This window comes from Cucumis sativus, chromosome 3 (genome assembly GCF_000004075.3).
Source record: "Cucumis sativus cultivar 9930 chromosome 3, Cucumber_9930_V3, whole genome shotgun sequence".
Lineage (NCBI taxonomy): Eukaryota > Viridiplantae > Streptophyta > Magnoliopsida > Cucurbitales > Cucurbitaceae > Cucumis > Cucumis sativus.
The window spans coordinates 26728311-26790567 of record NC_026657.2 but is presented as its reverse complement, the minus strand read 5'-3'; the positions used below and the strand labels follow the sequence as shown (position 1 = coordinate 26790567).

Genomic DNA, 62257 nt, shown 5'->3' with positions numbered 1-62257 from the left:
TGTTTATTTAAGGTTTAAAACAATATATGTGGATAAAACTATGGTGGTTGATGGAGGATTCTAGACAACAGTCCACTGCTCATTAGGAGTCTAAAGACATTCGAGTTACATAAAAAAGAAAACCTTTGCATCCACGTCGTAGTTGAACACACATACTACAAAACTTAAGTTAATAGTTGAACACATACACCTACAAAACTTAAGTTAACAAACGTAACTATGAAACGACGTTGAGACACATGAACCCTATTGTTTTCAGGTTAAGTGTAAACTTTGGGACTATATCAAAATCAGAAACGTTCAAAAGGTAGGGTGGGCTTACACCATTTCATTCCACACCCTTTTGAAATCTCTATTTAATTTCACAAGGATTGCGGAAACAATTTTGCATGGAAAATTTATGGGGATCGAGTTCCTCGGTCGTAAAGAATTATCTTTGATTTTGTTTTTCTTAAAACTTTAATTAATATAAATATATTTTGTTGGCACACGGATCTTGCACGCATTCGTTGTCATCACGGTCCCTTATGGGCTTTCACCTTTGAATGAGCTTACAGAGAAGTGCTTGGTGTAAATAATGTATATGAGTATTAGTGAGGTCGTGAATAGGACATTATGGTTTTAAGTATGCGACTAAACTAGGCGGCTAAGTTAAGATCATGCGATAAAAGGGACATACACTACAAGAAAATGGACATTTTCTGACGTCGTCACTAACGTCGGGAAATATAACGCTGGGAAAGAGAGGAAACACCGACGGTGAGAAACACACGTCGAGATAAGGAGGAAAGGCCGATGCCACCAAAAACCACGTCAAGATAAATAGTAATTGAATTTTTTTTATTATACTTTCCTCGACCTGGACACAGAGGACGTTGGAAAAAGTTAGAAATTAAATTTTAGTGTTAGACTTCCCCTGACGTTCATACACACCACGTCGGAAAAGGTCTCAATAATAATATTTAATTTAAACTTTTACCAACATCAATACACACCATGTCGGCAAAAGTTTTAATAATAATATTTGATCTAAACCTTTGTTGACGTCAACGATGACCGTGTCAGCAAAGGGATAGCTAGGCATTTATTATTATGATTTAAACTTTTTTCGACGCCATTAGTAAGACGTTAGAGAAAGTCTAGGAATGTCGATGTTTTTTAGCTGCTTTAGGGTTTAAGGATTATAGAACACAGAGCACGCAAAATTCAAAGAGTAAAGAAAAGAAAAAGAGAAAGAGAGGGAAGAAGAAGAATCGTCATTTGTCCGCCTTCGTCTTCCGCTGCTCGTCCGTCGCCCATCACTCCATGCTCCTCCCTCGTAAGATTTGTCTTTTTTTTTTTTAACTTGTTTGAAATGTATGTACTTGTAATATATTATGTACATTTTTATTATGTATAGTTTAAAATGTATGCATGTGTAGTTTGAAATTCATTGTATGTTTGGGAATGTATTATGTAATTTTGTATGTGTACTTCATGCTAAGAGATGTATGTATGTGTAAGATATTATGTATGATTTTATATGAAAATGTATGAGTTTTTATATGTAAGTTTGAGATTGAATGTGTAAATTTGAGATTGTATATTGATATTATATAATCTATGTGTATTGTAGGTTTTTAAAATTTTTGAATACGAATTTAAATTTGATAGTTAATTTAAATTTGAGTTTAAATATGAATTTGATAGTTAATTTAAATTTGAGTTTAAATATGAATTTCTGTTTAATATATATCGATTATAATATGAATTTGAATTTAAGGTTGGATACGAATGTGAATTTTATGGCTATCTTGTCTTTATGGTAGCCTATTTATTTATGTCAAAAATTAGTTTCTAATATGTTAATTACTAGCTTTGAGATTCTTAAGAATCTTTTAATTAAGTATGTATGAATTATCATGTATATGAATTATTAGGTATAGGAATTAAGTTTAAATTTGAATTTAATTTTAGTGCTATATTAGAGATTTGACGATATAGCTTATTCATGGAGTAGGTTGGAGTTAATTAGTTGGAGTAAATTGGAGTAAGTTGAGAGGAGATATATAAAATTAATCAAATGTATTTATGTTTTAGGGCTTTTAACGAGATGAACAAGAGGTGGATGAAACTTAGGGACATGTTTTCGATTGAGTACACATAAAAGTTTTCCAATTTTTAGAGGTTACAAAATATCACGTCAATAATTACAAACAATAAGGTATCAATGTACGAGAGGTATGAATTCGAATTGAGACTCATTAGAGGGTGTGGAGACATCTATTAACCACTGGAATAGCATTTTCATACATAGACTGAGTGTATCATGAAGAGCCCATGAACTTGTACAGAGGTATGCAAAAACTTGATAAAGGAACGAGTAGTAGTAATAATCCTTTTGATGAAGGATATCTATAAGATAGATGTAGGCTTTTTTGTTTTTTTTTTTTACTTTAATGTAATTGCTTTTAAACATTTTGAACATATAATATGTACGTTTTATACATGTATATATTGTATTTGATTTATTATAATTAATGTAAAATTTGAAACTTTATAACTTGTTGCACATCACGTTTCTTGCCAAATGGGAAACCAAGAACAATATTCAACAATAACGACAACAAAATAATCAAATAAATAATTAAAAAAATTAAGGTTTTGCTGACGCATAGACTTCGTCAGCATAGAACACCTTCCCCGACACATGGCCAAGACGCCGGGGAAAGACTTTTTGCCTATGCGACGTTGGTATTAGCTATGTCGATGTGCCTCACTCACGTCGGCGTTAGCTTTTTAGCGACGTCCTTCTCGCGTTGGTAAGTCATGTGTCGACGTTTAGGGTTTGTCGACGTGGTCGTTGCCCAAGTCGGCCAATGTTTTTTCGACGCGATTTTCCCTATGTTGGTGCTGACGTCGGCAATGCTTTTTCAAATGTCTTTTTCGTCCTTTGTCGACGTGTTTGTGCGTCAACCATTCCCTTGTTTCTTGTAGTGATACATAATCGTTTGTGTTGCTTAACTCTACTAAATGTGTATATTGCGTACAAGTTTTCCTCTCTTTTGTTCATAAATATAAAAGAAAAGAGAGGTTTATTGGGTAAGAACTCTAATGCTCAAATACCATTTAAATATAAAATAGTTTTAGCAAAAATATATTATTATTTTATTCCTCCTCTCCTCACCACAACCAACTAACGTCAAATGCACATAGAGATATATGCATATCTACATTTACCTATCTTCTCACCCTTTCTAAAACTTGGGTGCTCTTATGATCCATATTCATGAATGGATCTATAAGTTTATAAAAGAGACTTTCACATTGATAATTAACTAAGCAATGTGGGAATGCATGTGTTAAATAAAATAATAATAAATATTTGCTTATTCAAAATTTTCATTTAACATTTAAGCCAAAGTAAAGAAAGAAACTTCATTACAACATGATGCTGACAGAGGAGTGAATAGTTCCTTCAGGCAATATGAATTTTCAAACGAATTTCAATTTAAGGCGAGCATTCTCTCGAAACCTTCACCATTATATACTTGCTCTTGCTTAAAAATGCAAATACTCATTAAAGCAAGCAACCTCCTGATGTCTTGTTGCCACACACACTAGCATTTTTGTATATATATATATATGTTTAAGGAGGGATTTAGTGAAGTGGTCGTATTGTTACAATCCTTTTATCGTATGTTTAGTGAGGTTTTAGTTACAAGCTCTCTCGAGAAGTTAACACGAACACCTCATTTCTTCTTTTAAATATAATAAGGTGTTGGATAATGCTGTGACTAAACAAGACAAGTAATAAGAACATTGAGGTTTTCTAAGAATTACTTTTTTGTGGTGTTCACAATCATAAAGAATGAATACAAGCATGCAGTAAGTAAAGAAAAGAGAGAATGAAAGAAAAATATGATTGCATTCATAATAAAAGATTTAGTTCTCTCGACCATGGAATTTAAACTATCAATACAATAGAAATAAAAATTACAAATAGAATGTAAATGAAATGAGTCAAGTTGCAAAACACAATCACTTGGGCTCTTTGGGTCCATTTTATGCCTATTACAAAACTTATGGGAGATGAGATATGAGATATGAATTCTTTACAACTCTCTAACTCCAAGCTCTCACCTAAAGCACCAAGAGAAAAAGTTAGAGATAAAATTGGATTTCTTTCATCAGATTTCACACACCCTCGAAATGAAGGAGATGCCCTGTATTTATAGGTATTTTGTTGATGGGACTACACATGGTTTGATGCACAATTAATTCCTTGACTTTTGAGCACTGTCATGCAGCACCGAAGATGTTATTTTGTCCTTTATGCTAACAATTTCACCAACTCTTATTGTCTTCTACCGATTTCTATTGTCTAACATCTTCTCGTTGGTTGACGTGAGCAATGACTGTCTAAGATGATTGCTTCACTTCGCTTTTTGCTTCTTTTTATTGAAAATCTATGTAAATAGACGTTTAATATATACTTATCTTTTGTAACTCGCATATGCTACATGTTATTCCTCTTAATTATATCGTAATTATGCTCCATTACTCTATTTAAACGACTATAACAACTTGTATTTCTATAAGTTCCAAATGATATTTTTTAACAACTTTACAAGCTCGTAGACCAGTAGAAATGAGTGTTCTCGACAAGGAAAGTAGATAGCCGGGGGTTGGTTTTGTGATTGCAAGGAAAATATATTATAGGTAGAAGGTAAAATAGATATACTATAAATGAAAAATTAATTGGTTAAAAGTGTAGATACGATGAATAGGGAATATATCAGAGTTTCACTCATTCATTTTGGTTGATCATAGAACTGAAAGTGAAAAGGATATATATATCATATATGTTACCGGTTGATCTTGTGTGCTTACCTAATTCTTCCTCCCAAAAAGCCAAAGCAAAACGCCACAATATTTTTTTACTTAATATTGTTGCATTTTTCAAAATTTTTTAAGGAAAAATTTCACCTAAGTTTTTTTCATTTCATAATTGTCTAAAATTAAAGTTGGGTTTGAAAAGGTGTAATAGAGGAAAGGTAAAATGGAAATTAAACATTTAAAGGAGGGTTAAAATGGTATTTCCACGGTATCTCTATTTAAGAAAAATTGGTTCTTAAAAAAGAGATTAGTTTTGTAATTAAGTGAATCTTTTGTAGGTTAAAAGATAGCAATTTTCCATAGTTGTGTTGTTTTAGCACTTACCCTCAATTCTGCCTATTAAAATAAAATGATGCTTATGTCTCATTTCTCATCTGTGAAGGGCAAAGTAAAATTTTAAATATAAATATAAAAGAGAAAAATATAGATGTAGATATTATCTTCTCATTGTTCTTCATTTTCAAAAAAAATATATATATATCTTCTCATAGTTTTCTTAAGATTGAAATTAATTGTTTTTTATTTATTTCGAAAAAGACTAATGCGCCCTAGATTCTAAAATTGAGATTTTATTATAGTTATAAGAAAACTATTTTGAATGACAAAACTATGGAAAAAAGCTTACAAATATATCGAAATTTTATAGTCAATTAATGGTAGATAATGACAATGGTATTTTGAATAGATATTTTGGTTTTAAAGCTAATTGGCTATTAGTTGTTATCGCGGATAACTACAATCAATGATAACCTTCTATTTGCTACAATTACGATTGTTTCTCCTCGATTTTCTCAAATTGAAAGTTATCATTGATAGCAACTATTAGGATAAAAACTGGTAATTGTCATAAGTTGGTATCACTTATAGATACTATAAATGATAACTTTGAATTTGAAAAATGTTGTATTAGTTGCTATTAATGATATCGACTTCAGATATAGCTAAATTGTAATCACTAAAAACAAAAATTGACATTTTACAACATCTCTCATTTTAGCAAATATTTTATTTTTATGTTATATTTTTAGCTTGTTTCCTAGACTGTGGTATTTGCTATAATTTTTCTTTAAATAAATGTATGTAATTATTTTTAATAGATAAAAATTTCATAAATAGTCCATATGGTTTATTTTATAAATATTTGTTTTAGGAAATGTTGGAGGTGGGGGAGATGAGAAACCACAAAGTTCATAGTCAATTAATAAGTTGAGGTATGGTTGGTTATTTATAGATTAAATATTAGTTATAACTTATAAGGCATGGGATTAAAATTTTAGAATAAATAAGTTAAAGAAAAAAAAAAGGTTGAGCATATAAATAGAATTGGGTTAGAGGGTGTAGGACTTAGGAGTGCAGATGTGAAGTGGACATACAATGAAGTACTGCTACTACCGCCAAATGATAGAAGACAAAGAAAAATAAGAAGAGAATGAGTTAAAAGTCGTTGGGTATCCTCCAATAATTTGATCAACTTTAATACTTCACTTGGACCCAAACATCTCCACAACCATTTTCAAAATCTATCCTTTTTATTTATGAATTCGTACTAAAAATTTGGCCAAACTTAGACTTTGTCTGGACTCCAGTATGTCCTTTTGCATATTTTTTTATATCCAATAAGTCATGGTTATCAGTAAAAATAAAATAAAATTGTTATCAGTAGTGTTTATTTGCATGTTTGGAAGCGAACAATAGGTTAGTTTCATGCACACGAAAATCTGTTCAAAGGTAGTCAAACTAGCAATATCTCTTCCACTTCTCAAAAATATATATAAAAAACGTCTTTCTATAGATTATGGTGGAACCACTAAAAAACAACTGGTCCTTTTGGAGATCTACAATAAAAAGGTGTATGAGGATATGATTTCATCAACTCAACAATCCCTCCATGTCTAGTTACTATAAGGGACGAGGGTTAAACACTGTAAACTAGTAATTTAAATTTGTATATTAATCATATTGAAGGTAGTCTTTGTCGAATTTGTCATAAGAGGTTTGGCAAAATTTGAAGTTGATTGTCGAAGATGGTCATGACCGGAGTATTTCGAGAATGTGGTAGCCATAATCACCAACGGTGGCTTATATAGGTAGAGTGATTAAAAATATTGGAAAAAGGTGAAATTAAAGTTAGATGAGTCGGTTAAAATGACAAACTTAACTTCATCCTTATTTCAAGTTAATAACTTTTACCAACTCACCCTGATTAAGTCTGTGAACCCCAACATGCTATAGTGGCAATGTAAAAGAATTCTTGTTTTTTCTCCAAATAAATAGTGCACAAAACTTAGAGGCTCTTGCCGTGATCAAGGACCTTTCTAATCAACTTCATTTCCAGGTCCTCTGGTGGTGATTAGCATCCCTTATTTTTTAATATAATTGTTCTGAATTTGTTACTGCACTTTTTGTTTGGTGGACTTGTCTTATTTTACCTTTTTGGTTTTGGAGATTGAGGCCCTTGTTGTGTCTGCCTGGGTGGTTTCTTTTGGGTAGTGTCCGTGTCTGGCGAATGGTGTTGCTCATCGCCTTGTGCATGCGGTCGATTGACTTTAGTAGTTTTAGGACGGTTTTTGTGAATCTTCCCTTCTCAGGAGATTCTTGTGCGGGGTCTTTGATGCATTCTTGGTTTGCTTCTACTTGTGTTGAATGTTGAGTATGGTATGACTTTGGACCTTTTTTCCTTCTTTTAAAAAAACAATAAAATTAAGGGGAATTTACATCATTAGAAAAAAATTAAAAGTATTTACAATCACTACAAGAAAAAGGAAATTTCCCGACGAACAAAATTATCGAAAGATATATAAAAAGCATCGGGAAAGGACATGCGTTGGAGCAAATGTGTCGGGAGAGGAACTCTCGACGCACCACTATTGTGCGTCGGGAGTTCCTAAACATCTTCTAGCGTTGTATGAACTTCGAAGATGCTGTCAACATAGCATCGAGAGATGTCTAGAAACTCCCGACGCACATGTGCGTCAGGAGTTCCTCTATTTTTTTAAAAAAAATACATTCCATTATTCAATAGAAGGTATATACATCATCGAATTCATATAATTGCTATATTCAAATTGAAATTTTGAAATTCAAACTCAACTTCATCCTTTCAAATTCAAATTCAACACTTCAATCTCAAATTCAACACTTCAATCTCAAATTCAATACTTCGAATTCAAATTCCTAAAACCTACAACTAATTCAAAATCTAAATATTTAAACTAATTTGAAATCTAAAACTTAAAACCTAAAACTAATTTGAAATCTAAAACTTAAAACCTAAAACTAATTTGAAATCTAAATACTAAAACTAATTAACTAAAACAAAACAATAACTAAACTAAACCACTTACCGGAATGAAGAGTAACGACGCAACGACAACGAACGGTCGAACAAGGACAACGGCGAGCGGCGGCGTGGATCTATCTCCTTCTCGGCCTCTCTCTAAACTCTCTCGACCTTCTCCTTTTCAGTTCTGTTTATTACAGAACCTAAAAGGTTTTTATAAGAGAATTCCTGACACATATCGAAAACGTCGAGGACACCCCCTATTCCTGACGTTTTACTTATGACGTTGAGAATGGCTAAAAGTTTTCCAACGCTTTACTTATGACATCAAAGATGGTTAAACGTTTCTCGATGCTTTACTTATGACGTCAGGAATGACTGAACTTTTTCCGACGCTTTACTTATGACATCAGGAAAAATGCAAGAATTAAATATTTGTTTATCTTCTCCTGACGTCGGAAATAATTTTAATGACCGACGTGTATTTTATGCGTTGAGGATTGGCCTTTGTTCCGATGTTGGTTTTGCCGACGGCTTTTTCTGTGTCGGGAGAACTCTGATTTCTTGTAGTGAATCTATGGAAAGGAATAAAGCTTAGGGCACACCTCTTTTTTATTTTTTTTATTTTCCAAACATACCCTGGAAAATATTTAAATCTTCACGTGTTGATTACTCGTGCCTCAAGTTCAACGTTTTTCGTCTTTCTACGTTCTTCGATGATTTCTTCATAGTTGATCACTAAGCGTCTTCTTTATTAATAATCCTTGGTGTTTTGATCCTCAGCGATGATACTTCCTAAATCATCGACGTTTTCATCACCGACAACAACTTCTTCTTTTATCATCGATGATCAAGTATTCATTTTTTTCTTTTCCTTCTTCTTTACACTTCTAAGCAACTACTTCGTACATCATCGGCCTTAGCATGCTAGCTAGTCACTAGTACATCGAAGAAAGGTTGTTTGACGCTTCAGGGTTCGTAAGGCCAAAGATGATGAGTATGAAAGGACTGAGCTAGGGAAAGGAAGCCCTAAAGGTTGCCCATAAAATTGTTGTTGGGCGACCAAGGAGAAGGATGAAAACAAGGTCCTTATACCTCTAAATACCTTGTCGTAAGGAGCAACATTTCAATGGATGAAGGAAGACGTGTGGATTAGATCAACTTAGGTTTTATTTATATGCCTTGGAGAAAATGTATGTAATTGTTAAGTGTGAACCTTGTGTAAAGTGTTAGGTTAATAAAAGAGAAGTTATGTCTATTCTGCTGCATTACTATTTGTACTTACTGCTTAGTAACGAATTTCTTTGTTATGGCAAGAGTGTTAAACGATGGAGTAAAGTCTAAAGGTTACATATTTTCCTCTATGACGAGTAAGTCTCTAAGGTTGTAATCGAAGGCTTCGCGATGAGACAAGTTGAAATAAGTTATTCCACTTACTAGATGTTCATCGCATCATGATCTTATGGGGTGTCTAGGCAGCACACCCCCATTTGATCGCAGGAAGTGGCATATAGGGCAAGTCGTGACACACAACAAGTATGAGGCATTCTCATCAATAGGTTACAAAAGATCCTCTCATTTCATCATTTCAATTCATATAAAATTTTATGCATTTATAAATCACATACATTTGGAAAGCATAATAGAAATCATGTATATCTTGAGGTTTCATTTGGAAATATCTTTAAGGAGTTAAACATATTGGAAATCGTTTTTGTTATTGAAAACATTTTAAAGAACTCCATTCACAATCAATGTGCTTCCTCTCCTAACTCCTAGCCGAAAACTTCCTTACTCTTATTTGCAACTCCTCGCCAGATTCAAGCTCTCTCTGAAAATCTTCTGAAAAATCTTGAAAATTCTCTCGATTCTTTCTTAAGTAAGCTCGAGGTAAAAGTAGCTTCAAAATGACCGGACTTCATCTATTCATAAGTCTTTCTAGGAAAACTTTCCATGCCAAAATAATTTGGTATTTAAAAAAGTATTCTTAAGATAAATAAAATAGTTCACATAGAAAAATATAAAAATGGTTAAGAGTAAAAGCTAAATGAATTTTCATATATTTTTATTAAAGTAGGTGATATCATGTTTTTTCTCCATGACGATATTAGGTTATAGATTTGATTGAAGGCCCAATAGAATTGCGTTACCCCCATGAGTATAGAAAGTATTCATTGGCCAGTTGACAATAAATTAATGGAAGAACTAAAGATAAAATTTTATAATCTTCGAGATTTCAATGCTTTCTTGTTTGAAATCCATTGAAGGACGATTTTGGTTTTACGTAAATTTTAAACCAGATTTTTAATTAAAGCTCGAAGACCAAACTCTTTCAACATCTCCAATGGCAGCAACAAATCATAGATCTCCTCTTCTTCCCCTAAAATCTTTTACATCTCTTCAACCCAAACCTCTTGGCAACATTTTCATGCTCAAAACTCCAAAAATTTCAGTCAACAGACCTCTAGCACTCCAAATTACATCTTCTTTGAAGAACAACCTGGTTAGTTTGTGTAATCGATCTGTGTGTAGATTTGTTTGATCAATCGTCAGATCATCGTGTGTAACAGTGTAGTTGACTTTGACAGGTTTTCGAGGATCGTTCTAATGGTGTGATTTGCTACAGAGACGACGATGGAGAGATTATTTGCGAAGGATATGATGATGAAGAGATTCATATTGAGGAAGAGATTGAAAAATTACCTTGTGAAAAGCCTGATGGAAGGTAGAAAATAAATGGGATCTGGGTTGATTCTCGATGTGTATCTTAATTGCTTTTCTGTTTTTTTGGTTTTTGATTATTGTTCTGTTTCAGAAGGGATGGAGAAGTGAAGATGGATCGTCTTCTGCTGCAGACAATTTGGGAGAAGCAGTTAGAAAGCATTAATGGTGGTGCGGGTAGTGGAAGAGGAGAGATTCGAATTGGAGCGAATGGATACAATTTGTAGAAATGTAAATGGAAGTTTGAAGGTTGAGTGAAAGAGAAAAAGGGGAAATTTGGGGTTTCATTGTGTTCAAATTTGTATGATTTTGCTTTTACATCTCTTTTAACGACTTGAATTAGATTGTAAATATTGTAGCCTACAATAAATTGTAAAAACGGTAAAATCCCCTTTGTAGTAATCATCTAAATTACTTCACTTCCTTCCTTCCGAGTTTTTCTAGTGAGGATCCAACAATTACACCTTACTCATTCCAATGCCATTCAAGTTTTTGTGCTTATTTAGTTTTGAAATCTTAAACACTCATTTTCCAATTCTTCGTATCATATACGTTTTTCAACTTCAAACTTTTAATCATTTTTTCGATAAATTCTTGAATTTCAACTTTGTGCCCAATGAGTTTCTTGACACATCTTATTTTTATAAGTTCATAAGCTACTAAACCTATTATTTGACATAAAAACTGAAAGTCTAGTTGTTAGACATGAAAAGTACAATTTTATATCGAATTGATCAGATGATTTTTAGAAGTTTTGGTGGTATACGAAATTGAAAGCATAGTGATAGTAAATTGTAATTTGTTGTTATGTTTTATATAATTATCAGAACTAAAGTTGTATCCCTTTTGCTGTTATGTATGTAAGACAAAAGAAATTTGGTTGTGGGTTACACATGAAGAGGGGTTTGGTGAACAAAATTAAGTTGAGGAAGTAATAATTGAGAATTTGGGGTGAGGATAGGAGTGGAGTTGGTTAGGATATCCACAAAATTACAATCTTAGATTCTTTTGATATCTATGTTTAAATATAAATCCATGTGTTTAGAATTAAATGACATTCTTATTTGTATTTTTTAAAATATAAAATAAAGAAACAAGCTTCCTTAAATACCTTAATAATATATTCTTTAAAAAAACCTTAATAATTTAAATTTTAGATTAATTTTTATGAATATAACAAAATACCAAAATATTCACAGTTCGAGTAACAAAATTAAAAAAAAAAACTTCATGATATTATTATAAATTTCAGGTTTGCCCTTGAATATTGCGGACGATTTTTCATTTCTTTTTCTTTGTGATTTATTGATCTACTCTTCATATTATTACTTTCTTTTACATTTATTCTTCTAGAATTTTTTTCTTTTTCGTCATATCTCATATTTTTTTCTTTCTTTTTCACTTCTTCAAACTCCCACTTGGTAAACGATCTTCGTTATCTCTCACATTTTTTTCCTTTTTTCACTTCTTCAAATTCCCACTTGGTAAACGATCTTCATCATCTCTCATATATTTTCTTTTCTAGATCTAAATGATCATGTACTAAGATCTAAACGATTGTGTACCAAATATAAAAGATCTTGATACATTATCTGATCTTAGACAAAAATTGTTTAGATCTTGGTACGCAATCGTATATCATTTCCTACACGATCATATATCATGATTTTCCATTATGAACCCTTGTGGGTCTGTGGGCTTTTTTCATTTTCAAATTGTTTTATATAGTGCAAATATTTTATTGATTTGTTATATTTTTTAAGAAAATCCCTAAATTTGAATCGTAGTACTTTTGTTCAACAACGAAAGTATGATGATTTGACTATTTGACTATTCTAGTTGACCGGATATAACCTAAACTAATTGGGTTGATTTAAGAAATTTTTTTACATTATTAATTTTTTTTTGCATGTAACCATTGTACATAAGTTAATTAAAATACAATATTATTTTCATTGGACCAACAAACTTACTACATTCACATTAGTAAAAAATGCACGATGTTCTTCTTGACGTTTTTCTTGTTGTTCGTCATACTCTTCTTGCATCTATCTTCTTAAAGACATGAATAGGCATACTCGTCTTGCATTTAGAAAGACATAAATAGAAAAAAGTTAAGTATAAAAATACTCATTAAATAACCGACTATTGGATCCACTAGATAAATTGTTAACCTAATTCTTATCAAAATTATAATGTACATCCCAACATAATTGTAAACCCAAGCATGAGGAGAACTCCAAAGCACACTTTCATAATCATAGGTAGTAATCTTTGAAAGGTCACCCAAAAAATTTTCTTTTAATATATATACATAAACAATAATGATTTTGGAATTAACATATTAAATTATTATTATTAATTTCCAACTCAAACATTAATTATAAATGAGTACGATGATAGTCATTTCCAACAATCCCCACGAATGACTATCATTGCTTTCTAGTTAAAATAGTAATGAGAAATTTTCTCTGAGCAAAGAAAGAAGTAGTATAAACTTAAACATCAATATCTTCTGATTTGAATTGATGTGTAGTGAGGTGGAACAACAATCCAATGATCAACAGTAGGTTACCTTTTGAACTTTCGATAACAATGATTGAGAACCTCCATAACACGTTCTACTTGTTAAATTTATATTCATTTTGCAATAAAGTCTATCACAATAAACCACTCAAAATTGTGTTATTTAAGGCCATGCATATAGAACCTCGGGTCAACATGAAAGCTCTAGAAAAAATCCTTAAAATTTTTCATAGAAGGCAGTCACACCTTCACAATCACGTTTATTGCTTCATCAAGTCTATTACAATAGACCATTCAAAACTGAGCTATGAAGACTTCACATCTAATCCATATCAAGATAACTTCATCAAGTCTGTCAAAGAGAAACCACTCAAAATTGAGTTATGAAGATTTTATAGTTATCCATCAAGTACATACCAAGATCACCCAAAGAAGGGCTATAGAATTTTCAAAGGTTTTAGTTTCATCCTTCAAATCCATTTAGGGATTACCCACATGTAGCTATGGACCATCAAGTCTACCACGATAGACCACAAAAAAAAAGGTTATAGACCATCAAGTCTATCACAATATACTACAAAAAAAAAAAAAAAAAAAGAGTTATGGACCATCAAATGTTTAAGTCTCATACTTGTTGAAAATCTTAGAATTACTCTCCTTGTTAGGCCTTTGGAGAGATGATCTGCAAAGTTTCTCGGACCTTAAATAGTTCAAGAAGATAATTATTTCATTTAACTATCATCTTGCAACTCCATGTTTCAGGCAAATATGTCTTCTTTTGCTATAATATACTATGCTTGACAATATTTATAACAACATATGAATCTCAATAAAGATATATTGGTATAGAGGCACCCATAATGGTACATCTCCCATTAGGCTTATATGTCATTCATACTAATGTCCTCATACTGGTATATTTCTCATTAAGAACACATATCTCTTGGTAAGGCTTACTTCATCATTCTATGTTACCCGGTTTGTATACACTACCTCTCTAGTATGGTAGACAATTATTAAAATGCAAACCAAAATCTATTGTAACGACCTTAAGATATCTTAATAAATGACAAATATTAATAAAATAATCTTAATAAGGATTATGTGATATATATACTCAATCTTCTTACTGCTGTGATTTATGTCCTTAAACTCGTATATTGTAAATATAATTCATTGATCGTTATTAATAAAGTGTTATTATTGTAATAATTGTTATTGATTAAATTATTAGTTTTGTCTTAGTAACCCAAATCCAATAAACTAACATCCTAAGTTGTTTAATGAGTTTTGAACAGTATGTAGAGAATATAGGGATTAATGTTCAAGATCAGCTTAAAGGGTATAGGGATAAGGCTATGTACCTTATCCTGGTAACACTATTGATTAAAAAAAAGTTACATAGATATAAAAAGGGATTTTTTTTAAAAATAACAAACCGATAAAATATTTACAACTCTATAGAACAATTTTGAAAACAAAAAAAGCTCACAGGCTCATAGTGAATAATACAAAAAAAAAAAAAAACACCTCAGTCAACACGCAATTAATCGACCACATGCGTGTGTGAGTAATCTTCTTCTAAAAGATCGTGTACTACAATCTAAATGAATGATCTACGAATGTTTAAGTCATGATACATAATCGTATAGTTCTTTTTAAACGATGGAAAAAATGCTTCAAATCTAAATGATCGTGTTGACTACGACAAATAATCGTTTAGATCATATCAACATATGCAGTTCTTTTTAAATGATGGAAAAAATGACTTCAAATTTAAATGATTGTATTGACCATGGTAGATGATAGTGATGACAATGGCAAAAGATCGTTTAGATAATGTCAAAAGGATATTTAAACGATCTTGATATTCTCGAATATGAAAAACATGAAGTAGCTTCAAAGAATCTTGCTGAAAATGGTGAATATGAAATATGAGATTTAAACATAAGGATAAATGATTAAAAATAAAATAAAATAAAATATGGAAAAGGAGATGAAGAAATGTGGAAAGAGAAGATGAATAAATTTCAAAGAAGAAGAAGAAAGAAAACTAACAAATCATCGATAATATTCAAGGGCAAATCTAAAAATTATGAAAATATTGAATCGGCTTCATGAATTTTTGTTGTTTTTGTTACACGAAATATTTTTGTGTTTTCTTATATTTATGAAAATTAACCTATTAAAATTTTGGGAAGATTCACAAACATTCATGACAAATAATTGTATGGTTGGACCTTTGTTGGACCCAAATAAAAATCGGGAGGTTTTAACTACTATAGCCTAAATATGGGTGACTTATTACAAGTTGGACCTTATATTACCAAATTTTTAAAAAATGTTTTAATGAGCTTCAATTCTACTCATCTTTATTGTTAATAAGATATTAAAAAATAGAAAAATGAAATAAGAAAAGTGAACTATGTGATTAATTAAGATTTGCATTTATTAGATATCTTATGTAAATATGGTACGCGATTAATTCTATTATGCCAATATTATAATTAAAATTTCTCCTTAATTATTTTTCTTTTGGTGATTTTGTTCAAAAACTTTTCCCTTCGATCGATCTCTCTCACTTTCCAATCTCTCCCTACGTCCATTCTTTCTTATTTCGTTCATCTCCTTCAAATTTCTTCGGTGGGTGCATATTCCTTTTATATTATTAATTATGTGTATGAAATTGTGAAATAATATAGTATGCCGGTGAAATTTTTCGGTAAATTTTTTCAATAAAGAAAATTTATAGCGAATTGAGTATATATGCCATGTTATTTACAATATGTACCATCATTTTATTTCGTTTTACATTGTTTTTCATATATTTCAGGTAATTTAATAATTTCTGATATATATACTTACTATATTTCATCAAATTTGCATTGATTTTCATATATTGAAAGAATTTGCAAAATCTTACCGTGATCGAAATTGTTTTCGATTTAAATAAATCACTATATACCCATGTATATTTAACATAATATTAGATGACAATGTATGTGTGCATATTTTACTTTGTATTTTAATTTTGTAACAAATTTTACATTATGTGGTAAAATATATGAAATATTATGTATGTTCTGCTTAATTATATATTATGGGTCTGATGCTTAATGTTTAATGCACAATAATATATGATATATACTGTAAACTATATGATATCTTTTATGTTGTTCGTTCGCATGGTGCACCACTAATCCTAAAAAGGAACAAATAGTCTAGAGTTCATAAACTTAAAAAAGAAGTTCATTAACAACACAATAGTATTAAATAAGAAAAGGGAAAAGAAGTTTATTATACACCGTATACTATATTACACAATTTAAGAAAGAAAATTAATAACATGAAACAATTAGTTAAAGAAGATGATCATCAAAATATACAACAACTGTGGCCATACCTAACAAGAAATAATAGAACTATACGTGTTAGTGCTTACGCATTATTTTAAATATACAAGTGTATATATAGGTCACAACACATCATTATTTTAAATATGCAGTGGTATATAATAATAATAATGAAACAAATATGCACTAGAAGGAATAATTGAAAATGCAATAAAAATATATTACAATTTTGTCCATACATGATAATAAATAATGTAAACATATGTGTCCGTGCTAATGTAATATTCTATATATGAAAGAGTATATATTGATCAAGACACAAATTATACTAGGCGTTCAATGGTGTATAATAATAACCGCATGGAATTATATTATATTGATCAAGTCATAGAAAATCAAACCTAAATTATATACGGCAAATTTTACATAAATATGAAAGAGAAAAGAAACATGAAAAAAAAGAAATATGCACTCACATCTTATATACTCGAAGGAGATGAGCATAATAAGAAAAATAGGACAAAGAGATAGATTGAAAAGATAGGACGACTAAATTGATCGGTGAAAGACGTTGAAAAGGTAGAACAAGTGTAATTAGAAATTCAATAAAGAAATTCATTCATTTTCTAAAAATTATTTAATAAATTATTACCATACTTAACTCAATTTTCAGCCATATTAAAATCGGATATCTAATAAATAATATCCTATTATTAAATAAAAATAGAAATTCATATTATTTATGATAATATTACATTAATTGATAAATTATAAAATAGATAATAAACGATACCATATAATTATGATACTCTATTATATATATTTAAAAATAAATATTATTTATAATTGATGTGAATAATAAAATGGTCATACAAAATTAGGAAATCTTAATTAAGAAAACAAATAAAATTTTAAGATATTTGTGTTGTGATTTTACTAAAATTTAACAAAACTTTTAAAACCAATAATCTACACATACTTATGCAAAATTTCCCTTTCGTCTTCCTTCCTTACTTTTTTCTTTCCCCTCCTTTCTTCTTTGTTCTACAATTCTTTCTCCTCATTCTTCCTTTTGCAATTTTTTCCTCAACAGGAATAAATGGTAATTTTGTCTAATGAAGAATATGTGGAAACTAGAGAGAGAAGCAGGAAGTGGAGGAAGAATGTTAACAAATGAAAGGAAAATGGAAGAAAAAGATTGTAGTGTTTTATGAGAATCAAAACCAGGGATGAGGAAGCAAGAGCTAGAAAAAGTTTGGGAGGTGAAGTTAAAGAACACAAATTTTAATTTTAGGAAAAAACTCACAAACTTTAGAAAGAATAATACAGTTTTGAAAGTGGAGGCTAATTTTTCTAAATATGAAATAATAGTTTTCTTTTTCCTTTTTTGTTTAGAAAAAAAATAAAAAAAATCAGCCACAAATATTCTTAATCACCTAACAAAATCACTTGAAAATAATGTACCACATATTTAAAGTGATTTTGACACTTCCTCACTATGATCAAACATGTAAAAAATGATTTGATTATTTCAAAATTGTTCTAAAGTATATTTAAAATTAGAGAGTTTTGATGAGAAGAGCATCGATGGAGCTTTGACAATTGATGTAATGTAAGGAGTGATTTTCTTTATTCTGTATTCGTTAATTCTTCTTCCCTTGTTTTCTTGTACTACTAATTACAAGGAGGGAATAACTGAAGCCCTCCTTGTGATAACATTCCACGTGTTTGCTTTTGAATTTTTAATCTATACCTAACTTCAATCTCTATTTATTGTTTTCTTTAACTACTTTTTGAAAACATTGTCAAAGTCTAATTTCAAATGGCTAGAGCTGCAGTGTATTTGCAAAAACGGTGAAAAAGTTATTCTAAAAATTTGAAAAAGAAAACAGAAAACAGAAGTTTTCAATAGTAGAGAGTCAAGAAAGTATTGTTAGCAAACATATAGAAATTCTTACAGCACTTCCAAGAATTTATGATTTAAAATCGTCTTCAACATTTGATTTTTCTTTTGTTAATTTATATATATTTTTCTTAATTATTCATTACAAACACCACAAATATAATATTAAAAAAGGAAGAATATAAATTAGTTAAGTGGTAATTGAGTTCAACTTCTTCAAAAGTTGGATCTGAGAGGGTAGAAAAGCAATAAAAAAAAAAAGAAAAAAGAAACAATATAAGATGAAGAGTGTTGTATAGAAAATGATGAATGTGGCGCTTTCATCATTTTCTTAATCCTACAAATCCACCAATTTCTTGTTGAGTGGGGTCAAATTTTCATTTCTTTAATCTTCATTTGTGCGACCCTCTCGGCTCTCCGTATTCAACATTCAAATCGTTTGGTTTCTTCCATTCTCCAAAAATACGTACAGATTCTGTATACACAACACTAACAATTAACTCAAAATTCAGACGAGCCAGCCATCTTCACCAGTGCAAGTTTACTCCAACTTCCTGGTTCTGCATTCATACAGATGCAGCTCTATGGGGGAGAAACACGACAAGCTTCATCTTTGCTTCTTTGACGAAACTTGAAGAATATGTTCATCAATCCAATCCAAGATAATAAAAGAAAAAGAAAAAAAAAAAAAAACCCAAATTGGGAACAAGACAAGGGGTTGAAATCTTTTACGAATAGGTTTGGTTAAATCCGTGCTTTGTGGGCACCCAATTAACGCAAATTTCTGGATTTGTGTTGTGATCTGATTTAGTGTAAAAAAATCATAGAACACAGAGAATAAAAGGGCGAAGGGAGTAAATTTGAAAGGCGACGAGTTGTTTTCTTGATTGGATTGGAATGGCAGCTTGTGGGAAAGACTGTGATATAAAGGTTTCCCTTTCCTTGATGGGTTTAATGTGTTTTGAATGTTTTGATAATACGTTTTGACTTGGGGTTTGGAGATGTGGGAATGTTTTTTATCTGACACCCATTTAATTTAACAGAAAGGAACTAATTATTTGGTTTAATTTTTGGCAACTGTGTGAGCTTTTGATTTTCTTGTTTATTGCGTGGAATGTGGATAGGGAGAAAGGTAAGAATATTTCTTATTTCTATTCTATATTTTTTTTTCGTTCAGCGATTTTTTATTGATGTGAATTTTAAGGCCCTAGGGTTCACTTTTCGGGCTCCAGTCTTCTATCGCGACCCCAAATTTTCCCCCTTTCGTATGATTTTTAGGGGTTACGTACTCTGTCTTGTCTTTTTCGTCGATTTTTCTTCATCTCATCTTGCTGGGTGATTAAATTTCCTTGCTTTTTCTCATTCGCTTGGTGGGTTCTTTGGTTTTTGTTGTCCGAATCGCTGAATTTCCTCTCGCTCCTTCTATTGGTGACCTGGTTTGTTTAATTTTGAGGTTTTCCTTTATGGGTTTTGCTTTGGAGCTTTGATTATGATGGTTTGTTTTTCTTTTATGAATCCTTGAAGCGCTTTTGCTCCACTAGCAGCTGAATATATGCCTTGATCTTGCAGTACTTATTGTTCACTGTTGAAGATTATTAACAGATAGGGTTTGGATTCTTAGTAAGTCCTGCATTCAGTTTTGCAGAAATTTTGTGCTGAAGTGGGTGATTTTTAGGGTTTAATTGTTGGTCCGGTAAGAATTAGAAGTTCCGGACGGCTCTGATTTTGATCTTAAAGCCCGTCCTTCTGAAGGGCTTTAGGATGATGGCATTGTTTCAAACTCAGAATGAAAATTCAGGTTTTTTAGTTTTATGTCATGGCATATGGGTATTGGTCTCTGTTCTAGCGAATGTTTGTGTTCTAATGGTTTCACAAGCAAGTTGAAAGATCTCATTGCTTGAGGAAGTTTGCTTAATGCAATTTTCTCCCGCTTCTTCTTGTAAACGATGCTTCATTCAGTAGTAGCTGCTAGACAAACTTGTAGCCTACTTGCTGTCACCTGCGGAAATGTACCTAAAGTAAAATGTGAGGAGGAAGTTGATGAGGATAAGTTGAAATATCCGTTTCCTGAGTTAGTTTCTTGCGGACGATTGGAGGTGCAAATCTGCATTAGCTGTCATTTATCTGCAATTTTCCTACTTGATTGAAGATTGTTGTCAAAATTTTCAACTGCTTGAATGTGCAGGTTCGAGTTTTGGCAAATCCAAGCAAGGATGAATTTAGTAGAATTGTGGAATCATGTCTGCCCAGCTTTGTCTACTTGCAAGGGGAACAACTTGGAAATGATGAAATTGGGTCCTTGGTTTGGAATGGTGTTGATTTGTCTCTTGAAGATTTATGTGGACTATTCAATGCTGCACTACCAACCTTTGTAGGCTCTGTCTCTCTTCTATAATTGATAAATTAGCTCTTCATAAACTTCTTGTTTTTTCTTCTGCTACTTCTTTGTGATGGTGTTGGGAGAATGAGTTTGGTTAGTATGGTTTTGATAATTTAATTCATCCATTTTCTCAGGTGTATTTAGAAATCCCAGATGGAGGCAGAATTGCTGAGGCTCTTCATTCTAAGGTGACTTCTATGAGTTTCTTAGACCACCACTTCGATTAAATTATGATGTTGATATGAACAAGGGTAGCAGCCTGCCTGTCTAACGCTCTTGTGATATAACTTTTTTTATTGAAGAATGTTCATTGAAACAGATTCATCATTGCGCAGGGAATTCCTTATCTCATATATTGGAACAGCACATTTTCATGTTATGCTGCAGCTCATTTTCGTCATGCATTGCTTTCAGTGGTGCAGAGGTACGTTGAATACTTTAAGGCTTTGCACTACTTGCTATTAGACAGACTAGAGTTGTGAGGTTATAGGTGTCTATTTACCTTTCTTCATGAATTGAAGTAAATGCTGATCTTGACATTTAGAGTAGAATAGCAGTTACCTGCGATTATCCATATACATACTTTTTGCTTCTTATGTGAGCTCACCCTACTATGGAAGATGTTTTGAGTGGTGTTTGTAAAAGTACAAAGCAAATTAAAGAGCAATAGGGCTTGTAGGGCTTAAGTGCAAGGATCAAAAGAAGGGTGAAGACTTTAAAGAAGTGAAGTGCATGACATATAATGACTTAATTATAAAAATCAACAGAAAGAGAGAATTATCGTGTTAAATGGGTTGAGTTTCTCAAGGAGATTTCCCTGGAAAACAAAATGTAATCCTCTTTTGCCACGTATCTTTTTTTTTAGCTATCTACATGTCATTCTTGTATAAAACACAAACCAATCAACTTGTTAGTTACACTGGTAGGTAGCCCCACCTTACTTCTTGAGGGCACTTGTGTTTTGCATTTGTATTTGTTTTACTTTTGTCTGTTTGTTCTTGTGTATCTGTGGAGGGTAATAAATGTTTGATTTTTATGTTTTATTTCACTTGTGGGCTGCAGTTCATCTACTCATACATGGGATGCTTTTCAGCTTGCACGCGCTGCTTTTAGGCTTTATTCTGTGGGGAGCAATTATGGTCTGCCTGGGATTGCTGATGACAGTATGATGAGTGATCTAGAGCCACAGCTTATTGGGGAACCCCTAAAGATTGATGTAGAACCACCTGAGTTAGATGTAGGTGAAGGTGAAGATGAAGATGGTTCTTTAGAAGCCCTCCCAGCCATAAATATTCATGATAATAATGTAACCATGAGATTTCTTATCTGTGGAGTGCCTTGCACACCGGTAAGCAGTTCTCAGGCATTTGTGTATATTCATGTGCCTTTGGGTACACCTGCATACCTATATGCAGGAACGAGTGCCTTTTCAATTATAAGCTATTTTACATGGTCTTCCTTATAATTTTCATGCTCTCTAGGATACCTGCTTATTGAGATCATTGGAGGATGGCCTTGATGCACTTTTGAAGATTGAAGTAAGTGTTATTTAGAATTTCTTTTTTCTGGCTTGTAAGCGTTGGTTAAGGATATTGTTTGATATTATTCATTATTATTTTCTGAATGACTGAACAGAAAAGATTTCTATGAACTGTTTTGATTAAGCTGTTTTTGGGGGATTCCGTTATTAACTGTCCTGAGTTTTTCGTTTTTATGGGTGATACAGATGCGTGGTAGTAAACTTCAGGGAAAGTTCAGGTAAGCTCTTGGAAAGAACTTTTGTTGGAATATATTGAGACTACTTTTGGTGTTGCATTTGGTACACCAATTCTATTTGTTAACACTCTGTAATATTTCTAGGCTATGCCTTCTTAGTACGAATTAAATCTTCAGTTCAGTGCATGTTAATTGTATACCCTATTAATAACTTTAAAAATATGGTTCAGTGCTCCTCCACCACCTCTTCAAGCGGGATCTTTTTCTCGTGGAGTTGTGACAATGCGATGTGATATAGTGACTTGTAGTTCAGCCCACATCTCAATATTGGTGTCTGGTAGTGCTCATACTTGTTTTGATGATCAGGTCTTTTTCCAATTTGAACTATGTGACCTGTCTGATTTGGTTAATTCTTTCAGATAAGAGTAATCTAATACCTGGTTGGTACTAACTTTTCAGCTCCTGGAGAAACATATCAAACATGAAATCATAGAACACAACCAATTAGTTCATGCCATACATGATTGCGAAGGCAACAAGCATCACATGCACAAGCCTCGTAAGTCTGCTTCAATTGCATGTGGGGCAACAGTATTTGAGGTTTCCATGAAGGTTCCCGCTTGGGCATCACAGGTCCACCCTACGCTACATGCTTGTTCTTTTTCCCTCTTAAATTAAGCACTCTATGTTAAGTACTCAAGCACCTTGGAGAACCTCATCCCAAAAACTAGCTATTGAGGTGGGAGAGCCAAGCTACTTAAGTACCACATTGGTCACCCCATTCTAACCAACGTGGGACAAAGGCATCCCATACTTCCTTTGTTCCTAACTCTATTCTGAAGTAAAATGCTCATTGATCAATTCTTTCTTAAAACCAACGAACTTGGTTGATTCATATTATCTATTGTTGAGGTTCAATTTGTGAAATGATTTGAACTTGGTTGATTAATCCAGAGTCATTTCATCTTTAATGTATCAATATTAATTTGTTTGCCATGGATGCTGTTTCAGGTTTTGAGGCAACTTGCACCTGATATCTCGTACCGGAGTTTAGTTGCACTCGGCATTGGGGGAGTTCAGGGTTTACCTGTTGCTTCTTTTGAGAAAGAGGATGCTGAGCGACTGCTCTTCTTTTGCTCAGGGGATGGGAATGATAAACATTCAGAGCAGTTGCTTGTAAGTGTGTTACCCAGCTGGTTTAAGCCACCTACTCCTAGTAGAAAGAGAGTAGAACCAAGCCAAGGAATAAGGAATAGTCTTTCACATGACAGTCTTTCATATGCACACATCCCTGCCATTAGAAGAGTAGGTAGAGAAGACCCTGTACCAATGAATGGGTTCAAGGCATCCTTACACCCAGCGAGGAAAAAATTAAAAGTAGCCTCCATGAGGCCTGTTCCACGGTTGCATAGGAATAAAATGACACCTTTTGCTGGATTGACTGAAGTAGATGGGAACAATGGAGGCCTATCCAAGGCTAGTTTATCCATTGTTACCCCACCAAAGCATGTAACTGTAGGATCAACTTCTGCAACACACAGAAAATCTTTTTCAAGCTCATCTCAGTCTAAGCAGATTATTTCTTTAAACCCACTCCCTCTAAAGAAGCATGGTTGTGGAAGAAACCCAATTCAAGATTGCTCAGAGGTAAGATACCATGATCGTTAGTTTGAACTTAAGAGGTCAGTGGATATCTAGGTATTTGGTAATCTATTTTGGAACTGTAAAATTTCTTTGCAATAAAACTTGGCAGTTCATCAACTCGATATGGAAATCCATGGCTAAAAAAGGCCTTCGACTTTTGCCTACTTGCATAGGCTTTTGAAATGGAATAGAAGTAGCTTTTCTATCAACTTCATGCTATATGCTTGTTTAACATTCATTTCAAAAGTTTTTGGTCTGAATTGATGTGGCTTTCATCGTGCTATTATTAATATTTCTTTTCTGATCTGATTGCAGGAGGAGTTCTTGAAAGATGTTATGGAGTTTTTACTACTTAGAGGACATACACGACTTATTCCTCAAGGTGGACTTGAGGAGTTTCCAGATGCCATACTTAATGGGAAGCGTCTTGACCTCTATAACTTGTATAAAGAGGTATGGTCCTTGAATTTTCAGACAGAATATTGATTCATCTTTTTTGGTATTTTAACTGCAAAGACCCACATCGAAAGTGTTGCTCTGCTTCATAGGTGGTCACCCGAGGAGGCTTTCACGTGGGCAATGGTATCAACTGGAAGGGGCAGATCTTCTCTAAGATGCACAATTATACAATGACCAATAGAATGACTGTATATACTACAAGCCTTTTCTCATAGATTTGTGACCCTTATGATGTTATTTTTCTACTCAGCCTAAGCTTACATTAATCTGTTGGTTGATGAAACTTGTTTCAATTTTACTAATTTCATACGTTGGAAAGAAGTTGATCCTATATGTTCTTACAGGGTGTTGGAAATACACTGAAAAGACATTATGAGACTTACCTTCTAGAATATGAATTGGCTCATGATGATGTAGATGGAGAATGCTGTCTTCTGTGCCACAGGTTTGTAAATTTGTTCTGCCGTGAATATTCACTCACAGTTATATTAGGATCACTTGCTTACCATGGGATTTGTAACTGTTCAACAGTAGTGCAGCAGGGGACTGGGTGAACTGTGGTATTTGTGGTGAATGGGCTCATTTTGGGTGTGATCGAAGGCAGGGCCTAGGAGCATTTAAGGTATAATTTTGCACCACCAATGAGATAAATTCTAGCAGTTGGTGAAATTTGAAAATGCAAGGGTTTGAAATTTGGTTAATTACATCTGTGTGATGGTTTGAATTATTTGCTTCTCTTTACTTTGCAGGATTATGCCAAAACAGATGGGCTAGAGTATGTTTGTCCACATTGTAGTATTACAACTTACAAGAAGAAACCACACCGAGTAGCAAATGGGTCTCCGCAAGGAATAACAAATCCACGGATACCTTGATTCAGTTTTGGCCTTCCCATCTCGAGGTTTCGGCTACGTTGTTTTTTGTTTTTGTCTTTTTTGCCTATTCTTATTCTACACGAGAAATTATTTGTTCCATCGGCTCGTAGATGAGTTTTGTTTTGAGGTGGTGTGCTGCCAAACCCATTAGCTGAAGATTTATGAGACTGAGGATGAAAACTCGGAAGTAAACTCGGAAGTGAAGAAAAGAAGTAAAGACTAGAGCACACAAAGAGGACTTCATCATAGGTTCTTTTTTGACCTCTTCTTTGTTTAGGTAATAGTTTAGGAGTAAAGTTAGCAGCAGCATGGCAGTTAACTTTAGTAGGAACAGGGTGCTGTAAAATACTTCTATTCTTGTAGCTAAGCCATGACTGATGTATTTTAATGAAGATATCTAATTTACCATTTTTTTGTATATGATATGATGATCCAAGAAAAGTATCTCAAATAATGACTACTTCAATTGCATTTCAACTTACACAACTGATCAAACATTCCCTTGCCTTCATTTTCATTTGTGTAATTTTGAAAATTGGAGTTTTTTTTTTTTTTATCAGTTCACCCTTTTGTTAAAAATTTTAAAATAATAAAATGATGCATTTTGCTGTATTTATAAATATTTTAATTTATTTTATTATATTAAAAATATTATTACTTATTTATGAAATATAAAGGTTTATAAAGAATGACATAAAAACTTCTACAACAAAAGAAAGTGTCATCCTAAACATTTACATGTTTGTTGTTGGCATCATCTGGAGTGTGACTTCTAGAGAAAGGAGAAAATGGGCCAAAAAGTGAAAGAATAAAAAGAAGTAAATAACAAAATAATAATAATAATAAAACAATGAATGTGAATTAGTATCTAAATACCTTCAAGTCTATTGAATTATTTAGTAATATTTTTATTCTTTTAAAAAAATATTATTAAAAAAATTCTTGTCTCTCGATCTCTCTCCGTCCATTCTTTATTTTGTTTTGCATTGTGTTTCATATATTCAACCTAATTATAGTAGATATTGAATAATACGATGTATATCTTATGAATGAAGGGTTCTTATATCTTATGAATGAAGAGTTCTTATATCAATTTGTTTATAGAAGGTGAACCAACAATGAGAGAAATCAGATATGTGGGTTAGAAGGTTGAGGGAAGTATAAGAAACATCGACACCAACTGGTACAGTGATCTTTCAAAAAAAATTGGTAACAATTTAAGGTCAGTAAAAATTAAAATTTATATTTCGTATTAATTTTTATATTTCGTATTCGAAATACATTAGAGTATATTGAGAATATTGAAGATAAGATCGACAACAATAATATATATATATATATATATATATAAGAATTAAAAAAATATTGATGGAATTTTTTCACAAAATGTTGACTGGTGATGAAAATAATGCGATAATAATTTTGAAAAAACTATAACAAATGCATGGTTGAAACCAAGATTTTAAGTTGACTGAGAACCATAACCAATCTGGATACCAATCGAAAGGAAGTTGTTAGGATTGTTTCTTTCTAGGGCGAGGGTACTGATTCGAAGACAAATATCAATAAATCATCCACAAAAACCCCACAGTCGTCTTCCTATGATTCATTTCGGAAGGCTTTCCCTTAAATTAATTCCCCCTTTCAAACCCCCTCCTCCACCACCTCAAATTTCTCTCTAATGGCCTCTTCTTCTTCTTCTTCTTCTTCTTCTATCCTCCTCCAAAATCTCTCCGATGAAAATTACGCAGAAGAGTTACAGCTTCAAGAAGTTATCACTTCCTCCTTATTATCCTCTCCGATTAATCCATCCCCAACACCCCACTCTTCTACCTCCCAACTTCTCTGTTCAATCTGTACAGACGCAAAATCCCATTCCCAAATGTTCACCAACAGAGTATGTACACATACATTCTGCACCGCTTGCATCTCAAACCACATCGCTGCAAAGCTTGAGGTTGCAATGGCAGTGAAGTGTCCGGAGCCGAATTGCGGGACGGTGCTGGAGCCGGAGATGTGTGGATCCTTCGTACCGAAGAGGGTTTTGGAGCGGTGGGCGGATGCTCTGTTTGAGGCGATGATTCTGAAGTGGAAGAGATTGAATTGTCCGTTTAAGGATTGTGGGGCGGCGATAATTGATGAAGGGGGTGAGGAAGGGGTGACGGCGGTGGAATGTGGGAGTTGTTGGAGGTTGTTTTGTGCAGAATGTAGAGTGGGATGGCATGGGGAAATGGAATGTGGAGAGTTTCAGAGACTGAGGAAAGAGGCGGGTGTAAGTGGAGATAAAGATGATGCGATGACAGTGAAATTAGCTGAGAACAAGAAATGGAGGAGATGTCCTCATTGTAAAATTTATGTTGAGAAGACTGTTGGTTGTGTTCATATCGTCTGCAGGTTTGTTCTCTAATTTACCCTTTTACTTTTTGGTTACTATGCTTCCAATTAATTCTCAACCTAGTTTGTGTTTAAATTGTAGAGCTATATGTGGATGACCTTGTCATGATTCAAAGGGATAGGTTGTATGGGTTTGGTATCTGGGGTTGGGTTAGGACGAAAAACTAAGGGCAGTTAAATCAAATATTAATATAATAGAGAAGAGCATACATAAAATAAGTATGAAGATAAGTTGTATATGGTGCAGTATTTATAATTAAGAATAAGATGCAATTGATGGAGATCTTAATTGAATAATGAAATTTGTAGGTGTGGATCGGATTTTTGCTACAGCTGTGGAGCTAAGTGGGGTGGTGGTCATGCTTGTAAGGCTTCAGCTTATGAACGTACTGTCTATCGACGTTGATTACAACCCATCTTTCATCCATATGCATGAATTCAAAATTGTTAGAATTTCATTTTAATGTTTTAACAGTTGGATTTTAAAACTAAATTTTCAGATTTTATTGAACAGGCATAACTAGATGTTCAATGGTATGTTATGAAATGAAATAAAACAAGATGTTAAAAAATTTACGTACCAAAGTAAAGAGAAACATCTCTTTTACTTGAAATTGAAAATAGTGATAGAAATGGTCTCCCCATATTTGCATTTGTCCTTTAGAGGACTTGTTTGAGAGGGCAGAAATTTATTATTTGGGGTTGAAGGAATATGGACAGTAAATGGCCAATGTCGCCTTTACTTCTTGATGGGATGGTTATCTTCACTGGAGAAGCGATGAGAATAATTTTTCAGTCCATCAAACAACCAAACATAGGCTGTAATGCAACACCCAGGAAATAAAAAGAAGAAGAATTCTTAAGAATCCATTGAAAGGTATGGTGGATTTGGGTGTGGGATAGATAAAGGATGGGTGTCCGTTTGGGGGATTTGAGAAAAGTAAAAGGGTGTTTATTAGATGGAAAACTGACAAAGGAAGAGGAGAGGGTAGGGAACTGTCCATTCCCATCTTTCTTATCACCAAAAACATTTTATCACTTTCTTTTAATCCCTTTACTTGTTACCATCTAAACCTCACTTAACATATTTCTTTGATTCTCTATCTTGCTTTTCAAGAAATCTCTTGGGTTCCACCCATTCTTGCTTTATATTACTTTCTTTTTTGCATTAATTCTTTTAGCAGTAGGATTGGGTATGAATCTTTGAGAGATTTGAAATTGTGGTTTCTTTAAATACCCAATTCATAGCATATTTGTTGATTGATAATCTTTTTGTACAATTGTATAATTTTTTATATCTATTCTTTTTTATAAAAAACGACCCGCATTTTGAACTCCGTCAAAATGGAAAGTGGGTGAGGCTTAGTCTCCTTCACTATAGCAAAAATTCAAATCAAATTTTTTAAAAAAATTAAAAGAATAAAGTAGAACTAAATTGACTCACAAACAATTACTAAACCAACCATAGTCGATTTAGTGACGATTTGATTGAAAAACCGACTTTGCTAAACTGTGTTACACCTCTAAGAGAGTGATTAAATTTATACTTTTTTTTATATGTCATACATATACAATCATACTATACTCATTATAGGAAGTTGCATAGATGACAATTTAGAAAAATGATATTAATCACTGCTTTTTATAATATGCACATATACAATGTCTTAAAATTCTGTTTTCAGGTTAATTATTTATTTCTAAATTGCCCAATGAAACCTTTGTCTTCTTCTTTTTCTTTTTTCTCCAATTGCCGACATCAATATCCCACTCGAGCTATGACACCAACACCTTACCATTAGGCGATCACAGACCATGTTTGATCATGAACAAAGAAAGAAATAGTATAAACTTAAACCTCAATATCTTTCGATTTAAATTGATGCATAGTGATGTGGAGGCAACAATCTAATTAAAGAAAGTAAGTTATCTTTTGAACTTTCAATAACTGGGTTTGAGACTTCCACAACAGTACGTTTTACTTCTTAAATTTTTATCGGTTCTGCAATAAAGCCTATCACAACAAACCACTTAAAATTGTGCTATTTAATGCCATGCAAATAGAATCTCGGGTCAACATGAAAGCTCTAGAAAAAAGATCCTTAAATTTTTTCATAGAAGATGACACACTTTCACAATTATGTTTATTGCTTCATTACGTCTATCACAATAGACCACTCAAAATTAAGCTATAAAGACATCAATCTAATGTGGGACTTTAGTCACATTCCCAACAATCTCTTCTAGAGGAAAGTTTTAGCTCAACATCCCCTAAAATAGACATCAATCCATTTAACTCTTATCTAGCCTAACTCCTCTCTAGAGCATATTGCTTATTCAATAGAGCTCAACCATAGATAATACCATGACTACTTTTAAGGTTTTACACCTTTGTGAGACCCGTTTCTAATTTGAGCATAAGAATTTCAAATATGGTTAAGAGTTTTGAAGTTTTGCGTTTTAGAGAAGAGTAGGTGTTTCGAAATAAGACTTCACAATAATAAGTAAATTTTGGCTAAGTTTTAAGAAGTTGTCGTTTGAATCATTCCGCAGAAAGGATTAAGAGATAAAATCTTTTATGGTTCATTTTTGCAATTAAGAAGTTAATTCGCGAGAAAGTTTTGAGAAAAGAAGGATTTACGATAGGACCTATAAGTCTAAACGTTCTCAAGAGAAAGAGTCTTCACGAGAAAATGTTAGGTTATTGCGTTAAGACCTTCAAAAGCTATGTTGAGTGGTTGAAGTTATTCGCTCAATGGGGTTAGGCCAGAAAAAAAGTCTTGCGAAGAAAATGTCAAATATGATTTGATATGGGTTAACGTGTAAGATTAAGAATTTAAGCATGACTGAGTTAAATATTAATTTTACACGTGTAAAGTTTTAAGCAGGAGCTGGCGAACTGAAAAAAGTTTAAGCATGACAAAGTTAGTTTAAGGGCTTTATAAATAGAAGACTTGGTCATTAAGTAAGCACTAAGATTTCATTAAAGCGCCAAAGTGTTGTTGTTTTCCTCTTGTGAAAAGCAGAAGAGTGCTGTGGTTTGTTTTGGGAGAAGGCTCTGCGAAAAGAGAAGGAAAATGAGGATCTTTGGTAAACTTTGGTAAGTGATATTTTCTCTAATTCCTAACCTTACTAAACATTCCACATCATACACCCTCAAACTTTGCCTCCATTCCCAATATATAATCTTTAATTCCTAATCCTCCCGCTATTGACACTACTTGCTCATCTTTTATGGATACTAATGCCACTCGTTCATCTTTGCATGTTTCATCTACTGTCGATACACGAAATGAAATAAATGTTGCCACAACCAACATACCAGTTCCACCTCCTCCTTGTAACACTCATGCTATGCAAACTCGAGTAAAATCATGTAGTTCTAAACAAAGGCCTTTCATATCACAACGGCTTTCTTGACTCCCACATCATATATTGAAGCCTCCAAGTATCCTGAATGTCATATTGCAATATGTGAGGAATCCAATACTTGTCAAGCACAAGGCATTTGGTCCTTAGTACTTCAACATCCATCTATTAATGTTGTTGGTTGTAAATGAGTTTTTTGCTCAAAATATAATCCTAATGGCTCTGTTGCTCATCAAGCGCAACTAGTTGCTAAAGGTTATCACCAAGTACAAGGTTTTGATTTTGACGAAACTTTTAGCTCTATTGTTAAGAAACCCACTATACAAATTATTCTTGCTCTTGCTGCTCAATACAATTGGTCCTTGACCCAATTAGATGTCAAAAATACCTTTCTTCATGGTATTGATCTTAAGAAAAAAGTCATGTTTCAACCTATTGGTTTCCATGACAAAATATGTCCAACTCACGTGTGTCTCCTACATAAGAGTCTTTATGACCTCAAACAGGCCCCTCGCACTTGGTTTGAATGATTTTCATCTTATTTATTTACTTTGGGTTTTGTTGCTTCTATCGCTGGTCCTTCATTATTCATTCCATTAATCACATCTTCTCTCACTTACTTACTTTTGTATGTAGATGACATCATTGTCATTGGTCTTGACTCTTCATATATTTCTCTTTTAAAAAACCAATTGGCCCTTGAATTCAAAATATTATCTTTGTCTCAAAATACATTCCTTCACTAATGACATATTTGTTAACCAAGCCAAATATCTCAACGACCTTCTTCACACATCGGAAATGGCCTCTGCAAAACCTTGTGCCACACCAATGTCTCTACTTCCCTCGATCTTTATACCACTGCACCACCATTTAATAAACCATCCCTATATCACAAGCTAGTTTATTCATTGCAATATCTTACATTTACTCGCCTTGATATTGCATTCTTCGTAAATCATGTCAGTCTATTCATGTACAAACCAACTGTCATTCGTTTCTCGACAATCAAATGCATCCTCAGATATCTATGTGGTACTCCAACCATTGGAATAAATTTTTCGCAAAGGTTCGTTCTCTCTACAGACCTTTTGTGACTCTAATTGGTCAGGTGATACGTTCCACCTCCAGATTCATTGTCTTCCTCGATTCTAATCCAATCTTTTAGTCTTCTAAAAAGCAACCTACAGTCTCACATTCCTCCACAAAAGCAGAATATTGCTCACTCGCCACTACTACTATCCATCATTACTGGATCCGACAGCTTCTCTATGATCTCTGTGTTCCTCTTAAGACCTCACCAACATTATGGTGTGATAATGTTTATGCTATATCTTTGGCTCATAGTCTTGTGTTTCATGCTCGAACCAAACACATTGAGATTGATTACCACTTTGTTTGGGAAAATTTTCTTCGAAAAGACATCTCCGTAGGTTACATCTCTTCCAACAAACAACTTGCTAATATGCTCACAAACCCACTTCTATCTTCCATATTTCTTTACCTTCGAGACAAACTACTGACTCAATTTGAGTCATCCGTTTGAGGGAGGATATTAGGAGACAATTCTTATCAAAATATTATCCTATTTTTTAGCCTTTAATTGATTTCATTATATTTTTACAATATTTACTCCTTTGTAATATGTATAAATATTATTACATATCAACGAGAATATATCAAGCAATACAAATTATATTTGTTATTAAGAAACTTTACACTTATATCAGTATTAGTATCATTGTTATATATTTACGACTATTGATGATTAACGATTTTAAACCCACAAAAACCTTATTCATGACGTGTGAGAGAAAAATCAAGAAAATTCTAAAATGTTGGTATAAAAAGACAATTAAGTCTTACATAATTATCAATAATTATTCTAAAATGATGATTACAAGTACAAAATATTGGTAAATAAAAAATAATAATAACTAATTTGACCTAACTTTCCGTATTAATCTTTGATTCATTATGGTGAGTAAAGATGATCTGGATTGAATCCGCGAAAGAAAGAGAGTTGAAACAGAAGGAAAATATCAAGAAAAAAGAAAGGTGGTGAGAAGAAGATAAAAGGTGGTTACTTCGGTGATGGGCATCACCCAAAATTTCATGAATACTTTAAAGTCATGAGTTAAAGGTTAGTATAGAAAAGAAAAAAAAGGCCAAAAAGGTGGCACCAATATGGGCTTTCCCTCAGTATTTACACCCATATATTGCCTTTCATTCATCCCATCTTTTGAGCATGCATTCTGGGACATCCACACCTGTCCTCTATCCCATTTTTTCATCCTTCTAGAACATTTTTTTCAAATATAAAATTAAAGTTGCAAATATATAATCCAACAAACAACTGCTACTTTCTTTTCTTAACTTTACATGCATTAATTGAATCCCAATAATACATATTACTTTATAGATGTAAATAAATCTCACGTTTGAGATGAGCTCTGACTCCCAATTCCGTACTAAATATCTCATTTTCTAACCATCAAGGTGTAAAACAGCAATTATACTGAATTTAATGGATATATACCATTTCACTACAAATTTTGGGAACAAATAACACAAGTTTATGGGTTATTATTAATCTTCAATATAAACATAAGTATTGTCATTTTTGTCTTGTAGTTTTTTTTTTCAATTATATATATAAAATCATCTCATTATCAATAAACATTTAGGGAAAAAAAACTAAAATTAGAGTTAGTTTTGGTGGTTGAAAATTATAAATCTTGTTGAAGTTATTCCATAGTTAATTTGTACATTTGGTCAATAAGTGAAACTTTTATACACTCATCAACCGTTTGCCTCAATTTGTGGGGATGAGAGTGAGAATATATGAAATTGATGTTAGAGAATAAATTCTACAGGCATGGGTAAATTAGATCCAAACGAAACCATGAGTGAATGAGATTCCCATGGCCAAATAAAAAATAAGCCAATAAGCTGAGAAATCAAAGTCGAATTCAAGATGACTTAGGCTAAGGCCAAGGCTGAGCTTAGCGATGTTGAAGTGATGTTGAAGTCAAGACAACTATCAATTCTTAGATCAAGGAGTCTTAAGTTCAAACAAAGATTCAAGGTAAAGGTGGAGGTTGATCAGACGGAGGTTACTAATGTTGAGCTTGAGACTACCAATGCCTAGACTGAAGAGGCTAAGCTAAAGTCAAGATTCAAGACAAAGAAAGAGGTCCTGGGTTGAGACCAAAAGTGCGACCAATGTCAAGGTAGAGAAATAGGTAGAGGCTGAAGCTGATGACAAGATTACAGTGCAACATTACAAGATTGTACTCCCAACAGAAGTTTGTAGACTTAAAAGTTGTGGCAAATAGCTAGAAAAACCACAAACCCTAACTTGAGAGTAGGAGCTAATGTTATAGATGGACCAGTATCAAGAGTAAAATGGTCAAAGAAAAACAAAAGAAGAAATAGACATAGAAACAAACTAGGCCTAGTTGCCCTAAGTTGGACGAGGTTGAGCCTCTTATGTTAGCCCGAGGACCAAAGGCTCAACATAGTCTAGCTCTTAGCCGATGAAACATTAGTGCACCCAGAATAGATGTTAGGTCGGTCAACATCAATGCCAACCTTTATGTTTAATGAATGAGTGCCTACAAAAATAGCAAAAAAATTTATAATAATAGAGTGAATGTCACTACATTTTCTAAATTGCAAGAGTAGCAAATTTAAAAGCCCATAACTTTCATATGGCCCTTTGATGGTCGTTTGATATAACTAATCACTTGTCATATTAGTCATATTCGCAATACGCAAAAAAGAGGTGTCATAATTATTTTTTTCTAAATGTTTTTGTCATTTGATGCAATTTTCCTTTAATAAACAAAGCAGACCGGCGTATTTAGACCTTAAAAAGATGATGGTATGGGTAAAAAGCCAAAACTGGCTTCCTCGACCTCGGTCTTAGCCAAGAATGAGCGAGGATAAGGTGGAAGCTGACCTTCATAATTTTACATTTGTGTAAGGTGAAGTGTATTAAATATGGTATGGACACCCTCTAAACACATAAATTTAACTGGATTAAATTCAAATCGTATTTCATTAGAAACAATGAAATAATTTCTCCAATTTCAAATAAAGGTTTTAAAATCTTTTGATCCACAATTGAGGTGTTGTACTAGAAACCAAAATGAAAAGAAAAAAAAAAAGAAAGAGAGAAGAAAAATAACAATAATGGATGGTGTCATCTGTGTTACGCCGTGTTAGAGAGTATAGAGAAAAATTGAAGCAGTGTCAAAGGAAAAGAGCAATCTTCCAAAAATTTGGAAAACAACAAAAAGAGGGAAAGCATAGTTGGAAGTTCCAAATTGGAGAACAACAAACGTAATAATTACATTTACAGCTCTTCTTCTGTAATTCATGGTGTGTATTGAGGGCATGCCCGTATTTCCCTTCCCCTCCATTTTACTCAACTTCATTTTTGTTTGTTCTTCTTCAATTTATCACTCACAAATCTCTAAAAATCTTGTTCCAACTTTCGCTCAACTTCCGGTAACCCCTTTATAATTGTATCTGAATCGAACCATCGTCTCCAGTTCTCTCTCACATTCCCTTTCCACTTCTTTTGTGTTCACTTTGAGCAACAACCATGTGTGGAGGTGCTATCATTTCTGATTTTATTCCACCATCACGCTCTAATCGGGTCACCGCTGATCACCTTTGGCCGAATTTGAAGAAACCTAAATCAGGGAAACATTCCTCTCCTAGGTCTCTCAGGTCCCGGATCTTCGATGTTGATGATTTTGAGGCTGATTTCCGGGACTTCAAGGATGAGTCTGACGTTGAAGATGAAGATGGTTTCTCTGATATTAAACCCTTCCTTTTCTCTACTCCTAATTCCGCCTGCTCTTCCACTCGCGGTAATGGCATATTTACAGTTTTTAAGCAATTTCTTTTGTGGTTATTCTCGTGTTTCAACTTTGAGGATAGCCCTGTTGAATAATGAGCAAATTTCATGTATATGTTGGTTGATTTTCTTGCTTGCTTATTCTTTTATGATTGTTCTTGTTTAATTTTCTAAATCTTTGATCATTTCCTTCACGGTACGGTAGTCTTGAGTGATCCTATTATAAAAAGGTGAGAAGTTCTTCAATTTACGTTTCTTTATCTTTATCAACCCTCTTTTAATCACTTTCGAAGCATATACTATATTTTCCTTTTGCAGCTTTAATTCTTATTTTGGAAAGTAAGAACTGTTTGTAGGTTTCTTCTTTATGATTTTCTATGTATTAATTTTTTGAAGTGGCTTTGTTCTTTTATTTTGGCTTTGTTTTTTCGGTTGTTAGATATTTTCCCAGCTTGTATAACATGGTGGCGTTCTAATCATGCATAGTTAACTACAAGTATTCTTTGTATCTATATCTGATCAAAATATTTAAGCTTCTTCTTGGTATTGATTTCATTCCATTTATGATTTAACCATTAAAGGATCAAGTGCTACAAAATCTGTGGAGTTCAATGAGCAAGCTGCGAAGTCTGCAAATACTAAGAGGAAGAACCAATATAGGGGAATAAGGCAGCGTCCTTGGGGTAAGTGGGCTGCTGAGATCCGAGACCCCAGGAAAGGGGCCCGTGTATGGCTTGGTACTTTCAATACTGCAGAAGAAGCTGCAAGAGCATATGACGCTGAGGCTCGGAGAATTCGAGGCAACAAAGCCAGGGTGAATTTCCCTGATGAACCTTTGCCTAATACTCAGAAGCGGAAAAACTCACAGAAATCAAAACAACATATCAAGGAAAACGTGAAAGCAAACCAACATCCAAATCAAAACTACTCTGGAACTACTGGCTTTCTGGAAGTAAAACCTCCAACTGACCAAGTTGGATACATGGACTCATTCCCTGCTAGTATGGATAGTTCTCCATCGGACGATATGGTCATGTATTTTAACTCAGACGAGGGAAGTAACTCTATTAGCTGTTCAGGTTTTGGATTGGGAGATCATGGCGTCAAGACTCCTGAAATCTCTTCTGTCTTCTCAGCTACTGACTCTGAGTTTACAGAGGACATGCATACAAGGAAGAAGCAAAGGTGTAGTTCAGGGGACGCCATAACTGCTGAAGACGTAGGTGCTAGTGCTAAGACTCTTTCAGAAGAGCTTTCTGCCTTCGAGTCCCAGATGAAGCTTTTTCAGATGCCGTACCTGGAGGGGAACTGGGATAATTCAATGGATGCCTTCCTTGGTGGGGGTGCGACTCAAGATGGTGGAAACTCATTGGATCTTTGGAGTTTTGATGATCTCCCTGCTATGGGTGGAGGAGTGTTTTAAGCAAAGTTTTCCTTTGCCGGCTGGTTCATGTAAATAAAGCTACAATGTTCGTCGTTTTGTTCCTTAACCGCCTCTTCCCAGTTCACTTAAATTGTTTGAAATGCTGTTGATCTGATCTGTTGTTGCTGCTATGTGTAGGAAGTGGATGTCAACGATGATTGTCGTCAATTGTTCCCAATGCAATTAAGGATATTTTTATGCTGTAGCTAATGGCCTAGGATTTTCAAGTCAGATTCAGGTAGCAATACCTGGAAAACCTTGAATCGGGGATACTCTTTTGTGTTAAGTCTGTATCAACTATATGTTCTGTATTGATGTACCATAAAATTTGGTTGCTATCTTTGTTATTGATGTTTTTTACATCAGGAAATGACTGTTCTTTTATCTATATGAATTAGTTCAACGCAAATTTCTCAGAGAAGAATATGAACAAGTTTGACGATTATTGTTGCATTAATATTTCAAAAGTGTCCGGTCCCTTCAAACTTTATTTGTTTAGGTCGGGTTAGTGTTTTGGTCAATACTCCATACTATATAAACAAAACAAGCTAAATATAGGCATTTATGGTGTTCCTATAGGTGGCAGCCCACATGCTATGGATTTAGAGCTAAAAGCATTGAACTGAAACTACTATGGTAATTTTTTAATCTCTAATCTCGTGGACTTTATCCCAAGAATGTATTATATTATTTTGAAACTTTAGTTTATTATAACCTTGCATGGGATCCAACCACATTCAATTATGTCCTATATACTTGAAGGTGGGTTTAGCTTTGTAGGTATCTGTCAAAGACAGGAATGGTTGATTATTTTAATTTCAGTGTGATTGTTTGTAGATAAAGTTGAGTATGTCATATTCAACTTTTTAAACAAGTACCGAGTTTTAGAGTGGAGTTGGTTGACAACTTGGCATAGTCATTTGTTTCAATGTGAATGATTTTGATATTTTCACGTTGTGACTCAAATTAACTAAGTGACAACATCAGTGTCTAAATCAGAACCAAGGTCCTAATTATCAGACCTGAATTCTCTCAAGCTCTTTTCTTGATATGGAAAAATAAGGAAATCTTATGAAAATTATTAAAGTGAGTTCAACATGAATTCATAACCAAACCCAATTTGAAGCATGAAAATAGGAATCCCCCCAACCACACATACATAAGGGAGAATCATAATCACATACATAAGGGAGAATCATGATTAAATTGACCTTAGCCTTTTGGACTTTCTGACGAAGCAAAAAGATGTTCCCCACAGAGAGAATTAGAGATTGACATAGTGGACAGAGAGAGAGAGTATGTGCAGGGGTTTGATGCCTTTTTTTTTTCTTTTAAGTATATAGATGTCCGAAGTTTGTGAATTTATTTATTGTAAATTCTCGGTTTAGATTCTGAAAATTGTCGGATTAGAAAATATATTCACATAGTTCGCAACAAGTTAATCAACATATCAAAAGTAGGTTGAACTTTTCCAAAACTGAGGATACAAACTGAACCTGTAAGTCACTCTTCCCAAACTGCTAGGCCAGGAGGCGGTATTGGCACAATAGAAAGAATAGGACTGTTAGATGATATGGATGTTAAGTTTTCTTTCATGCATCAGCTTTAGTTTTTGAGTTATTGGGTGATTTAACAAAGTATCAAAGTAGAGGTTAGGAGGTTATGTGTTCAAGCTCGTGCCGTTGTTTCTCTTCAATTAATATTGATATTCACTTGTTGGGTCTTTCTTCATTTTTTTTTAGAGGAGGTGGAGAATGAATAGAAATTTGAAAATTGACACGTGTTTACTGCAAACTGCCATGAATCATAAGATGATAGCTAAAAACCAGAGAGAAAGGAGCAGAGCTGGGTATTGGTCAATGCTCACTACCTCTCACTCCATCCCCAACCATAATTGATTGTGGCCAAACTCACCCAAACTTAAATGCCCAAAATCTTATTCTGAGCTATGTGGGGCTCTTTGTCCCCCTATAATCTTTATAGAATAGCTATTTGTCAAAGTTCATCATCTGTTCTCAGGAAAAGTTAGGCATGTAAAAGGTGAATTTTGTTGAAAGGAAAAGTGGTTTCCCTGGAACAGGGAATACAAGCTTAAGAGCTTTTAGACCTAAAGTAGTAGAATAACTCAAACGTGTTTCTTTTTGTAATATATTTCTTTTGACATTATGCCCTTTGTTTAACTTTGTCACTTTTTATTTGTTCACACCTTACTGAACAATATGATTATTGCTAAGTGTTGTTTAGGACTGCATTGCATAAGTTGGCCTGTTTTGATAGTTAAAAATATAAAGTTGTTTTCATTGACTTTTCTCAACTAAGAGAATTAAAATGTTCTTGACAACAAATTAAAAATAGACAATGGAAATTGTGCACTGTGTAACTGATGGAAAAATATTGAAGATTAAACAAATAACTTTCAGTTTCTTTTTCAGGTAAGAATTAATCTATGTCATGTTTACCTATTTGTAACGGAGATAGGTGTAATTGTAATAAGATTTCATTGAGCAATCGTAATGGCAAACATAGTTGAATAGCTTTTATTCGTACTTCCTTATACATAATGCTTACTTTACTTTGTCTAGTATCATTATCTTCTTGATATCTATAATGGTAACTAACGGAAACATATTTATTATATTCTTCTACTGCATCAATAAGGGTGTCATAACAATGTCATAACAATGACTATCTCCTACTGGGTCCCAGGTAGAATTCAAACGCAATCAGATTGATCATTCTCAATTCCGTGATTTGATTGTGTTTTGTTGATTATAGATTTGTTTGTGGGCCCTAGTCGATTAGAGAATTACAGATTAAGTTATTTCAAGGAAAGTACAAATTTTTACATGTCATCGGCTTGATTAGAGCATTACTTAATGATGAAGACGATTGGATCTAATTTGAATCTTTTGAATAAATTCAAACAAATCTTAATAGTCCTAATGAAAGTTAAACATTCATTTTTCATAAAATTATGTTATTCTTGTAACAAATTCCTTTTAGATGTCCTCTGGGGCCAATGGTAAGACTCTAACAAATCTTTGGAGTGGCATCACCCACTCAATTTCATAGTAAGAGCTTGTTAAGTTTTCAAGCTGAAGACTTGGTCTTGGGACATTGAATGGTGATAAGTTAACACGTTAGCTGGATCCACAGATGGACAAATATTTTATTTGATCTTTAGGATTGTGACAACTGATTGAAGATTTGTTATATCATTCACTCTTGACAAACGTAAATAATCAAACCAACTACATCAAAATTATTGAGGCCTTACCTTCCAAGTTCCAAGTTCCAAATTCCAATCATTTCTTTTTTTCAAACCCCGCCGCAACTCTATCGTGGATACATTCAGTTTGACGTACACCCCATCAACTCCCTTTGTTTCTGATCAAAACATCACATCAGAACTCTCCAAGGAAACTCACGAGTCCCACTTTCGCATTTGCGTTGGTTCAACAGGAAATCCATCGTTTTCTTAGTTAAAAAATCACTGCAGGAACACAAATTTGTGCTCTTCATCATAATTCATATATTATTGTGTGATTGACAGCTTAAGCTTAGTTGTGATCTTCAGGGGGAAAAGCCATTAATGGCAACTCAAAGTACTTGCCATGGCCAATTAGTTGTGTTGTGTGTGACCTTCTTCATCTTCAGTTCCATACGTTGGTTCATTGAAGTTGAATCCCATTCTCTGCCTGAAAATCATGCGGCTTTCTTCATCTTTGGGGACTCTTTCTTGGATGCTGGCAACAATAATTACATCAACACCACAACTCTCGACCAAGCTAACTTTTGGCCCTACGGCCAAACCCACTTTCGATTCCCTACTGGAAGATTTTCCGATGGTCGTTTGGTATCTGACTTTATAGGTAAGATTTACCATATTTTTGGTTTATGTCATTTTCTTCTTGTCCAAACCCATCTCTGTTTTCTCGTCTTCTTTGTGCTGCTAAACTACTTGGTTTCCGATGACCATTTCTGTTTTTCTCTCTATACATTTGGGGAAGGCTGAACTTTTCAGTTTTCGTGACTTTTGTTTCTCTTATGAAGCACAATACTTCATATGAGCTAAAGAATCATGTTTTCATTCTGACTTATTTGACACATCTCATGTATGGATGACCTTTTTTTAGCATATCCTTTTTCTAAACCAAAAAAATAAGCAACTATTTTTATGATGATCCTTTTAAGAATTAAAAAGCTATCATCTAATATTTTCTAACTCAAAGTTAAACAACTTATTTAAAATACTTTTTCTCTCGTTCAAAACTTAAACCGACAAAAATAAATAGAAGTTCAAATCTTATTATCATCTCATTCTTGTCATATCATTGAATCTCTACAAAGTCTCGTAAAACATAACTCTTTTGAATATTTCAGTAATTTAAAGAAGTTCTTTGTTTATTTTCGTTCCTTTCCTATGATCTTTTCTCTAATCATTTTGTCTCTTTCTTATTGCATTCTATTGATCAGTGTACTTCAATAATTTTGATGTGTTTTTTTATTGTACTTTAGTATTTGTATTTTATTTCGTACTATTCTTATTAATTCGACATTTTATGATTTTTTTTGTGAACTTGGTGAATTATATTTAGTATCCTTATTTGCAAACATATCAGTATCTTGGTTTTTTAAAAATTAACATGTCCTCGTATTTTATCGTATCTTTATCATGTATCTGTATTCGTGTTTCTCTATCTTATAGCTGAATTCGCCAAGCTGCCTTTGATCTCACCTTTTCTTCAACCGGGTTTTCATCAATATCATTATGGAGTGAACTTTGCTTCTGCTGGAGCAGGTGCTTTATCTGAGACTTTTCATGGATCGGTAAGAATAGCGGACTCTCCCTTCACTCCTCACCGCATCTTTTCAATATTAAAAAGCAAAGCCAATCATCATCAACTCTGCTTTCTGCACCATGATTAAACTAAAATAAAGTGACTTCATTATTCATTACTTAACAAACGTGCTTTTAAGGTTTATAATGGGTTATTTAGTTGAAATCTACGGCCATTCAGATCAAATATCTTCCACCCATTTAATCAAAACTCATAATAGTAGAACATAATCAAAAGGCATTTCATGGGTTTCTCAGGTGATCGAGCTCAAAGCACAGATTAGGTACTTTAAGGAGGAAGTTGAAACTTGGCTTAAACGAAAGTTGGGCAAAGCTGAAGGTGGGTTGGTACTATCAAAAGCTGTGTATTTGTTTGGTATTGGTACCAACGATTACATGAGTCTTTTCTTAACAAACTCCCCATTTCTCAAATCCCACTCCATATCTCAATATGTTGACTTGGTGATTGGTAACTTAACAACTTCCATCAAAGTAAGCTTTTGCCATCTTGAAACTTCCTTTCAAACATACAACAAAGTCTAGTGTTTAAATTGAACGATGGTGTTTTCTTTGGTTGTTTCGACAGCAAGTATATGACAGCGGCGGCAGGAAATTCGGGTTCATGAACTTGCCGCCAATGGGCTGCAGTCCAGGGCTGAGAGGAGAGAGAGGAGAGTGTTTGGAAGAGTTGGCGGAGTATGCAAATGTACACAACCAGAGATTGGTGAAGGTTCTTGGAGACTTGGAGAAACAGCTAAAGGGGTTCAAATATTCACTCTATGACTTCAGCAGCAGCCTGAGACAGAGAGTGGAGAACCCACTGAAATATGGTAAGAAGTGATAGATTTTTGTTAGGCGTTATGTTGTGAAATATTTAAGAGATTGAAGTGTGAAATATGATTAATGTAGGTTTGAAGGAAGGGAAAGATGCATGCTGTGGAACAGGGAGATTTCGAGGAGTGTTCAGCTGTGGAGGAAGAAGAGGAGTGAAGGAGTTTGAAGTGTGTAGGAATCCAAATGAGCATGTTTTTTGGGACTCTTACCATCTTACAGAAAACCTCCACAAACAGCTTGCTGATGAAATGTGGAGTGGTTCATCCAATTCTCATTCTTCTCTCAGGCATCTCTTTCAAACCGTTTGTGGTTGAGATTGAGCGATACTTGAGGGAAAAACTAAAAAATATACATTTTTCTAAAAGAGGGAGAAGCAAATCATGTAGCAAATTGTGGCTAGACAATGGGTGGGTTGTAAAATAATGGGTTTGAATTTTGTAGTATTTTCTTTTTTGGGCATGGGGTCTTAACATCAACCCTTAAAAATAAATGCTTCATTTAGATATAAATTTAGTTCTTTTTGCTTTTACGTGTCTATTTGGTTCTAAAGTTTTGTCACGCTCCACCCGAAAAGTCATTCAATGCGACCAAGTGGAGATGTGACCGTCTAGACATTCTATGCGAATTTCTTTTCGAGATAGCACGTAGAACGCCTAGTAAGCAGGATAAACACAACCAACAAACTTAACACATTTGATTCTGACTCTTTCCTTACCACTTAATTCAAACTTACAACCTTAAGTTATTAGGCGAAAAGAATCACAATGCAAGATAACAACAAAGACTTCTCTTTATTAACTAACAATTTGTGTTCCAAATACAATACAACCTTTATTAGAGATACAAGGAACTACAAATAATAAATGGCTTCCAATGCCTAAACGCAGCTTCACCCTTAAACACCTAGCCGCCTAGATTGCTCACCTTACCCTTTTTTTCCTTGGCCTCAATGTCTTGATACCTAGACAAGGGATACCTGACATATAAGCCAAATATTTAGTGAGTGATGGTTTTAGAAAACCTTTTGGGAATACAATTCAATCGTACAAATGCATTTTCGATTTTCATAAACAAGTTCTCAATGTCATGTTTCAATAAAACATAAATCACACATTAGCTTCTACTTATTCCTTTTTGTGAAGAACATGAATCATGCCCACACATAGATCTGGGATTTAGCTCATCAGCATCCCTTGGAGAATTCCAGATTCATTTCTCGTTGCTTAGGCTATTGACTCAAAGGCATTCGGCCAACTTCTCAAAGTCATGTGATTTGTAGCACCACCATGCCTATCTTTACTCATTATGTACACATATACAAACTCAAAACAATAATTTTGACTCTTCTCCCCTAACTTCTACATTCTATGTGAGTTGACAGTGACCACTACCAAGATGATGCGATTTGAGTATGGCACGGTAGACGGTCAAGATTGTAAATTAAACGCTGGTTGTCCTTCACTACCTGAGGGGAAGGGGGAATAAGTCAAAACATGTGAAAATTGTAAGTGGGGTTTTACATCAACACCTTTAATAAATAAACAATCGTCGAACTATGCTATATAAATAGTTATGCGTTTCAATATTAATCATTGAGTTCAAATCAACCATCTCAATACTATTGGCGATTTATACAATCCGAATCTCATTTACAACCATTTATAAACTGGATATATTTTTTTCTTTAAATCATGGGTAATAACTCATATCTCATAAGCATGCATCTCGCATAAGGTATCATTTAAATTATATCACAGAATTGATTTGCATGTTCAATTACATCTTTGCATGTTCAATTTAGATTTATATATATATATACATTTACCTAAATAAATAGGTGTAAGGATAATATAATTGCTTAAACTTAATTCTGTATTTCTTACCTGAATAGTCTAGTTAACTATTATTTTATGAAAAAAAAAAATGGCCACGTACCTTTTCAACTCTCTTACCATTAATTCTTTTTAAGAAGATATATATGATAGTATTAATTCAAAAGAATGCAAGAGAAGTTTATGAACTTTTCAAAATGGTTTTTTCTTTATACTACACCAGTAAAGAAAGTTTCTCACAAAATCTTTAAATTGTTGTCCACATGAATGAAAGAAAGTATCGAGAGAAGAAGCTTTAAAGGAGAAAACAAAATTATTTGATATATACAACAAACTAAGGATGGTATAATTAACAAGTATATATTAACAAAACATCCTATAATACACATCATTTTAATTTTTATATATCGAACAATGCATATGCAATCTATATTTACATTTCTTAATATATCTGCAAACACAATAAAAAAAAAAAGTATATTATGATATATATGAAAGTTTACTAATTTTTGTTAGTATGTTAATTACTAGTTGTTCCACGTAGACTAGAGGGGTGATCGAGGAATATAAGAAAAATAAATAAAACCTTTTAAAATAAAAGAATTTATTTAAAATATAACGCATTAAATAGATATGAATGGAAATTAAATTCGAAAACGATGTTATTAAGAAAATGTTGGAAAATTGTTTAACTAGAGTTTAATGTAAATAAAGATATTTTAAAAATAAAATTCTTATTTAATTACTAATACTAAATTGATAGATGATATATTTTTTATTTTAAAAAATTACTAAATTAAAATATTAGAAATAATATCAAAAAGTCCAAAATGTTGCTAAATTTTAGTGATAAGTTTAAAGACAATTGTGAAATATTAGTTATATATATATATATATATATAGTAAGATAATTACCAAAATCTTTCAAATTAAATATAGATTGTGATACTATTCAACGTCTCTCTCCTCTTCATTGCTAAAGACTTTGATAACCATATTAAAATCTTAATGACCACGACTTATTATTATTCCACATATAATACATATCAATATCATCATATCATCATCCAAATCCAAGTCAATTCAATTTTATAAGATCACCTTTCAATGTTTTGAAGCAGCTACCTTTCCTTGTTTTATATATGATCAAACAATCCAAACTCTGAAAACTGCATTATTCTTATGTTGTGAATGTATATCCACATTTTGAGATTTAAATATTAAAAGCAATCATTTTATTCCATGTTATAATTTCAATTTTTTTTAGAAAAAAGAATCAAATACATAATATATTATAAATAAATTTAATCAACTTAATATTTTTCATAAGCAACTACAGCTAGTTTTACCAGTTTTACCGTAGAGTGTTAAACACATTTAAACACAAATGCTTTAAAATAGTATTGAATTTTGAAATCCATCACTACTAATTAAACATATATCTGAAAACATTTGAGATTGACTATTCAAACTCTCTCATTATCCCATCAACATGTCACACACATCCTTCATTCTATAAATTTATATATAGTGGGGTTGGGTTTGAATAATAATGAAAGTGAGGGAAAGTGAAAGTAATTGAGATATATGGCAGCTTCAAAGTTCCCTTCATCTTTGTTAGTCTACTTTATAGTTATTGTATTTGTTGTGTGTATGCAAATTTGCAAAGGTAATCCAAAAATACCTTTGCCAAAATTACATGTACCCTTGTTTATCTTTGGGGATTCCGTTTTTGATGCTGGAAACAATAATTACATCAATACAACTTCCACTTTTCAATCAAACTTCTGGCCTTATGGTGAAACCTTTTTCAATTTCCCAACTGGAAGATTTTCAGATGGTCGCTTGATTCCCGATTTCATTGGTACGTACAAATCTAAATAATTCATGTGTTAGTTGTTGTTGATTTGAAATTATTGAGGAGTTGTTTAAAGATGAGGTTTTTGTTTTAATGTTTCTTTGTGTTTCCAATTGTTGGATGGACGGACTTTTAAAATTGATATATATTTGCAGCTAGATATGCTAATTTGCCATTCATCCATCCATATCTTAATCCTAAGAACAAAAATTACGTTCATGGAGTGAACTTTGCATCAGCAGGAGCAGGTGCTTTAGTTGAAACCCAACAAGGCTTTGTAAGTAAACTCTGCTTCTTCTTCTTCTCTTTTTCCTTTGAAGGAATCGCAGATAATATACCATAAGAAAATTTAAACTTAATTCATACATTTATATACTTAATAACTTTAGGGTTCCTTTTCGATAAGCACTCTGGAGATTTAAATTAGAAAATAAGACATTTCAAAAACATACAGTATTCAGCAAAAGTGACTTTTTTTTAAAGTTTATTTTAAATGATTTCTATCAAGTAATTTAAATAAACATGAGCTTTTTTAGAAACATTTTTTTACGTCAATCAAATCGGACTATTAGTTTGATGTATTTTATTGTTTCTCTAATATATATATATATATATGTTTCTATATGGTATAATTAATAACCTTAGGGTTGGGTTGGGTTGGATAATATTCTCAACCCAATTCATATTTTCGAGTTATTTGGGTTGGCAACCCGAATAGTTTGAATTTAGTTTCCAACCCATAAAATATGGGTTGAGTTGTCGGATTTATATTGTTTTATTTGTTTCGTATCTACTTTTTAATGGTTGTAAAGTACTAAATAGTTCTTTAAAAAAAGTTCAAAATGGTTGTATATTCAAATTTCAAACATACATAATTCAAAATTTCATACATACATAAACTCAAAAGTTTGAAGCATTCGTAAATTCAAAGTTAAAACATAAATAAGTTCAAAGTTCTTACACATAAATAAATCCAAAGCATTCAGAGTTACAAACATAAATAGAAATGTCGTACATGAAGATGAAGGAAAAGATGAAGACCTAATTTTTTAAGTTTTATTTTATTAAATAAATTTTTGTACATTCAAAGTTACAAATGGAAATAGGAATGTTTTGCGTGAAGGTGAAGGAGAAGAAGGAGACCTAATTTTTTAAGTTTTATTTTATTAGATAATATATATATATATATAATATTAATTTTGGTTAGGTTGGGTTGAACTGGATTTTTCAATCCTCCAACTTGAAACCCAGCACAATCCGAAAAATTCATTTTTTTTAACTCACATTTTAACCCTAATTCAATCAGTCCTAGTTGTCGGGTTCAACCCATATTCTTACGCCCCTAATAGATCATGGTATACACGTTCATATATTTTGCTAATTAATAGACCATATTTTGATATATATTTTACATTTGTTTATTTAATTATAAAATATATTAGAAATATCAATTTTATGGTTGTAATGGATGGTTGAATCCTTTGATTCACATATTATTGATGAATCGGTTGTGTATAAGATTATATGTCAAATATATATTTCTTGCACTAGAAACAAGTATTGATATGGGTCATCCATGTATTTTTTGTTTAAACTTCAAAGGTAATAGACTTGAAAACCCAGCTGAGCTATTTCAACAAAGTAACAAAGGTAATTGAAGAGATAGGAGGACATGAAGCAGGGGCCAAGGCATTACTATCAAGAGCTGTCTACTTAATCGACATTGGAAGCAATGATTATCTTGTTCCTTTCCTTACAAATTCAACCCTCTTTCAATCCCATTCTCCACAACAATATGTTGACTTGGTCATACGAAATTTAACCACTGTCATCAAAGTAGGTATACTCAAACATCCCAGCACTAATTCACTTTGTTCACTACTATTTGAATATATAAATTATCCCTCCACCCCTATCTAAACAAAATAAGCACATTCATGAAACAATCAAAATTAAAAGAATAAATGTTCCTAAAATTAATTTATCATTTTCACTCGTCACTCGAAAGATAGATTCAGCCACACCGTTTTTTACTCTTACATAATAAATGATTTGTGTTTCCAGGGAATTTATAAGAATGGAGGAAGAAAGTTTGCATTTCTTGGTGTTGGACCTCTAGGTTGCTATCCCTTAGTGAAGGCAGTAATTTTACAAGGCAAAGATGAGTGCTTTGATGAGATTACAGAACTTGCAAAACTGCACAACACACATCTTTACAAAACTCTCCTGCATCTTGAAAAGGAGCTTGAAGGATTCGTATATACTTACTTCGATGCTTTCACGGTTGTCATCGAACTCTTAAATAACCCTGCTAAATATGGTAAGTAGAATTTAAAAAGCATTTTTATCATGCTTTAAATCAATTCAAAACATGAAAATTAGGTAGGCTATAGAGTTTAGAATTGAGATTTATGCAGAAACTTTTTGTATTGAGTATTTTGTCATTTAGGCTCAATTAGAAGTTTTTAGTTTCTTGATTACATGGGTAGATGACATTAAACAACTCTAAAGAATACTAAATAATGACCTACGAATTTAATAGACACACTAGAAAATTACAGGACCTTGCATATTCCTAGAATATATATCTTCTAGGACAATTATCTTTGCATATTCGAAAAAGTCATACTAAAGAACTTAAAAGGATGATACGTACTATTTGGAAATTACAGATGTGCATTTAACATTTACTACCTCTACTTGTTCTTATACTTATGTAGTAATTTATATTTCTTCTTCTTTAGATTATATTGTTTAGTGTTTGAGTTGGATCAGTTACTGGAATTTGATGTGTTTTTGGTAAAGGTTTGAAGGAAGGAAAGGTAGCATGTTGTGGAAGTGGGCCATTCAGAGGATCTTTTAGCTGCGGAGGAAGAAATGGAGAAGAGTATAAGTTGTGTAATAACCCAAGCCAACATTTATTCTTTGATGCTGCCCATTTCACTGATAAGGCAAACCAATTATATGCTGAGCTGCTATGGAATGGGAATCTCCAAACCATCAAGCCTTACAATCTTAAAACTCTATTTCATGTTTAAGTGTCGTTTGTGAGATCCGCGCCATCCCATTGAACCTCTTCCTATCAATGCAATAAGTTGGGGGTTCATTCCTTCTAGTAAAGTGTGTGCGCTTGTGTGCAAAACTATTGTAATGTATGTGCTTAACTTACCCAAATTATGAGTGTTCAGTTGTATCTCTCTTCATCCGAAGATAAAAGGTTTTTTTTTTCTCTCGTATACTTTTCCTGTCATTTGTGCTGAAATAAACTACAAGAATTTGAGAAACTCCCATGTTTAAAATAGTTGTTGGAAGATAAGGAGTTGGGAGAGACAGTATCTCTTGACGGCGATCATAACACGTTGGGAGTAATTCACAACTCCCGACACAACATATAGAGATGGAAACTAGAAAACGAAAATTAAAAACTAAGGGGGAAACTCTTGATGACTTAAATTAAGGCGTTGAGAGTTTTGGGGTGACTCCTGACAGCTAATTAAGCTGTCCAGCGTTAAAAGGGAATTCTCGAGGCAGTACGAAAGGTATTAGAAGTTTCCTTTTGAAAACCATCTTCAAATATGTAATTTTATAGATCTGAATAAGGATTCCAACATTCGTCTGTCGAGTCGAAAAAATTGGTTCATGAACATTTTCGTCACTCCTCTGATGTCCGACCACTGCGGTCCTCTCGTTGTTCGACACTGCCACCGACCATCTTTCTCCATTTTGCGAATCTTTCTCTAGTTGATTGGTAGAAATCTTTGCTCTCGTTTTACCATGGATTATGATTATTTGAGATAAATTGTTGTGTAATGATTTTGGTTGTGATATATGTTGTATTGAAGTTGGTTAATGTATGATTGTAGTTGGTCTGAGGAGGTTAAACTTTGATTTAATTTTGATTTTGCTAGACATGATTTTGCTACTTGTAACTTTGATCTTTCTAGATTTATTTTCTTGAGTTATTTTATCTTAGGCCAGTTGTATGATTGAGTTGATTGTTGTGTTGAGGGTGGGTTATGAACTTTTTGGTTAACGCAGGGTGTTTGCTTAACTTGTTGGTTTAGGGGCGAATGATTTCGCTTAACTCTTTGTTGCTTAGCTTTACCTTATTTTGGAAAGTTGAATGGGGTTTTATGGAACTTTTTAGTTGAAATTTTGGATTTTTTGAATTTTGTAACAATGTGTTTTACTTGGTGTGATTGTAGGTAAAGAGTCGTTTAAAGATGACGTCAGAGATGATTTTTCGAGATGACATCTTTTCTTATTTATTTATTAACTCAAATGCACTTTGTAGATCATTATGTAAGCCTTTTTATAATTTTCGTTAAAATACATTATAATTTTGTATACATCACCTTTGTGTTACAATTTTGTCGTTATTTAATATATATTGTTTGGTTTGATTAATATAGGTTTTGACGAAGTGTTAATCTTTCTTTGGTATCTTTGTTGGAGATCTAACCATATATTTCTCGAGTTGAATCTACAAAACAAATGGTGGCGACAACTTCTTTTGAAATAGAGTTCAAAATCCATGTCGTGACAATGTTGTTGTAGATGATCCAAGAGCTTCACAGAGTGTTAGTGGGGCAAGGTAGGGTTCCATCAATGAAGCGAACTTTGTTTTTTACGGTGAGGCCAAGGTGAATGCTCGATTCCAGGAAGTGTAATTTGATTCTATTAGAAGATCAGAAACCAAGATTAGGTTTGTACTATTGGAATGATGAAGATAGTATGAGTTTTCATACATTGCGGTGATGGAAGGAGATTCTGGAATGGGGTTGGTGGTTGAAGATAAGCCTTCAGAAGCACCGGATGAAGAATGTTGAAGAGTGGGGTTTGTCTTAGCCATGGTGGTGATTGAGGAGGATTTAATTCTCAACTGATACCATATTGAGCAAGAGTAAATAAAGTATTTATTGATTCATTAATGATGTATGAGGGCATATAAACAGTCAATTGATATAGCAATTATAAGTAACTAAATAACAGCTTCGTAACAACATTGAACTACACTAATACACTTGCAAGAAAGAAACTTTTATTTAGAAAATTTACAAACAAATTGATACTATTAAGAGAGCATTCTTTTACTCTCTAAACACTCACTCGCTTTTACTCAAAGTTTCTTATTAATTCTCTTTCTCTCTTCCTTTTTGCGTACTTTGTTTGCTTTTTTTTTCTTTGTTTGGTTTGTTTGGTTCACAAATGAGGATCACACCTCTATTTATAGGCATGAAATCTTTTGAACCCAAGTCAATGATTTATCTAGAATTCTAACTATTGTTTTTAGATATTTTTTAATCTCATTTTTATCTAAATAAATTCTAGAATTCCTTAACCTAAATAAAATTTGGGATATTTCTAGGTTTTTTTTCGTTTGAGATATTTATTTACATCATTTACCATAATTTTAGATATTTTATCTCATCCTTATCTAGAAGAATTCTCTAGAATTTCTTAACCTAAAAATATAAGATTTTTCTAGATTTTTCTTTATGATATTTGTTTATATAATTCTAAAAATTTATTCTACACATTTATATTTCAAGAACATTTTAGTTAGTGTTGCTAGATAAAATTACCAATAGTAAAGATAACAGAAGTAGAAACAATAGTAACACGAGGAGTTAGTAACCCATTTCCACTACAAGAATTTTATAACTTTTTTTTACAACGAAAAAAATGTGTTGATATAGTTTTATTGCATTAAAACATCTTCATTTTTGCCGAAGAAAATATATGCGTCGGCAAAAAGTTATATGGTTGTAAGAAAAAATTTTAAGTTGGATTTTTGCTGACGTTTATTTTAGTTTATGGTCACATATCAATGTGTAGACAAATATTTTAAATATTTTCCAATCTAACTTAGATGGTGAAAAAACCCTCACATTTTTATACATATTCATGACAACGCAAGGTTTATACGTATTTTGGATGCAAATAAGGTGGGCATAGGTTTTTTTAAGAAAAAAAACTTAATTTCTTGACCTTTTCCTTTTTCCCCCTTTCTTCTACACGTTCCCTCTTTTCTTCTTGCAGAACCCTCCCCGCTTTCAGGGTTTTCGGGTTTTACCTCAACAAACAGGTCATCAAACGGATCTCCTGCTCCGACCCCCCCTTGATTTTCTTCTCCCCAACGCCAATTTTCCTCTTCTCACGGACCCCTCTTCCAATGTCAATTTCACTACTCATCCAACGACTCCTCTGCTCCTTGTCCAACGTCTCCACTACTTCTTACTGAATGTCTCTCAACAACTGCCCTGCTTCCTGAAATCCTTGTCGACTAGCAGACCCCTCGCCGTTGTAAGTTCGATGTAGCCATTGGTAATCATTCTGACTGAATGTTGATAACTCTTATGGATATAACTAATGTTACACTTCAAAATATGCTATAATCTATTGAACTATATATATTATTGATATATAACGAAATATTAATTAAATATATCAGGGATTTAAAGTATTACCTATACACTTTTTAACTTGTTTTTAGAGCTATATTCATATTTTCACACTTTTAACCAACATTTTCGGTTCACATTGATATTAAGTTTGAATATCCATCAACTACAATAGGTTGATTTTTGGTCTAAAAGTCACACTTAGGCCATTTGCATCTTGTTTTAACCTTCACTTTAAAGCGTATGACACTTTTTTTTAGCTTTTTGGATGCTTTGTTGGATTATCATGTAGACACCTTATATATATATATTTTGTAGTGGTTTTGAGTTTGGTAATCACGTTAAGTTGTTTGTTCGTCGGTCGGTTTTAACACTCTTTAGGACATTTTTTAGATTTTTAGATGATTTTAAACATATTTGATAATTTTTTTTTGTCTTAAATTACATAAGTAATTTTTTTTTGGATGGTTTTACACTTTATGAATCATTTGTGTTAAAGTATGTAATTTTACTTATTTATTTTGATATTTGATTCATTTGAAACAAGTAGTTAAGATTTAGTATGTTCTTATTAAAATCATTTTAATGTTTCTTTTTCAAATTTACGTAGTTTAATTTGAATGAGAGAATTACTAATTATTTTAAGACTTTATGAGCTAACAATTTTCTTTGTATTTAATTTTTTTTTTTTTTTGTTCATTTTGGTATTGTGAAAATCAAGATTAATATAGCTCATGTATCTTGACACACTAATGAATTATGGTTTGTCATATTTTAACAAAGTATTAATGGTTGAAAATATTTTCATTTTTAAATTTTTTGTTGCAACGTTCGATATATTTTGTTATAGCCAGGAAATTCATTCTATATTTGAAAATTAATCTAGAAGCATACAATATCAATCATAAATGTGAAAAATTAAAAAAAAAATTACCATGTTTTTTGTGTGGCTAGAAATATGTTGGCAGCTAGAAAGCTCTAGCGACTTTTTATGCATGGGCAAAAAAGAAACAAATATTATCTATCGACACATCATCTGTGGCCAACAATCAAATTTCTATGCAAGAAAAATATTTGACACATGCATATATATATATATATACTTATGCCGATGAATTTAGCATGAGGAGAAATTTTCTTTTTGCCAATAAAAATATTTTCGTTGGTAGAAGTAGTTTTTATCCACGAAACAAACGATGCTAGAAAGTCTATTTTTTCCTACATGATGATTATTGTGGGTAAAAGACCTTTTTCGACATTTTTCTTAAGATATGCCCACGTTGCTCTGCGTCAGCAGATGCCAAAATTATTGTACTGCTTCAGTGATACAACACCTACATTTAGAGACAATGTGTCTATGAAAGATAATTCACAATTAAATAATTACAACGTTGTACTTATCCCTCGCCAAATTGGGTTTTCGGGAGATTATATATTAGATGTCTCCTACTTGGACTTGCCCATGACAATTCATAGAAGGTCACACCTTCGCATCTGCCACAAAGTTGTGTTCATGTAAATCTTAACATTAACTTTGTGATCAAAATTGTCTATCTTTGAGCCAACAGGTCTATTTTTTAGTGAATTTTATCAAGTTATTAACATTTTTTTTATTTCATAGTTTTTAAACATTAATTTTAAAACTCCCAAATAATCTATGTTGGCATTAATTTTTCACAACTCCATGATTCTAAAATATATTAATGGTTGATGTGAGAGTGACTTAAAAAACATACTTTTTAATTTAATTAAAATTAGTTTATTAGGGATAGAATACACTAATTCGAATAAATTAATTTAATATCGATGGAATACACGATATCTTGGAATGAATTCAAATATTTTTTTTAATAATAATAAACTTAAACTTATTTACTCAACACACTGTAAATCTATGGAAACTTCAAATGGTACCATTTTTAAAGATTGTGTAGCACGTTTATTTTGCTTCACAATATATGTTCAAGGCTTGATAAGATTTATATCTATGATGTTAATGATAGAGTATTAAAATATGTTAGAACTAATAACTAAAATTTCTTATGAATATATGTTTAAGGCTTTAATTTTTTAACTTTTTAAAATGAAATTACTATTTCAAATTGTCAAAGTGGAGATTTGTTTTTTCTTGAAATCAATACAAAATAGAGAATTTGTGCACATGTGGCTTGGTGATCAAGAATGACTTTTCCTTGCAAACGACAAAACATCACCTCTGAATTTGAAACTTCAACCAAATGTGTCATTCACAGGTCATGATCACAAGCATTTAAAATTTGCTTTCTTCTCGTTATAAATAAATTGTAATATTTGTGAACCCAATTTATGACAACACATGGCGAATTTAAAAGATTTGTGTTTATGTTTATTGTTGTTGTTCATCTTTTTTAGTGTTGGTGATTGTATTAGCGTTTGCAGGCAGGATCATAATGTGCCTCTTTTCGTTTTCGGGGATTCAATAGTTGATATTGGAAACAATAACTACATCAATACCAATTCCATTGCCCAATCAAATTACCCTCCTTATGGTCTAACTTTCTTCAAATATCCCTCTGGAAGATGGTCTGATGGCAGAGTTGTTCCAGATTTCTTTGGTACCAATCATTTCCATCTCTTTTCTGAATAACCCTTTTATCTATTCTTCTTCAATCGTCAAACTAGACATTTTTTTCTTCTTTTTGCTTTTCTGTTGGTTGGCAGCTCAATATGCAAACTTACAGTTGCTTCTTCCATATCTTTATCCTGGGAATAAGCGTTACATTGATGGCATAAATTTTGCATCAGGAGGAGCAGGGGCACTTGATGAAATCAATCGAGGATTAGTAATACTTTCTTTCCTTGTTCACTTTCATTTCTACAAAATTTGTTACTTTTGGATACATTAAAAATTATATTTAATGACGTTTGAAACAAGAAGTTGAGTAGTTTAGTTTAGTAAGTTGTTTGGTACTCAGGTCCACATCTTTGACAAAACAGATGTAGTCAAATATCAATTCATTCACAAAGTTAGATTATGATCATGACAGAAATTTTACTATTAGGAGGTCAGTATTGGAATTTGCTCCATCTATTTCAAGTAAGATATTCACACATGTATTGTTGATCTGTTGGGAGGTAATAAGCCTCAAAACTCAGGCAAGGAGTTTCAAGAAAGTGGAAAAGATATTGAGAAAGCAACTTGGAAAGACACAAGCAAAGACATTACTATCAAGGGCTGTCTACCTGATCTCAGTTGGGACAAACGATTATCGTACGTTTGCCTCGGATTCCAAGCTTTTCGATTCCTATTCAATCGAAGAATATGTTGATTTGGTGATTGGGAACTTGACCTCTGTCATAAAAGTAAAGCAATGGATTTCCCTATGTGTTGAGATTTTGATTTCCCCTGTTTCTAATAATACTCTGTTGGTTTAACATTGAACAGGAAATCTATAAGAATGGAGGAAGAAAATTTGTTGTAATGAATCTTTGGTCTTTTAACCATGTACCTGCTGTGTTAGAAGCAGTGGCATCACAAGGCAAAGACGCCCAATTGAAACAACTTAATCAACTTGTAGAAATGCACAACAAACAACTTTATAAAGCATTGCAAAAGCTCACTACAGAACTCCAAGGATTCAGATACTCCTATGTTGATTCCTATAAAGTGTTTGAAGAAATAACAACCAACCCAGCAAAACATGGTAAGTGAATTTAAGAAAATCCTGATGAATGTTGGTTTACCTTTATAACTATTCAATTAACTTTAAGCAGGTTTGAAAGAAGTGAAGAGTGCATGCTGCGGAAGTGGGATATATAGAGGAATACAAAGCTGCGGAGGGAAGGGTGATGTAAAAGAGTATGAATTATGTAAGAATCCCAAAGAGCATTTGTTCTTCGATTCCAACCATGGCAGTGAAAAAGCATATCAAATACTTGCAGAAATGGCATGGAATGGAGATTCAAATACTTCCACCCCAGTCAATGTAAAATCCTTGTTTCTTTCTTAGCCAATGTTGATGGACTGTTCGTGTAATGTTTACTGTATTCTTGCAATAAAAATAAATTAAACTTCATGGGAACATCTTAATACTGGATAACCAAGCTTCAAGAAATATTACACCTTTTTCAATGGTGGTAGTAAATAAAAAATCAAACGAAACACAAGCTCAGTATTTATAATTCAATCTTGAAGTGTTTGAGTCATTCAAGGAATATTATCAATTGGCCAAGATGATCGCTATGATCATGCTCATGCAAGGATCGGACCCATTGGGCCCATGATTTGAAATAGCATTTATATAAACGTTCATTATAGTTTAGGCATGTAATTTCTCTTATATCCCAAAAAATTGTACCAGGAAACCAAAGTTTAAGTCAAAATTTCAATCTCAAAATCTAAAAGTAGACTATGAGGGAAAAGACAAGTGAAGTTTGCAACCAAAAAAGGTGGAACCCCTACATAAACAAGCAAACTCTAAAACGATAAATCAAATTCTCATGGAAGCACCCCTTAAAACCAACTGGCAGCTGGGGCGCCACCTTCTGCTGAAGGTGCTGGTGGTGGTGCTGCAGCATCCCATCCATCTGATGCTATAGCTACTACTGCAAAAGGAAAAACCCAGAAAAGAAAAGTATCAAAAATGAATCCTACTAAAAATTTGAATTAATTTTTTAAACAAACTATCCTTTTATCTGTTGAACTCGGGCACATTAACCAACCTAACTATTAATTGCATTGTGCACGCCTAAAACCTTTTTTGAAAGAAAGAAGGTTAATGGTAACTGGAACGATAAGTGATACTTATAAACTTGAACCAAGTCTTAGGCAAAACACACCAATAAGCACAAAAATTCAAATAAAACATAAAAGAAAACTCGGGTTCAACCTGGCTCTTGGGTCCACTCGACATTTGAAACAGGTGGAACAACTACAGGAGCAGCATCTGGTGCTGGAATCAAATCGGGAGCACCCCACTGTGCATCAGAAATTTGTCCAGCCCATTGATCTGAAGCAACAAGGGGAGCACCACCATAATCTGCAATGCCATAATCTGGGGGTGCAACAGCCTCTTCTTCCTCTTTCTCCTTGGCCTCCTCAGGCTCCCGATAGAAAAACAAATCCACCTGCATAAGAAAACAGGTGCACAATTCAATCCAAGCTTTTAATTTAACTTCCAACAAACAAAAGCCAATTTCAAACTTCATCTCAGAACAGATTACTAAAGTTGAAGCAGATAATATAAAATTCTAGGCTTACCATCACATCCCATTGATGCCCTGCACGAATAGTTCCACGCATCTGCAGAACCATCCTTGCCAAAAGCCAGAAGAGACATCCTATGCTATGTTTCCCCTTGTTGTTTGCAGGGATCCCAATATCAACATACCGCATTGGTGAATCAGTGTCACAGAAGGCAATTGTAGGAATGTTTCCAAGGGCAGCTTCCTTGATAGGCTGCAAGCAAGAAGCCAACAAAGCAAGACAAAAATAGCAACAAGTCAGGTATAACTAAAAGAAAATGAAACTAAAATTGCAAAATAGAAGACCATCCTTCCAACTTGAGCTAAAAACGGAAAACAATATGGGTCTTCCAAAAGACTAAATCACCTGATGATCAGTTCTAGGATCAGTCAGTATCAGAAGACGTGGCTCATTGAATGAGGTCTGAAGTTGGTTGGTGAAGGTTCCAGGGGTGTGCCTCCCGGCTATAGCATGCGCACCAGTGTGCTGAGCAAACTTTAAGACAGCCCTCTGACCATAAGGTCTAGCGGACTGAACAATGATGTCTTGTGGATTCTCAATACCCACAATGACTCTGGCAGCCAGCTGAAGTTTCTCCCATGTCTTACCCAGGTTAATAATGTAGATTCCTAACGAAAAGAAATTAGCAAAAAAGTTCATTCATATCCAATGCGAAAATATCAATCCTCTTTGAGTCTAAAATGACTCAACATTCCACAAATTAAGAATCGTGTATTCAAACAACAGAGTCTGGAGTATGTGATTCAAATCTATAAACATATGAACCAACATTTTGGGATGAAATAAAAATAACATCATACGTTAGGTAAAACCGATGGTTGAATAATCTAAGATTATTAAACAGTGTCTCATTGGCAAATACAATAAAAACTAAAGATATTCAATCACATAACAACAGTCAGAAACCGACGCTGAATTGCAGATACTACCATGAAATTAACAAAATAAATACATACACTGATGAAACTATGACCGCTCTGGACATGAGAAATTGATATCCAAATATTAAGGTCATTGAGAAAAAGCAAGTAGAGAACAACAACGAGTGCACATTAGTACTGAAAGTTCCAGTGCATGAAAAAACACCGCAAAGGTTGAAAACGTGGAGAGCAGAATGAAAATCAAATGTGAAGATCTAAAAGTTAAAAGGAGTATTAAGAAAGTACCATCGTTGCGGCGCTTGAAAACGTAACGCTCCATTTGGAAGTCACAGTTCTTAGTGCCAAGATGAACCTCAGCCGCCAACATCATCTGAATGTCGGCCTCCTTCTGCGAGAGTTGACGTGGAGCTGTTGCAGTCGCCATGGCTGGAACTTCGTTAGGGTTTGGAAAATAGCGGAATATGAAGTTATTTGAAGGAGAAGAGAACGGCTGGCGAGGGTGGGAGATGAGAAGCAACTAGGGTTTTCTTCTTTTCCTTCGCCAAGTTGTTTTATGAAATGGGCTGGGCTTAACCTTTTTTATTTCTTTTTATGTTTTTGGAAACCATAATTTTCATGGTACATTTTTTAGAAAAATAGTAAAACTTTTTATCTTTTTTTAATTCACTAAATATTTAATAATAACACGTTTGGGGGAGGAAAAGAATTACGAACAAACAAAATTATGATAATCCTAGTATTATAATAATATATGTTTGCGGGAATGGATTATTATCGGAGTATTATTATAATATGTGTTTGGATGAAGGGTTATGAGTGTAGTATTATGATAATATGCATTTGGGGTTGGGAAGGATTATGTATTTTTTAGATTTTTTTTTTTAAAAGAAAGAATATTAATAAATTTATTTATAATAAATAATATTAATATATGTAATTATAATACATCATATTATTTTTTCAATACGATTTGCAATTTTTTGTTACGAACCCGAGATTAGTGAAACATTTGTTTTATAAAGAGCTTAGCGTGAGGGGCCTTTAAAATTAATTTTGTTTCCTTCGTGCACAAGTAACGCTTAAATTAGTTAGAGCATTGAAATAAAAACGATGTGTTGAATGAAATTGAAAAAAAATAAGTTCAATACATACTACGGTTTACATAATAGTTCATAAAACATACATAAAAATACGAAATTAGTTAGAGCATTGAAATAAAAATGATGTGTTGAATGAAATTGGAAAAAAACAAGTTGAATACATACTAGTGTTTACATAATAGTCCATAAAATATACTTAAAAATACAAAAAAAGCATATAGTACGTAGATTAAAACAACATACAGATAAGAGAACGGAAGATAGCGCAAACAAGTCAAGGGTTTTGTTTAGAATGACGCTGCAAAATGGAAACTTTATTTCGTCGGGTATATCAAGGAATCCTTTCATGTCTTCGATGTTATGCATCAATATATGTAATAAGTGACACATATCGATCATAGTCCGCTCCGGTATGGCCTGTAACTGGCGAATGACCTCTTGTCGTGTCGTGCTCGCATCTTGCAACTTGAGGTTGGGTCAGTCTGCAATGCAGTTTAGTTGTTCATTGTCGTACTGAATTGCTTTGCGAAGTACATCCCCAGTTTCTACGGGCTCTCCTCCTCGTTTCCGCTTAGACTCGCTAGAAACATTCCTACTGTCACTTTCGCGAGCAATTCGTGTGCCCATTACGTCGTCAGTAGACATGTTTAGTCCCTGACTGTACGTCGTATGGAACTTCATATCTTGACATCGTCAACAAAAAATCCATCGTAACCTCTTGGCACATTCGAGCCAACAGTGGCAAAGGTCTCTGCACGCATCCCATTGCACGATCTTTGCCAAAGACATAGGCAAGTTCGTTATAGTGGGGAAACGATCTATGCAAAAGGCCTTTCGCGGCCAGATGACTCTGTCTAGTACAAAAAATATTGTTAGTATTATTGTCGCTTATACTACAATAACAAATGACATAAATAATATTATACCTTGACCTAGTCGTCAAACACATCCTTCTCCATAATGATGCACTTTAGTTCATCATTCCACCTAAAGCCGCTGCAAGACAGGCCACACATCTTCGCTAGAGCATGGAATGTTCTCTTAAGCAATTTTTTACGACTATCAATAGTTGTTGCATGGATGTTACCTCCTACGCTCTTACATGTCATCATTCTTGCTACCTGAATAAGGTACCCTAGTCGAAAGGTCCCATTGTTAGACCTTCAGCCACCAGCGTTGACTAACTCGACAAGGCACTCGACCAGGGTTACCTCCTCCTCTTTCGTCCAACTATGCTTTGACATTCTTGCTGAAGTTGCCATGCTATAAAATCAACGTAAACATATTAGTGCCATTAAGTTCGTTATGGTTACGACATACAAACATTTAATAAATTACGCATCCAGAAAACAAACAAAAATTACATTTCTTGACAAACAAATACGTAAGTCTATCGTGAAAATGATGATTTTTCGGTTTTTGGATTTGTTTGATGGCCATAAAAAGTCAATATAATCATTTCTTGATAGACC

At 33.1% G+C, this 62257-nt stretch overlaps 8 protein-coding genes across 14 annotated transcripts; 7 read left to right on the top strand and 1 right to left on the bottom strand.

Annotated features, from left to right (window-relative positions):
- The first annotated feature begins 10356 nt into the window (after positions 1-10356).
- LOC101216011 (hypothetical protein) lies at positions 10357-11307 on the top strand. 2 transcript variants are annotated; one of them, XM_011653424.2, is made up of 3 exons: positions 10357-10661; positions 10747-10883; positions 10977-11307. In XM_011653424.2, the coding sequence occupies exons 1-3, from the start codon at positions 10503-10505 to the stop codon at positions 11104-11106; spliced, it is 426 nt and encodes a 141-aa protein (XP_011651726.1). In that variant the 5' UTR covers positions 10357-10502; the 3' UTR covers positions 11107-11307. The 2 variants fall into 2 exon arrangements, with proteins under 2 accessions (XP_011651726.1, XP_004144478.1); XM_004144430.3 differs by having other exon boundaries at positions 10358-10661; positions 10974-11307.
- Positions 11308-18964: 7657 nt separating this feature from the next.
- Positions 18965-26186, top strand: LOC101215769 (AT-rich interactive domain-containing protein 4). 4 transcript variants are annotated; one of them, XM_031882424.1, is made up of 15 exons: positions 18965-20757; positions 20847-21032; positions 21176-21229; positions 21361-21465; positions 22135-22389; positions 22523-22579; positions 22768-22799; positions 22988-23123; positions 23217-23390; positions 23769-24404; positions 24717-24854; positions 24950-25048; positions 25205-25305; positions 25392-25482; positions 25610-26186. In XM_031882424.1, the coding sequence occupies exons 1-15, from the start codon at positions 20608-20610 to the stop codon at positions 25733-25735; spliced, it is 2340 nt and encodes a 779-aa protein (XP_031738284.1). In that variant the 5' UTR covers positions 18965-20607; the 3' UTR covers positions 25736-26186. The 4 variants fall into 4 exon arrangements, with proteins under 4 accessions (XP_031738284.1, XP_011651722.1, XP_031738285.1 ...); XM_011653420.2 differs by having other exon boundaries at positions 18966-20757; positions 21377-21465; positions 22104-22389; XM_031882425.1 differs by lacking the exon at positions 18965-20757 and having other exon boundaries at positions 20890-21032; positions 22104-22389.
- A 1020-nt stretch (positions 26187-27206) lies between these two features.
- Positions 27207-28743, top strand: LOC101215536 (probable E3 ubiquitin-protein ligase RNF144A). The gene is made up of 2 exons (XM_004144428.3): positions 27207-28129; positions 28439-28743. The coding sequence occupies exons 1-2, from the start codon at positions 27417-27419 to the stop codon at positions 28533-28535; spliced, it is 810 nt and encodes a 269-aa protein (XP_004144476.2). The 5' UTR covers positions 27207-27416; the 3' UTR covers positions 28536-28743.
- A 6901-nt stretch (positions 28744-35644) lies between these two features.
- LOC101207015 (ethylene-responsive transcription factor RAP2-12) lies at positions 35645-38233 on the top strand. Of its 2 annotated transcripts, XM_011653419.2 has the most exons (3): positions 35645-36381; positions 36950-37837; positions 37930-38233. In XM_011653419.2, exons 1-2 carry the CDS (start codon positions 36111-36113, stop codon positions 37789-37791), a joined length of 1113 nt encoding a protein of 370 aa, XP_011651721.1. In that variant the 5' UTR covers positions 35645-36110; the 3' UTR covers positions 37792-37837; positions 37930-38233. The 2 variants fall into 2 exon arrangements, with proteins under 2 accessions (XP_011651721.1, XP_004144443.1); XM_004144395.3 differs by having other exon boundaries at positions 36950-38224.
- A 176-nt stretch (positions 38234-38409) lies between these two features.
- LOC101215297 (GDSL esterase/lipase 5) lies at positions 38410-43994 on the top strand. Its single transcript, XM_004144427.3, has 6 exons — positions 38410-38427; positions 41369-41663; positions 42500-42621; positions 42890-43123; positions 43218-43461; positions 43541-43994. The coding sequence occupies exons 1-6, from the start codon at positions 38425-38427 to the stop codon at positions 43777-43779; spliced, it is 1137 nt and encodes a 378-aa protein (XP_004144475.2). The 5' UTR covers positions 38410-38424; the 3' UTR covers positions 43780-43994.
- Positions 43995-46865: 2871 nt separating this feature from the next.
- Positions 46866-50439, top strand: LOC101215050 (GDSL esterase/lipase 2). The gene is made up of 5 exons (XM_004144426.3): positions 46866-47161; positions 47311-47432; positions 48758-48991; positions 49220-49475; positions 49961-50439. Exons 1-5 carry the CDS (start codon positions 46885-46887, stop codon positions 50191-50193), a joined length of 1122 nt encoding a protein of 373 aa, XP_004144474.3. The 5' UTR covers positions 46866-46884; the 3' UTR covers positions 50194-50439.
- Positions 50440-55868: 5429 nt separating this feature from the next.
- On the top strand, positions 55869-57620 carry LOC101206778 (GDSL esterase/lipase 1). Its single transcript, XM_004144394.3, has 5 exons — positions 55869-56153; positions 56260-56381; positions 56674-56901; positions 56984-57242; positions 57313-57620. The coding sequence occupies exons 1-5, from the start codon at positions 55895-55897 to the stop codon at positions 57546-57548; spliced, it is 1104 nt and encodes a 367-aa protein (XP_004144442.1). The 5' UTR covers positions 55869-55894; the 3' UTR covers positions 57549-57620.
- A 167-nt stretch (positions 57621-57787) lies between these two features.
- Positions 57788-60268, bottom strand: LOC101206533 (40S ribosomal protein SA). Of its 2 annotated transcripts, none has more exons than XM_004144393.3 (5): positions 59971-60268; positions 59150-59412; positions 58799-58996; positions 58428-58665; positions 57788-58143 (listed from the first exon to the last, which is right to left on the bottom strand). In XM_004144393.3, exons 1-5 carry the CDS (start codon positions 60107-60109, stop codon positions 58052-58054), a joined length of 930 nt encoding a protein of 309 aa, XP_004144441.1. In that variant the 5' UTR covers positions 60110-60268; the 3' UTR covers positions 57788-58051. The 2 variants fall into 2 exon arrangements, with proteins under 2 accessions (XP_004144441.1, XP_031738662.1); XM_031882802.1 differs by having other exon boundaries at positions 57823-58140.
- Positions 60269-62257: the final 1989 nt, after the last annotated feature.

Coding starts and splice junctions, on each gene's coding strand:
- LOC101207015 (XM_011653419.2), top strand. CDS start 36,111: ATGTGTGGAGGTGCTATCATTTCTGATTTTATTCCACCATCACGCTCT. Junction 36,382..36,949: donor CGCCTGCTCTTCCACTCGCG/GTAATGGCATAT, acceptor TAACCATTAAAG/GATCAAGTGCTACAAAATCT.
- LOC101215297 (XM_004144427.3), top strand. Junction 42,622..42,889: donor CTGAGACTTTTCATGGATCG/GTAAGAATAGCG, acceptor TGGGTTTCTCAG/GTGATCGAGCTCAAAGCACA. Junction 43,124..43,217: donor ACTTAACAACTTCCATCAAA/GTAAGCTTTTGC, acceptor TTGTTTCGACAG/CAAGTATATGACAGCGGCGG.
- LOC101215769 (XM_011653420.2), top strand. CDS start 20,608: ATGCTTCATTCAGTAGTAGCTGCTAGACAAACTTGTAGCCTACTTGCT. Junction 22,800..22,987: donor AAACTTCAGGGAAAGTTCAG/GTAAGCTCTTGG, acceptor AATATGGTTCAG/TGCTCCTCCACCACCTCTTC. Junction 23,124..23,216: donor ATACTTGTTTTGATGATCAG/GTCTTTTTCCAA, acceptor CTAACTTTTCAG/CTCCTGGAGAAACATATCAA.
- LOC101215050 (XM_004144426.3), top strand. CDS start 46,885: ATGGCAGCTTCAAAGTTCCCTTCATCTTTGTTAGTCTACTTTATAGTT. Junction 47,433..48,757: donor TTGAAACCCAACAAGGCTTT/GTAAGTAAACTC, acceptor TAAACTTCAAAG/GTAATAGACTTGAAAACCCA. Junction 48,992..49,219: donor ATTTAACCACTGTCATCAAA/GTAGGTATACTC, acceptor TTGTGTTTCCAG/GGAATTTATAAGAATGGAGG.
- LOC101206533 (XM_004144393.3), bottom strand. CDS start 60,109: ATGGCGACTGCAACAGCTCCACGTCAACTCTCGCAGAAGGAGGCCGAC. Junction 59,413..59,970: donor TTTCAAGCGCCGCAACGATG/GTACTTTCTTAA, acceptor TCTTTTCGTTAG/GAATCTACATTATTAACCTG. Junction 58,997..59,149: donor ATCCTAGAACTGATCATCAG/GTGATTTAGTCT, acceptor TCTTGCTTGCAG/CCTATCAAGGAAGCTGCCCT.
- LOC101216011 (XM_004144430.3), top strand. CDS start 10,503: ATGGCAGCAACAAATCATAGATCTCCTCTTCTTCCCCTAAAATCTTTT. Junction 10,662..10,746: donor CTTCTTTGAAGAACAACCTG/GTTAGTTTGTGT, acceptor TGACTTTGACAG/GTTTTCGAGGATCGTTCTAA. Junction 10,884..10,973: donor TGTGAAAAGCCTGATGGAAG/GTAGAAAATAAA, acceptor GTTCTGTTTCAG/AAGGGATGGAGAAGTGAAGA.
- LOC101206778 (XM_004144394.3), top strand. CDS start 55,895: ATGGCGAATTTAAAAGATTTGTGTTTATGTTTATTGTTGTTGTTCATC. Junction 56,154..56,259: donor AGTTGTTCCAGATTTCTTTG/GTACCAATCATT, acceptor GTTGGTTGGCAG/CTCAATATGCAAACTTACAG. Junction 56,902..56,983: donor ACTTGACCTCTGTCATAAAA/GTAAAGCAATGG, acceptor AACATTGAACAG/GAAATCTATAAGAATGGAGG.
- LOC101215536 (XM_004144428.3), top strand. CDS start 27,417: ATGGCCTCTTCTTCTTCTTCTTCTTCTTCTTCTATCCTCCTCCAAAAT. Junction 28,130..28,438: donor TGTGTTCATATCGTCTGCAG/GTTTGTTCTCTA, acceptor TGAAATTTGTAG/GTGTGGATCGGATTTTTGCT.